A 72089-nucleotide genomic window follows, 5' to 3' on the forward strand; every position below is an offset into this window, starting at 1 on the left:
CATTTTCGTTTGTTTCCATATATGTTTTAATTTCTTCTCTAATTGCCTGGTTGACCCACTCATTCGTTAGTAGGGTGTTCTTTAACCTCCATGCTTTTGGAGGTTTTCCAGACTTTTTCCTGTGGTTGATTTCAAGCTTCATAGCATTGTGGTCTGAAAGTATGCATGGTATAATTTCAATTCTTGTAAACTTATGAAGGGCTGTTTTGTGACCCAGTATATGATCTATCTTGGAGAATGTTCCATGTGCACTCGAGAAGAAAGTATATTCTGTTGCTTTGGGATGCAGAGTTCTAAATATATCTGTCAAGTCCATCTGATCCAATGTATCATTCAGGGCCCTTGTTTCTTTATTGACTGTGTGTCTAGATGATCTATCCATTTCTGTAAGTGGGGTGTTAAAGTCCCCTGCAATGACCACATTCTTATCAATGAGGTTGCTTATGTTTATGAGTAATTGTTTTATATATCTGGGGGCTCGGGTATTTGGCGCATAGACATTTATAATAGTTAGCTCTTCCTGGTGGATAGACCCTGTGATTATTATATAATGCCCTTCTTCATCTCTTGTTACAGCCTTTAATTTAAAGTCTAGTTTGTCTGATATAAGTATGGCTACTCCAGCTTTCTTTTGGCTTCCAGGAGCATGATGAATAGGTCTCCATCCCCTCACTCTCAATCTAAAGGTGTCCTCAGATCTAAAATGAGTCTCTTGCAGACAGCAAATAGATGGGTCTTGTTTTTTTATCCATTCTGATACCCTATGTCTTTTAGCTGGCGCATTTAATCCATTTACATTCAGTGTTATTATAGAAAGATATGGGTTTAGAGTCATTGTGATGTCTGTATGTTTTATGCTTGTAGTGATGTCTCTGGTACTTTGTCTCACAGGATCCCCCTTAGGATCTCTTGTAGGGCTGGTTTCGTGGTGACAAATTCCTTCACTTTTTGTTTGTTTGGGAAGACCTTTATCTCTCCTTCTATTCTAAATGACAGACTTGCTGGATAAAGGATTCTCGGCTGCATATTTTTTCTGTTTAGCACACTGTAGATATCGTGCCAAGCCTTTCTGGCCTGCCAAGTTTCAAAGGAGAGATCAGTCACGAGTCTTATAGGTCTCCCTTTATATGTGAGGGCACGTTTATCCCTTGCTGCTTTCAGAATTTTCTCTTTATCCTTGTATTTTGCCAGTTTCACTATGATATGTCGTGCAGAAGATCGATTCAAGTTACGTCTGAAGGGAGTTCTCTGTGCCTCTTGGATTTCAATGCCTTTTTCCTTCCCCAGTTCAGGGAAGTTCTCAGCTATAATTTGTTCAAGTACTCCTTCAGCACCCTTCCCTCTCTCTTCCTCCTCTGGGATACCAATTATGCGTATATTATTTTTTTTTAGTGTATCACTTAGTTCTCTAATTTTCCCCTCATACTCCTGGATTTTTTTATCTCTCTTTCTTTCAGCTTCCTCTTTCTCCATAACTTTATCTTCTAGTTCACCTATTCTCTCCTCTGCCTCTTCAAGCCGAGCCATCGTGGATTCCATTTTGTTTTGCAATTCGTTTAAAGCGTTTTTCAACTCCTCGTGACTGTTCCTTAGTCCCTCGATCTTTGTGGCAAGAGATTCTCTGCTGTCCTGTATACTGTTTTCAAGCCCAGCGATTAATTTTATGACTATTATTCTAAATTCACTTTCTGTTATATTATTTAAATCCTTTTTGATCAGTTCATTAGCTGTTGTTATTTCCTGGAGATTCTTCTGAGGGGAATTCTTCCGTTTGGTCATTTTGGAGAGTCCCTGGCGTGGTGAGGACCTGCAGTGCACTTCCCCTGTGCTGTGGTGTATAACTGGCGTTAGTGGGCGGGGCCGCAGTCCAACCCGATGTCTGCCCCCAGCCCACTGCTGGGGCCACAGTCAGACTGGTGTGTGCCTTCTCTTCCCCTCTCCTAGGGGCGGGATTCACTGTGGGGTGGCGTGTCCCGTCTGGGCTACTTGCACACTGCCAGGCTTGTGTTGCTGGGGATCTGGCGTATTAGCTGGGGTGGGTAGGCAAGGTGCACGGGGGCTGGAGGGGCAGGCTTAGCTCGCTTCTCCTTAGGTGGTCCACTTCAGGAGGAGCCCTGTGGCAGCGGGAGGGAGTCAGATCCGCTGCCGGAGGTTTGGCTCCGCAGAAGCACAGAGTTGGGTGTTTGCGCGGAGCGAGCAAGTTCTCTGGCAGGAACTGGTTCCCTTTGGGATTTTGGCTGGGGGATGGGCGGGGGAGATGGCGCTGGCGCCTTTGTTCCCCGCCAAGCTGAGCTCTGCCGTCCGGGGGGCTCAGCAGCTCTCCCTCCCTTTGTCCTCCAGCCTTCCCGCTTTCCGAGCAGAGCTGTTAACTTCTGACCTCCCAGACGCTAAGTCGCGCTTGCTGTCGGAACACAGTCCGTCCGGCCCCTCCGCTTTTGCCAGCCAGACTCGGGGGCTCTGCTTGGCCGGCGAGCCGCCCCTCCGCCCCGGCTCCCTCCCGCCAGTCCGTGGAGCGCGCACCGCCTCGCCGCCCTTCCTACCCTCTTCCGTGGGCCTCTCGTCTGCGCTTGACTCCGGAGACTCCCTTCTGCTAATCCTCTGGCGGTTTTCTGGGTTCTTTAGGCAGGTGTAGGTGGAATCTAAGTGATCGGCAGGACGCGCTGTGAGCCCCGCGTCCTCCTACGCCGCCATCTTCCGGCACTCTCGCTTCTCACTTTAGATTAGTATAACCATCTCTAGTTGACACAGGAATTGGCCTCTTTATGCACAATTGGATGTGTGTTCTTTAGGCACAGTGACAAACAAATTTCTTTGATTATTTTATGTTGATTATTATGTCAACCAGTCCTCTTTTTTGGTTAAAGCATATAACAATATTTATGGCTACTCTATATTTCATACTTTGATAGGGCGCCTGGTTGGCTTGGTCGGTTAAGCGTCCGACTTCGGCTCAGGTCATGATCTCACGGTCCGTGAGTTCAAGCCCTGAGTCGAGCTCTGTGCTGACAGCTCAGAGCCTGGAGCCTGCTTTGGATTCTGTGTCTTCCTCTTTCTCTGCCCCTCCCCCACCTATGTGCACGTGCTCTCTCTCTCTCTCTCTCATTCAAAAATAAACATTAAAAGATTTAATATTTTATAGTTAGAGATGCTAAAATAGTTAAAACTTAGCTAAGTGAGTCTCCTGTAATATCTCCTAGTTAGGAGGTATTCCTCCAGGAAGCTATTAAAATACTTAGTGAATCCTTTCTTGACTCAGGAGAGTTGATCTTTCACTGGGTTCTGTTCTCCAGATGAACTTGCTTCAATCATGGTCTTTCCTCTTCTTCCCAGAGCCCTAACTGGGCTTGCCAGTGGCTCACCCTTACTGAGAATGGTTTGATTATTGATATGTGTGTTTCTGAGAACCTATAACTGCTTCCTATCACTCTGTGAAGGAAGTGATAGCCTCTTTGGCTATCTTCTTCTTCTAGTCTCTTCTCATTCTTGTCTAACAGAATTAGTTGACAGGGTTTCAATCAAAAAAAGAAGAAAAGGTTTGTGCCTAATGTTTCTGGAGGTTAGTTCCCTTAGGTGTGGGCTGTTCTGGAGTATAAGAACATGAGGTTCAAGATTCTATCTGTTTAGGCTTTTTATGCAGCAACTAGCAGTTAACTATAAACATGCTTGGAGACCTAGCTCCAGGCTTACCTTTTAGATAGATCCCTTTAAGTCCGACCTTGGTCATGGAGTGCCCTGCCATTGTTTGCATTCATAGTGCGTATTTGTATAGTGTTCTTGGCGACTCTTCTTATTCTGATATCTCTAAGCTAAATCTCACACAGCTATTGAACTTCCATTTTTAAATTGCACTGTAACTTGCACATATCATTTTAAATTTCCTATCGATTAAATCTTACTTAATTTTTACATGTGTGTATAGCCATGTAATGACTACTCAGGTTATTTCCAACACTCCAGAAAATTGCCTTGTGCCCACTGGTAATATCTCTGTCAAAGTAGCCACTATTTAGACTTTTATCACCATAGATGCACATCAACTATTTTTAAACATACATATAGAATTCTATAGAGTACAGCTTCTGCTCGACATTATATCTGATATTCCTCCATGTTGTTGAAAGTTGGTATTTTTTTTTCTTATTGCTGTCATATCTTATATAAATAGATCATGATCTATTATTCCAGTATTGATGAATATTTTGGTTTCCAGTATTGGGCTACTATGACAAAGCTGCTAATGACATTCTTATTCAGGCCTTTTAATGTTCAAACCCACTCATTTTTGTTGGAGATATACTTAGGAGTCATAGGCATACGTGTGTTTGGCTTCAGTAGGAACTTCTAAACCAAAATGTGTTGTACCCACTTACATGCTTACCACCTGTGTAGGAGAGTTTCAGTCCATGTAACTTTCATATCTTGTCTCCCTGACATGACTTGACAGGACAGTGTGCAACCAGGCTCATATATTTTGTATTAGACATGGGGCCTGTACAGAGACTGTGGGTGGTAGGAGTGTGATAAGCCTCAAAAGACTGAACAACATGAAGCTCACACTGACCAGATCTCTACATTGCAAAAAGACTACTATAAACTGCAGGAAAATCAAGATCATTTAGATCCCGAGAAAGGGAACAGTATGACTCAAAACTTCCATGCACTGTTTGAAAATCTTACCGCGGTCCTTACGATTTAATGTCAGGATATTACCCAAGGTGAACTGAACGACTGTTTGTAGACAACGCAGCCAAAAAGCCTGTTTAAATAATAGTCTTCTGCAAACAGCGATCTTTTTTATTTGAGAATAATAAAATGGTTTTGTCATCTTAGATGATCTAACATTTTCTAGGAAATAACTGTAGCTCTTTGTTCTAAGCTCTCCTGTAGGTTCAGGCAAGGGTCTGAAATAACTTCTAGCTAGTTAATGACCATGGATGGGACACTCCTTGCAGAGACTGATGCATGATGTAGTAGAAAGCACATGATTTGGGTTTAAAATCTCACCTTTGATAAACCCTCGCTATGTGACCATGACCAAGGGTTTGTCTTTCTGGGTTTGTTTGCTCATCTTGGTGAGGACCATGTCTACCTGTCTTTGGGTTGAGAAGATGGTGATTGTGAATATGCACCTCTGGAGATGGCACATAGATGAGGCCTTAAAAAAATGTCAGCCTCTCTTCAGTTTTTTTTTTTTTTTTTACTAATTTTTTTTCAGCTTTATTAAGCTAGAATTGACCTATAACATCATGTAAGTTTAAGGTGTACAACGTGTTGATTGGATATGCTTATATGCTACACATGTTTTCATCAGTAATGCTAGCAGACCTGTTATCACATCACATAATCACCATTTTTTTTTTGTGGTGAGAACATTTAAGACCTACTCACTTAGCAACTTTCAAGTGTATAATACAGTATTATTAACTATAATCACCATGCTGTGCATTAGGTCCCCAGAACTTATTTCATACTTGGAAGTTTGTACTCTTTGGCCAACACTGCCCTCCTCTAGCCCCTGGTAACTACTAACTCTATTCTGTTTCTAGGAGTTGGACTTTTCAAGATTCCACACATAAGTGATATTGCAATGGTATTTGTCTTTCTTTTCTTTTTTTTTTTTTTTTTTTTAAATGTTTTTAACGCTTATTTATTTTTGAGACAGAGAGAGACAGAGCATAAACGGGGGAGGGTCAGAGAGAGGGAGACACAGAATCCGAAGCAGGCTCCAGGCTCTGAGCCGTCAGCCCAGAGCCCGACGCGGGGCTCGAACTCACAGACCGCGAGATCGTGACCTGAGGTGAAGTCGGACGCTTAACCGACTGAGCCACCCAGGCGCCCCAATATTTGTCTTTCTGTATCTGACTTATTTCATTTAGCACGATGTTCTCAAGGTCCGTTCATGTTGCAAATGACAGGATTTCCTTCTTCATGGCTGAGTAGAATACCATTGTTAATATATACCACATTTTCTTTATCCATTCATCTATTGACAATTAGGTTGTTTGTGTTCTTTGGCTATTGTGAATAATGTAGTGAACATGGGGGTGCAGATATCTCTTTGGGATCCTGTTTTCATTTCCAAGAAGTGGGATCATATGGTAGTCCTATTTTTAATTTTCTGAGGGACCTGTGTACTATTTTCCATAATGACTTCCCTTCAATTCCTTGGTGATAGTGATGGTTGATGTTAGCATTGGTTTAGAGTCTGACCTGAATGGGAACCTGGAACCTGGCTTTGACATGAACTACCTGTTTGATTTGGACAAATTACTTAACCCTACTAAGCCTCAGGTTCTTCATTTGTAAGAAGATATTTCCTACTTTATAGTGTTGCAGTGGGATTAAATGAGCAAAGTAGACTGCTTAGTTATATGTAAAGCCACCTACTTAGAGGCTGATGCATAATAGTAGTTTGATATCTTTGTTTTCCTATTCTAGGATTTCTCCAACACAAGAATTGTGACTCTTAAGGTTTTGAATTTCCCAAGAATCTTAGCATAAAAGGTCCAAGTTGCAAGGTGTTCAGTGATATGAAAGACTTGCAGTTATCTGTTTATCTATAATCAGAATATGCAAATCTTGAGCTTTTGGGGCAGAAACTAAGTAAAAGAATGGTACTACTAAACGGTTTCAGTTTTATGAATAATCATGTAGTAGGTAGTATATAATCAGCTTTTCAGTTTGTATTTGTTGTATAGGTTTAACCCTTTCCCTCACCTCCCAAAAATAATTGAGAAACACTGCCTGTGAACCCAACTTCCACAGCAGTCAAGGTGGATGTACACTGAAGTTCAAAAGGATAGCCTGTTTTCAGGTGGAGACTTTTATTCTTTATTTTTAATTTTATTTAAATCCAAGTTAGTTAACATATAATATAATAATGGTTTCAGGAGTAGAATTTAGTGATTTATCACTGACATATAACACCCAGTGCTCATCTGAATAAGTGCCCTCCTTAATTCCCATCACCCATCCGGTGAAGACTTGTAGATCAGTGGTTCTCATTGGGGACATTTCTGAAATCTCGGAGTGGGGTATTAATGTGCAGCACAGAGCCCAAGGATGCAGTGTCCCCATAATATGTGGAATTGCCTCACATATAAAAAAATATCCTATCTCCTGCATTTTTGAATGTCTTCATCTTCAAGGTTAATCCCTCATTTTCCTTATTGCCTTCAGATATGAAGTTGCCAAAGGTAAGTGTATATTATAATATAATTTAGTATGCACCAGTAACTTCTCTTTCATTTTCTTATCCTCATACAGAATGGTTTCTGATGTGTTCTCAAAAGCAAACATTCATAAAGAGCAAATATATGTGTCAGATCATTTCATTGTTTTCTGCTACTGTAATCCTGCACAAGCATTTACATGTTGAAACACAAATCATTTTATCTATTATAGTTAAGGTAGTACGTATAAACAGTTTCAGAGATGGATACATGTGTAGGTTAGGATTTTTCAAGGCCATTTCAGAATTGTACAGTGATGAGACGGATAGGTTGGATCCCTTCTCCAGAAGTCCTTTGGAGAATTTTTTTTTTTTTTTTACTTTAATGAGCTTTCCAGTTCTATGCCTCTCCAGTGCAACATTCCTACATTACAGATAAGTCACACTTAGGTTTGGAGGAAAAAAAAAAAAGGTGGAGAGTCTTTGCACTGTGCCCTGATTATTCTCCTGTTGTGTACTTACGATTCTTCTAGGTGTCAGGACATTTTTCTATTAAAGGGCAGAGGCACCTAACTGCCAGAAGGACTGACCCTACCTTGTCTTCATTTCTACCCCCTAACACCTTCTTGTTCAGATGCCTTAAACCATACACCTGCCTCTTTGGAGACTTTGCTTCTCTCCTCCTTATCTTCTTATCTGCCTAGGATTTTTGCCCCATCTTCTGCTGGATCTAAGGCATTCCCTCCACTTACGGCTCTTTTCTTTGTTGTTCCTTTTACTCCCTCCTGCCCTCTTACCTGCTTGTCTGGTAAACATATGAAGGGATATGGTATTTATGAGCAGATCCCAACTGAGTAGGAAAGAGTCTTAGGCTCAGGAAGCCACATGGCAGAGCATAGCCTAGAGGCACAGCTACTAGAACAAATCATACTAAACAGAGATTCCCTTCTTTGGTGCCATTTTGCTCAAAAGGCAGAACTAGTCCAAGATAAGGGTAGTATCAATTCTGGGCATCAAAGAAGGCTCTCCTTTTGAAGCTTTGGGATTCTTTCAACAGTCTGATTTCTTTGTATCCTGTTGAGCTGAGTAGAAACAAAGAATCTTATGTCCTGTTTTCTTGCTAGGGGTGAGTGTAATGTATGAACTAATCCTAATGTAGAGATGATGTAGTGGTTAGAATGCAGGCTCTGGGATCACGTCCTTCACTTGATACTCCCTAGCTATGTCATCTTGGGCAAGTTACAAACTTCTCTGTGCCTCAGTTCCCTCATTTATATAATGGAGATGATAAAAATGCTTACCTCAGGGTAGTATGTAAAGGCTGACTTTTGTCTGTCGTATGGTAGGAATTTCTCCTGTCCAAGTATTAACTAGGCCTGACTCTGCTTAGATCTGAGATCAGATGAGATTGGGCATGTTCAGGGTGGTATGGCCATAGACTGGTAGGAATTTCTAGGTTATAAGTATGTAATTGTAATTTGTGAAGTAGTTTCACTTCCCCTGACCCTCGACAGAGGCCTCATATTTGTCATTAATTTTACAACCTAAGTTCAAGAATAAGTGTTAGTTATACATTTTATTGTGTTGCTAGGTTTTGAAAGATAAGATTAAATTTGTGGCACATTCAGATTCTTATAATGAGTTACTTTATAATGGAAGTCTACAACACTGGCTTTCCCAAGATTTTTACTCCATAGAGCACTATTTTTGCAAAAATGTTCTCCAGAAAAATTTTCTGGTTTGCAGCATGTAAAATGTCACTCTTGGAGACCCATGACCTACACCAGCATGTCAAAGGCTTGTACAAAAGCTTGTCAAAGTACTGTAAAGAAACTTGTTTAATTAAAAAAAAAAAGTATTATTTAATAGTTTTCCTAGAAAATGGAGCCTGAGCCAAAGTTTGCATCCTAAGGATTTATCAGAGGTGCAATCCTAGGGCAGTAAGAGTGAAGCAAAAAGGGAAGTGACACAGGGAAAGCAGATGCTAGACTACCTGTGTTACCCAGGTAGTCACAGCTTCATTAGTGGGAGCACCTTATGACTACACCAGGCAAGGGCTGTGTCTTTCAGAGCGGCTGTGTGGAACTGCCACACCTTGGAATCATCTGGAGTCCTTTCCCACTGAAGTTTACCCATGAAGTGTTAAAGTCACTGCACTTAGGGGTTGTGTTACCTGGCTTTTTTGGACAGTTTCTGGGCTAGGTAGATCTTTTGCTCTGCAACATGGCCTTGGATCCCTGTTAGATTTGACCACCAGAGCCCCTATGGACCCTCTGCAGAGGACACAGTGATGGCTTTGTTAAAGCCTTGTCCTCACTCCAGGGGAGGCTGAGATAGCCTGTGGTGCAGTGCTAGGGGATGAGGCCATGGTGCCTGATGGCTTGAAAGAGTATGAGGACAAGCAAATCTGGAAGGCATATAAAGTGGCCCTGCATTCCTATCTGTGTACAAACTTGGCCGGTATAAATCTCACTTCTTCTCCTCCCCCCTTTTAAAATTATGTTATTTCCTAAAACTTACCTCCTGAGGCATAGATTATGGAGCTGAATTCAAGAACTGTTTATAATGTGGTAGAGAATTAATAAGACTGAATTGCATAGCTTTTGTGAAGATGTTTCTAGATACAGTGATATTTAGAATTGTAGAGCCCTGTGTTTTAGTTAAGATGGCCCATTTTAAATTTGGGCCAACAGTCACACTGATTTAGAATGCTAATTCATTGTATACAGTATTTCTTTGCAAATAGATGATCCCAAGTAATACACTTAGGAGCAGTTGTGTTTCCTCGTAGTGTCTGTTTCCTCTTTTTCTGCAACCCTCAGTTTGTCATTTATCTTCTGACTTTGCTTTTGATTTTTTTAAAAAAAACCTGTAGATATTTAAAAATTAAGCCTTTTAATAACACTTTTTTAAATCTTGAGACTATTTGAGAAAAATTTAAAAACTGTACAGAGAATTCCCATATATCCTTCACCTAGAGACCCTACTCAAGGTTTGCCAGTTATCTCCGTGATCTCTATAGCAAGAGGACTGAGGTCTGAATCATGTGTGCTTTTTAATTTTTTAAATTTTAAAGCAAGAGAGGGGAGAGGGGCGAGGGGCAAAGAGAGATAATTTAAAGCAGGCTCCACACTCAGCGTAGAGCCAGATGTGGGGCAAAATTCAAAGACCCTGGGATCATGACCTGAGCCATTAAGAGTTGGATACTCACCTGATTGAGGCACCCAGGTGCCCCAGAATCATGTATACTTTTAGTGATCATGTCTCTCTAGAGTGCTTGAACCTGAATAGTACCTCAGTCTTGTAATGACTTTCATGATAAATATATTTTTAAAGATTATAAGCCAGCCATTTGGTAAAACACTGCTCGATCTGGGTTTTTCTAATGTTTCCTTATGACTAGACCCAGTGTGTCTGTGTTATTATTATTATTATTTTTTTAAGTTTATTTTTTGAGAGAGTGAGCGAGCGTACAAGTGGGAAAGGGGCAGAGAGAGAGGGAGACACAGAATTGGAAGCAGGCTCCAGGCTCTGCACTGTCAACACAGAGCCCGACTCGGAGCTCAAACTCACGAACTGAGAGGTCATGACCTGAACCAAAGTTGGCACTTAACCAACAGAGCCACCCAGGCACCCCATTTTTTTTTTAAAGTTGATTTATTTTGAGAGCAAGCACGAGCAGGACAGGGGCAGAGAGAGAATCCCAAGCAGGCCCTGTGCTGTCGGAGCAGAGTCTTATGCGGGGCTTGAACTCACAAACTGTGAGATTATGACCTGAGCCAAAATCGAGTCAGACGCTTAACTGACTGAGCCACCCAGGCACCCCGAGTCTGTGTTCTTCATAAAACATAATGTGGCATATGTTATTGACTAATTACTGGTGGTTATTAATTTTATCAGTTGGCGAAGATGGTGTCTGCCAGGTTTCTCCACTGTAAATTTCCTTCCCCGCCCCTTATTGATGTAATTCATGAGTATTTTGTGGACGTATAGTTTGAGACTGTAAAACCCATTCCTCATTCCACTTTGACCCACTAGTTTGAGAATGCATTGGTTTCTTGCCTCCGTTATTATAGTTCTAGTTGAAAAACATGATTTCATGGTGCCACAATTTTGTATTTGTTGACATTCTGCTATAAGGAAGACCTTTCTTTTCTTTCCACTTATTTTTTCACCTATATATAGGAGTATGAACTACTGGATTCCAATTTGTTTAGTGGGTCTTAATCCATTACTATCCTTATTTATTTTGGTGCTCAAACTGTCCCAGACTTGACCATTAAGAGACCTTTCAAATTGGTTTCTGTGTTCTTTTGATACCTCTCCTTCATGTTAGGAGTACTTCCTTACTCACCCATTAGACTGGTGTTCCAGGTTCATCTTGGTCTTTCTCTGCCCTAGTCTGAGAATCAGCCATTCCTCCAAGGAGCCTTTGTTTCTTTTAGTGGAGGGTGATACATTTTTTTTTGTGTGTGTGTGTAGTTTTATGGTTTTTTTTTTTTAATTTTTTTTAACATTTGTTTATTTTTGAGACAGAGACAGAGCATGAATGGGGGAGGGGCAGAGAGAGAGGGAGACACAGAATCGGAAGCAGGCTCCAGGCTCTGAGCCATCAGCCCAGAGCCTGACGTGGGGCTCGAACTCACGGACCGCGAGATCGTGACCTGAGCTGAAGTCGGACGCTCAACCGACTGAGCCACCCAGGCGCCCCTGTAGTTTTATGGTTTTATTAACACAAATACTATGTGTGTATAAGCTTGTCTATCCAATTTCTTTGCTGTGCAGCTTGGTGTTGGGATTGGTGACTCTGGCCAGCTGGGCTGCTCTTTCTAAAATGGATTTGGCGTTCTTGTAAGAGACCTTACGAATAATCTCTGCACAGTAAGATTTGTTGCACATCAGCAGTATGTCAAGCTCCTTGACATTGTGGACTTGGAATTTCCAGAAACAATTAGGCAGCATGTGCTTTGTTTTCTTGTTGCTCCTGGAACCAATGCTGGGCATCAAGATGTAGCCCTTGAGTCTTCTGTGTACCCTATTGTCAACGTCTCTGGATTTGTGCCAGTTGCACTTAATTTCGACCTATTAGTCTGGTGCTGGATGAACTTCTTGGTCCTCTTTTTAACCATGTTGGGCTTTACCAGAGGTCTGAGGGTGGCAGTGGTGATGAGTAGGAGGTGGCTGCCACCTCTGCAGGCATCACTGAAGAGTGTGGAGAGTGATACTTAGAAATCTGTATCTGAACAGTAGCTGTGCTCATTGTTTTTTTTTTTTTTGTTTTTTTTTTTAATTTAAATTCAGGTTAGTTAACATATAGTGTAGTACTGATTCAGGAGTAGAACCCAGTGATTCATCACTTCCATATAACACCCAATGTTCCCAACAAGTGCCCTCCTTTTTTTTTTTGGTGCAAAAAAGGTGATTTTATTAAAGCACGGGGACAGAACACAGGTGCAGGAAGAACTGCACTGGGGTCCTGACGTGTAACTCATTATATACCCTTAGGTTGCCAGGGGGTCAGGGATAGAGTAAGTCTCTAAGGAATTTTGGAAGCAAGGTTTCCAAGACTTTGAGGGGCTAGCTGTTGCTAGGGAAATGCCATTTATTACAATTTAATAAAACTTCAGTCATGAGACCCTTCAGATGTATAGTGGGGGGCCATAAGTTTGGAGTGTGATTGCCTGCATATATTTTGGGGCAGTTGAAATAAAACAAGTTGACTTACAGGGTCCTCGAGGTTGGGATAATGTTAAGCTAAGGTTCTCTTTTGCCCCTAGCAAAGTGTCATTATTGAGGCAGTTGAGCTGAGTTGAGCTCTTTGGACCAACTGTTACTAGTTGAGGGGAGCCTAGAATGCAGGGACCTGAACCCAATTAGAAGGGATAATTGTCCCAAGTGACTGGTAAGAGGTAAGCCAGAGGATAAATGGCATTGTTGTCTTAGGAACAAGGGAGGCCAAATAGGGTACACAGAGAGCAAAAGAGGCCGCTGAGCAATTGCCATAAATGGAGCTATGGGACCTGATATAGTATTGAGGGGCTCTGGCTTCTTGTTTTATTTCTATTTTTTATTAAAAATTTTTTTTTAAGTTTATTCTGAGAAAGTAAGAGGGTGAGCAGGGGAAGGACAGAGAAGGAGAGAGAATCTCAAGCAGGCTCCACACTGACAGTGCATGGCCCAGCGAGGGGCTCAAACTCACAAACCGCACCATCATGATCTGAGCCAAGATCAAGAGTCAGATGCTTAAGTGACTGAGCCATGCAGACACTGCTCTGGCTCCTTGTTTTAAAGACTAGAGTTAAGGCAGACAATAGCAGAACATGGAACTAATGTTTTGTGGGAATAAACTACAGTAAATGTGAGCTCCTTTTCCTAGATCAAAGTCCATTTGATCCCTTCATTTTATATGCATGTTTTAAATAATTTTAAAAAACACATTTGAAACATATAAGCCATTCTTTTGGTCAGTCACAGAAACCAACTTTGTATAAACCCAGATTTTGACTTATTTTTCCTGTCTCAGTGGGCTCTTTACCTGAAGGCTGTGGCAATTCCAGTTCTAGACACAGGTCCTGATCCAGGACAGGCCTTATCAACAGCTGTGATGCCAACGCTTGGCAGGACTTAGAATTAAATTTTCCTTTAAGACTTGGGAACTGGTGGCTCAGTTAACACTGGGAAACAGTGTGGTACAGTAGAAGGGTTCTGAGCTTTGTGTTCAGAGTCCAGCCTCAGGTTTCTACTCTGTCATTTACTAGTTGTAGGTATAGTTGTAGTTGTACTATAGTTGTAGGTAGGTAGGTTGCTTAAATTAAAACTCCTTTCCTTACCTGTGAAATGGAGATTAATCTATACCTTACATGACTTATTTGCAGAACCTGTTTATGAAGTGTACCTAAAGTACGATTTGGGTTTACTGCTCAGAAAATGGTAGCTTCTTTGTAATTAGGACTACTACGGTGTTCCATGTTGCTTCTTGAGTTGCCCTATTGTGAAACACTCCTGGGATTCTCTAGGAATGACCACCAGATACTTGCAACTCAGAGGAATAGCAATTTCTTTCTCCATTCCAATGGGACTGGAGGTTTTGCACTCAGCATTTACTTACTCACTTATTCCACTATGTCTTTCTGTATGGTAGAAGCTGGGAAACCTGGGGTTCTGGATGAGAATCCATTTCCACCAGTTAGACACACTTGTGTGGTATTTGGAGCACTGCTTAACTATCTGTTAGTGAAAAGCAAGGTAGAGTAGATGCTGGCTTTTTTTGTGGCAATGATTCTACCACTTGACCCCTTGGTGAGGGTCGAGGGGTGACTGTAGTGATGATGGCAGTCGGTTTGTACTGATTTCATTGATTGCAGAAGCATTCCAGGGTTTACTCCCTAGTGTCATGGGGGCAAGAGGCTGTTGTGGAGATGGTAGAAGCTTCTTGATTCTGCACCTTCTTCGTGAAGGCAGAGGAAGCGACTCCCTTGGCAGGCAAATTTGGCATTGTTGTTTCACAAGTCCTTCTTGGAGTCAGCCTTGAGCCCATTTATCCAGCATTCTAATGATATTCCAATGAGGACTTGATTGTATTGAATCCCTTTTTCCTGAAGATAGCTAGAATGACTTTGGTTTTTTTCAGTTGAATGCTGTCAGATATAATTTCCACTGTCTAATTTTGTTCACGTTCTATTGGTCATATGCTCAGGCTTGTGACTACAGATCCTGGTCTTGTACCTTGCCTTCCACTTTTGAGACTTGTTCTGGGACTAGAGCCTTGACTCAAACCTGTCCTGTAGCCATGCACAGATATTCTGATTGGTACCTGCTGGCCTGAGGGAGCTCTAGCTTTTATTGCTGCTTAAGTTCCCCCACTGGGCTCCACTTGTCTGACTGGACTGCCTAGTACATACTGTTGCTTGGGGTATCTTGAACTTGATACAGCTTTTGAACTCCATGAGTGGACTTCCCAACTGCCTCCCTTAATAGCCATTCATTCTCCCAGCCTGACTCTGGTCTTAAGCTGAGATGATTCTTGTGGTCTGTTCTGTATGGCCATGAATGATCCATGGCACCATGTACCGTTGGCTTGATCACAGATCTCCATTGGGTTAGTTCCATGGCACTCGCCCTTTACCCAGAAGAGTTTAGGGTGAGCCACCAGTATATATTACTAGGTACTCATTTTAGATCACATGCAGAAATAGTAAATCTTATAAACCAAATTGTGCAAAAATATCAAAAAGTCTACTTTTCATATGTTTCCAGTTAGAGAAGATTTAAACTGCCCCTGAAGTAGTTCTCTATTGTGAAGAAATTGAAGGATGCCATTGTTTTTAAAATGTTTCTACTGAAGTCACCATATGTTTCTACCTATGCCATGATTGATAAAAAAGATGATTTTTCCCCCATCTTTAAGAGGATAGGAATAGTTTTTATTTTGGTTGAATTATAAAATTTGTCAGAGTAGTAAGTAGGTTAAACAGTGCTACACAAATTTTCTTATAACCAATGAGAAAATAGATAAGTGAAAAGTTTCAGTTTGGGGGTGCCTGGGTGGCTCAGTCAGTTGAGCTTCCGACTTCAGCTTAGGTCATGATCTCACTGTCCATGAGTTCGAGCCCCACGTCGGGCTCTGTGCTGACAGCCTAGAGCACATTTTGGATTCTGTGTCTCCATCTCTCTTCTAATAAGTACTCCATAGTACAGTAAGATATAAAACAAATTCTTATTTTATTTTTTATTTATTTTAATTTTTTTTAATGTTTATTTACTTTTGAGAGAGAGAGAGGGAGAGAGACAGAGCGTGAGCGGGGAAGGGTCAGAGAGAGAGAGGGAGATGCAGAATCCGAAGCAGGCTCTGGGGCTCCGAGCTGTCAGCCCAGAGCCCGACGCGGGGCTTGAACTCACAAGCTGTGAGATCATGACCCGAGCTGAAGTTGGACGCTCAACCAACTGAGCCACCCAGGCGCCCCAACAAATTCTTATTTTAAATAAGAGCTTTATCCCCTAGCTAAAATTTGTATTTGAGAGACTGAATGTACACATGGACAATGGTCAGACTATATATACAAATAGAACTTTGACCCACAACCTGCAGCAACCTGCCTAGGAAACTCATTTCTTTCTTTCTTTCTTTCCCTCCTTTTTTAAATTAATAGCCAGCCTAGGAAGCCAGAATGTTATCAAATCAGATTTGGAGGAGGTCAGACAGCTATTTTTAGTAATAATCCAGGCAGCCAAACAATAACCTCTGTAACACTTGGCCCCAAAGTAATCAGGACTTGATTAATAACTGACAGCTTCCCTAATCTTTGCCCCTGCTTCCAACTTAGGAGCAATTGGAGAAAGCCAAATGTGCCCCCTAATCAGTCACATATCATGCCCCCCTTTTAGTTACCCCACCACCTCCGATCAGGGCATACCTAAATCATTCCCTTTGCTCCATTATGAAATACCCCATTCCTCTGCTTGCCTTGAGTCTTTGACAAAACTGTAGTATGGTGACTGACTCTCTTGCTATAGCAAGCTCTGAATAAATAGCCTGCACCTGTTCTCATTTGGTTGGTCTTGCTTTATTTCCACATATCAATAGTGTCTAGGGAATCTTGTAAAGTTGTTTCTTTTTTCCCTCTTGCCTTGAGTATGCTGATATTCTCAAAGTCCTGAGTCATTAATTTAAGGTTTCTTGATCTCTCAACTTTCCTGTTAGTAGAAATCTGTGTCTTCTGATTTGAACTTTAATTAAGGCTGAATTTGAAAATTTGGCTTATAATTTAAAATTCAACATTCTCTATCCATAATGAAATAGTTTGTCTATGGTTCTAGATTGCATTATAACTAATATTTTTTTTTACCAAAGATTGTTAAATTTGGAACCCATTCTGAATGTTAACTAGAATACACCCATTAATTTAGTTTTATGTCTATGCTTATGTTTCTCCTCTGAGAAATGCAAATAATTAAGCAGGTGTCGACAAACTACAGTGCCTCATTTTTCCTTAGTGTTTCCTGGCCTTCTAACATCTTCTCCTTATTAGTATTCTCATCTTATTACAATCTTTATTTCTTTTTATTCTCTCTTCTTCCCGCGCATTATAGTAAGTCATTGTTTTTCAAAGTGTGGTCCTCAAGCCACCTATATTACCCAAGAATCATGTCAAAATGCAGATTCTTGGGCCTCAGTTAATATCTACTGAAGCAGACTCTAGAGTGGGTTTCAGGAATTTGCATCTCAAACATGTCCCTCAGATGATTTCTGTATACATCACATTCATTTTAATCTTTGCATCTGTCTATATATGTTTACCTATGTATCTGTATACAGACTCCAATTTAGGAATCACTGGTCTATGTGACAGGCACTTGACAGGCATTATAATTTATCGCCATTTTCAAGATTAAAGAGATAATTTCTACTTTATTATTAAGGGGGACTGTGGCTCAAGATAGTGACTTGTCCATGCTCACAGCTAGGAAATTATAGAACTGGGAGTACAAGCCAGATTTCCAACCCAGAAATAATCCTTTATGTCAAAGAAAAAATCTTTACCTTTTCTATGGGGACTAACCTTAATGCCTTACTGAGTCACTCATCCAATTCAGCTGCCAGAGTCTCTTTGGTAGCTGGATATAGACCTAGGCTAAGTTGTGAGATATGTTTTTGTCAGTGAAACTTAATCATCATCCCATTTATAAGATAAAGCAACATCTCAGTGGGGAACCTTGAGCAAAGGTGTAAATGATGAATTGCACCCAGGGCAGTTGTGGACGATTGGCTTAGAGCAGCAAGCAATATAGTTTCAGCAACGAATCCTGTGATTGTTGAGATTGGGACTAAACTTGAACTACGGGGATCTAAGTTCATTTTCTTTTGGCAAAACATCTTTAAGGGAAAGTCTTAAAAAGGCTTATAAAAACTTAAAAGGCCCTTGGACATCAAATGGCTCTTACAAATTAATCAGAAACATACGGATTAGATTTCTCATAAAATACATTTAAGTTTAAAATTATGGGAAAAAGCATCAGGCAAAATGTCTTTTAGGTTTGTCCAAACCAAACCCTAAATGCTTGGGAAAAGTTGGAAATACTTTAACAAAAGCAGGATGACACTGAGTACATATGTGGCATCTTTAGGTGACACAGGAAAACAGAATCCCTTTCTATAGTGGGGTGGGGCCTGAACTCACATGGAAATGTAGATAGCAGCTCTAGCAGGTTTTGGTGATGCTAGCTAGTGGGATAAAGGTTTCAAGAGGAGACAGGAAGGGAGGAGGAGAGTTTGGAGTATGAGGAGATGGGCTTTCACTCTTTCTAGGGAGGCTGGCATTCTTTTTCTCCCTCACTGCTGGCTCATTCCCACCCTTTGCGAGTCTTCTAGGAGCAACCTGGGTGTAAAGGAGTGGTATATGGCCAGGTGGCAGAAAAATCTACATTTAATCCTAGCTCTGTCTTTTCCTAGCTGGCTGATGATCTAAGGCACTACCATCTAAGACAGAGGGATGACTACTGTAATCCATGAGGCTCACTAAGCCTCCATTTCCCATCCATTAAATAGGAGGTAGTACAGTCTTTGGCTGTAGTGTTGTAAAGGTTTGGGTGAGATGATTGTTTAATTCATTGAAGCACTAATTCGTGGCACCTTCTAAGGTTATTCTTCGACATAATCTTAATGTCCTTGTTCTGAGATTTCTAAGGAAAAGGGAGACTTGCTACACAGAATGCATCAAGATTGAGGAATGGAGAAGGGTCTGGGGGAAAGAAGGGTTTTCCTTGCATCCAGGTGGAAGAGAAATTTTAGCACTGAATTTATTATTTTTTAATGTTTATTTATTTTTGAGAGAGAGAGACAGAGAGGGAGAGAGACAGTGTGAGTGAGGGAGGGGAAGATAGAGAGAGGGAGACACAGAATCCAAAACAGGCTTCAGGCTCTGAGCTGTCAGCACAGAGACTGATGTGGGGCTTGAACGCAGGGACTGTGAGATAGTGTCCTGAGCCAAAGTTGGACACTTAATGGACTGAGCCACCCAGGTGCCCCAGCACTGAATTCAGAACTAAATGTGGAAATGAGTGTTCCCTTGTATGGAGGGGTGAATGTGATCTATTAGTTCTTCCTTTGGATGCAGACAGCTTTTGAGTCTTAAAAAAAATAAGTATCAGTATGGATGCACAAGTGGTTAGTCTTCTAAATTTGTATTCTGTTTTGGAAATGATCTAGTTTTTTAATAATATATATTTTTGTATGAACTATTGTTCCAAAGAATTTTGAGGCTGCAAAAATCTTTCCATGGACATGGTACCTTTCCAAAACCAAAAGGAAAGGTTATTGTAAAAGAATAATTTGAGTGTTATGAAAATCCTCAATCCAGTTTGATCAGTTTCTTCCCTCCTCTCTGATCTAGGCTTCTGTGTAGAGAGCATGGCTTCCATAAGGGTAACTCAACTTTTTGTAAAGCTGACTAGGTCTTTGGAAGTGACCCAACTTTTCTCCCTCCTCCAACCCAAACTCACAGCTTACTCAAAGCTCGGGGAGAGGGAGTACCTGACTAAATTTGTCTATTTTTGGAATCCACCCACAAAAATGATTTCTTTTAAAATGTTTTGGTTACTGTCTTCCAGTTTAAAAAATAGCTTGAATTAAAATGCATAGACACAGCCATCATATAGTTGAATATAAACTCTGGACGTTTTATAAAATGTTAGATACTTTTAGAAATATGTAAGCATCTAGGTATGTTAATAACTTGTTCTTAGACCCTTTACATTTATTTTTGTGTTTGTATTTGTCACCTTGTAGACCATGGATCAAACAAAACACACCTGTCAAGTTGGAAAATGAATGTGAATCTCCTAATTGGTTGCATAATCATTTTTTCATCTGCGTGACTACATACATATTTAATTATAGATTTTTGAATGGGAGCTCAAATGCAACAATTTAACGTTACCATGAGAATTCAATTTATTTTCTTAAATTTATGTTTATGTTTTTGCTTATGCATTATGGTTGTTACACATTTTAGGGGTATGTGTACAATGGAAAACACCCATTTACTGCTGAGAACCTCTTGTTAAAACTGGGTTGTGTAAACTCAGACCAGTGTGTTACATAATAAGACAATTTACAATCATCATGATAACAGAGGCTGTTTTCTGGAAAGAAAAGATAACAATATCTGTAAAACTGCACCTGCAAGGAGGCTATAATTTCTGTGTGGCTGTGACAGACAATGTGAATCATGGATTATTACCATTTTTTTTAAGGGCTCCATGCATTTCCCATTATTTATTATAGCTCCTATAGGACCTGCTCCAGTATACTCCCATGGATTGAGATATATATTCAGACACACAGATGTATATATAGTTATATACTTCTATACATATATTACATGCACACATTACACTTGTAATTTATAGCAAAGAAAATAAATAAGCTCAGTGGTTAAAATCTTGCAAAACACCCAAACTCAGACAAAAGGAACCTTTACATCTGCCTGTTAGGCTTAACTCGAAGGATTCTCAAAGCTGCTGACCAGATTTTCAAGGAGAAAGCTCAATCTCGTTAATGAACCATAGCCAAAGGCCAGGGTTCCCTCTGGTGTACATGTAGCCAGTGGCTTCATTTGTCACTTGGCTTTGGGCTCTGCTGAGCTGCATCCAACCCCAAGTGCCCATGGATATGACTGATTCCAGCAAAACCCAATGGAGTTCTTTTTTTTTTTCCCCTCCACTTTTCCTGTTGTCATCACGCTGTTTAGAAGCCCCATTGTCTTGGTGCCAAATGATTCCCTGCTGCAAATGAATCACTTCTGTGAAATACTTATAGGATAATCAATTAGATATTTAATAATTCTACATGGCAACAGGGAAAAACAAAGTGTCAAGTTTGATAGGTTTACTTTTTCTTTCTTGATTACCTTGACCATTCTCAAACATTTCTAGTCCTACACTTTCTGTATTGATTACTTACTGCCACAGTAATGCTGAGTAACAACTATGCAACCTCAGCAACACAACTAGCATTTATTCCTCATTCTGGAGTCAGCTGGGGATTAGCTAGAGGGTCTTGCTGATCTTGGCAGGGCTTGCTTACTCATCTGGGGGGTATTGGGCTGTTGAATGGTCTAAGATGGTCTCAGCTGGGGCAACTGACCTTTTGCTAGGTGTCTTCATCTTCTGGCAGTTGAGTCCAATCATGTTCTTATGGTGTTGGCAAGGTGTGAGAAAGAGGTTAAGCTCAACTGTGAAGCACTTTTCAAATCTTCTTGTGTCAGAATTGCTAACATCTCATTGGCCAAAGCAAACCATGTGGATGAGCCTAGGGTCAGACTGGTGGACATTGCCAAATTACATGGCAAAGAGCACAGATCTAGAAAAAGGTGAAGAGTTAGGACCATGCTTTTGATGTATTATACCCTTCCTCCCATAGAACTACTTCTCAGGAAAGGATTCAAGTAATATTTCTAGTGAGCTGCAGTGACTGTTTTGTGCAAAGATAATGCATTGCCAACACCATGGCTGCTTTTATAACATAAAAATATAGAAGAAAAGGAATGAGGCTCTGTGGTGGGTTAAAGATGTCCACTAATTCTTAGACTCTTCCTCTCAGGGAGTGACAATTTCTCTATCCCTTTCAACTTGGGCTGGACCGGTGGCTATTTAATAGAACACAGTGGAAGTGGCCCATTGTCTTCTTCTGGGCCCAGCCCTAGAGGAGATGGGCAGCTTCCATATCCCCCCTCTTGGAATATTCATTCTTGTCATATCCTCATTCAGAACACAGTTGTGGTGAGATAAAAACCCAAGCCACATGGAGAGGCTATATGTGGGCTCTCTGGTCAAAAGTTAGCCTCAGCTGCCAGCCTTGTGATGTCAATGGTTCAGCCTAGTTTGGCTCCAGATGACTATAGTCCCAGCCAATGTGAAGAACATGCCTGCTTTGACTAGCTTGGCCAAGAATGTGACAGATAATAAAACAATTATTGTTTATTTAAGTTGCTAATATTTGGGCTGGTTTGTTATACAGCTATAGATAACTCAAACAAGTTTATGAGCCAGTTTCCAGGCATTAGATCAGGGTGAAAGAGGTATTTTTGATGTAGGAGTTTTTCTAGGGACTTTAAAAAGGCAGGGACCTATTTTTACTTAAACTTAGAGCCAACTTCATAAATAGTTCTCTGGAAAAGTAAATGCAGTTTATCAAGGGTGCTGACTTGTAAGTAGAAAAGCATAAATCTTAGACCTTGGCCATTGTAGGTTTTGCCATATCATCACCTTGGACTCCGTTGTTGGCTGTAGAGAGTTCAACAGAGAGCTCTTTGAGCAAGAGGAGCTACCTTGTCTCTTATCACTTCCTAATGCATACATGTGCTTACGTGTGTGTTTGTGTGTGTGTACTGCCAATTTCATTCTTCAGTGCCACCCAGCATGATTCAGGGCTTGTGTTTCACCCATTCATTGATAAATACCTATCTCTGCCTTGACATTGTATTTAATTTTGAAAGAGATTTGCTCTTGTGGCTGGCAAATCCCATCGTGTCTTCTCAGGACAAATAGCATCTCTATTTGAATTGCCACCTGCTATGAGTCCTCCAGACTTTTGCTTCTTCCTTATTGCAGGTGGTCTGAAGCTGCCTGTACCATCATTTAACTCAGATGATTCTCCATTTAGCTGCAAATTCCTATCTGGTCACTTTTTTCTTTTAGTATCTCCGACCTTGATTGAGGTATAATTGACAAAACTGTATATAAAGTATACAGTGTAATGATTTGATGTGTACATTGTGAAATATTTGTCATAATCAAGTTAATGAACACATCTACCTCCTCACATAACCACCCCTTTGTGTGTGTGTGTTGAAAACATTTAAGATCTATACTCTCAGCAAATTTTAAGTATACAATACAGTATTAAGTATAATCACATGCTGTGTATTAGATCCTTGGAACCTGCTCATTTTAAGTGAAAGTTTGTATCTTTTGACCTACTTCTCCCCATTTCTTCCACCTCTCAGCTCCTGGCAACCATCATTCTATTCTGCTTCTAGGAGTTAAACTTTTTTTTTTTTTTTTTTTTTTTAAGGTTCCACAAATAGATGATACCATACAGTATTTTTCTTTCTCTTTCTGGCTTATTACACTTAACAGAATGCCCTTCAGATTCATCTACATTGTTGCAAATGGCAGGATTTTCTTTTATTTTATGGCCGAATAATATTCCATTGTGTGTATTTGTATGTGTACATATATATACATACCACATCTTCTTTATCCATTCATCTGTTGATGGATACTTGAACTGCTTCCATAGTTTGGCTTTGTAAATAAATAATGCTGCAGTAAACATAGGGGTGCATATGTCCCTTCAAATTAGTGTTTTTGTATTCTTTGGGTAAATATCCAGTATTGCAATTATTGGATCATATGATAGTTCTATTTTTAATTTTTCTTTTCTTTTTCTTTCTTTTTTTTTTTTGAGAGAGACTGCATGTGTGTGCACAATCAGGGGAGTGGCAGAGAGGGGAGTGAGAGAGAGAATCTTAAGCAGGCTCCACATGCAGTCATTTAACTGACTGAGCCACCTGGGTGCCCCCGATTTTTTTATTAAGAAACCTCTATTCTGTCTTCCACAGTGACTATTCACTTTACATTCTCACTAACAATATACAAAGGTTCCTTTTTCTGTCATTGCCAACACCTGTTAGCTCTTCTTGATAATAGCCATGCTAACAAGTATGAGGTGATATCTGTGACTCTTAAACAGATAAGCCACCAAAGAACCAGGGGCAAACTGCAAGCCTGGTACAGTGAAGATAGCTCTGGACTCAGGCTTAAAAGATTTATTACCACCTAACTGTGTGATGTCTGTGAGTCTCTTAAGCTTCCCTGGGTCTCCAGTTCCTTATTGTAAAGTGGGGGCTCATTAGAGACGACAGTCCTGTAAAGCCCCTCATAGCCCTATAATTCTTATATTCTATGGAGCACCTGGACACACTAACATTGACTTTTGGAAACTCCTGAGGGTTCTTTCCATAATGTAGGCAGTGTGGGTTGTCCTAAGGAACATGTCCCTTAGGAAAGAGGATGACTATCATGCTTCAGATCCTTATGTCCTGGCTCTCCTTGTTTACCTGCATGTTGAAAATGGGATCCATGGTCTTAACAGTTCTTTGATGTACTGCCAGTATTTGCTGGAGCAAACCAAAGGGAGGATTCAGGCTAGAGTAAAGAGGAACAGCTGACAAAAAAATAAGTCCTTTCACTTCCATGCTTTGAAAACCTAGTTCTTTTCTTCATGGTGGAGAGGAGGTCTTAAGATCTCCCCTGGGTATGGAGGGCTGAGTCCCCATCCCACCCACTCTCTCACCACATATACTTCAGCATTTTATGAGCTGTTGGGAATAGCTCCTAACTCCTAGGGTAGCTCTGGGATTAGCACATCCTGGCCTGGATTCATTCCCTCAGGAGATAGGGGGCTAGACTTTGGGGTACATGCTAAGGGAAGCATACCATATGGTCAGATGAAGACCATATTGGCACCTGTTTCTGTGACAAAGCTCTGGGGTGATTAATGGTGCACTAAAATGATGAGCACTACATTAGAAACTTGGAAAGGTATATTCACACACTCATGGCAAACACGGCAGTGATTTGGATGTATCCAACCACTTTTCAAGTGCTAGGAGGTCAGCAAAAACATAAAGCTTGTCTTGGTCAGAATTTTTTTCCTCATAATTTTTAAACTCATGTACATTTTAATGGACATTTAATCATATGTTTCAGATTTATTTACACTAAAATCATCAAAATGTTTTGCAAGAGTGATTCAAGGTCCAAGAAGCCTTTTTGAGTTTTTTATAGGTTTTTTAAAGACTTTTTTTTCTTTAAATTTTTTTTTATGTTTATTCATTTTTGAAAGAGAGAGACAGAGCACAAGCAGGGGTGGGGCGGAGAGAGAGCGGAGGACACAGAATCTGAAGTAGGCTCCAGTCTCTGAGCTGTCAGCACAGAACCCGACCCGGGGCTCGACCTCACAAACCGCGAGATCATGACCTGAGCCGAAGTTGGATGCTCAACCGACTGAGCCCCCTAGGTGACCCTCTTTTTTTCTTATAAATAGGAAGCCATGTATCACTGGGAACAAACAAACTTGAACCCCAAAAGGTTCAAGTTTGATCTGAAACTTACAAGTCCTGAAGAATATTCTGTTGTGAAATTGATTCCCTCATAGCTATTCCTTAGAAATTTATGGGGAAACAGCTGAGCATTTCAGCAGAATACTATCTTATTTTCTAAAATTAGTGAGTATCCTGAAATGTATCCTACAAATTAGCAATGTTATAGCTAGTTTCCCCCTTTTTATAGCATTACTTGCTTTCGATACATTTTTCAATGCTTATTTTTTCTGCATTGGGTGAAGCATGAAACCAGATCATAAGCAGAGATTTTATGTCAAGGAAGTTTCTCCATGTCCAGTTCTCTGAAATACATGATATAAATTGCTCTTATGTGAGCCTGTCATTTTCTTTCCTGAAGTTTGTGGTGTATGTGTGTGTATTGGTGTTTTGATAGAAGAATAAGCCTTCCTAAGCTTTATATGCTTTGCACTGTGAATCTACTATAATTTTAAATATGGCTGTTCAAGGTAAGATTAGTTTTAAAACTAATCTTAATATGAAAGCAATTCATATTAAGTTTACTTAATTCATTTGGTGTTTACTCACTACCCACATGTAATGAATTGGATGGGTCTGAAAACTGTTTTCAACAATCTTAAACGTTAATTCTTGTTTTAGCATTAACATCTTATTATAGATAAAAAAAAGTCTGTAAGTGGCAGAAACACCTTTTGGAGAAATGAATAGGTTAAAAAAAATGAACCACTAAAATTTATCAATTCCATAATCACAGCCAATGAAGTGACTGACTAGAAACTTCCCCAGGTTCACATCCTTTCCAGCTGTTCAGAGGAACTCTATCAGATCTGCCTGGGAGAGCAATAAAGAGACTTGGTGGCAAAACACAACACAGATAATTGCTCATCCTGTGTGAAATGCCTTCCATCCGCTTTGGGGAAAACCTCCTTGCAGCAGGAAGAAGCCAGGTAGCACGGAATAAAAGGATACGTGGTTTCTGCCAAGCAAGTACCCAAGAGCCAGCTGGCTAAGAAGGACTTGTGGGCGGAGACCCAGATTTGAAGAGCAAAAGCCACAGGAAAAACAAGGATTGCACCAGCTTCAGAAACAAGCACTTAATGGCCTCATCGAAGACGTTGGGGAGGGAGGGGGTGGAATTCACATAAACAAAGATAAACAAACTTAAAAACATGCTTTATAGGCCTGGTGTAGTGTGTTAGCTGTTAGGGGCCTCTGCAAGTGCCCAAGGATGTGTCATTGTGGGTGGTTATGGCTCTTGGAAAAATGTAGAACTGTGCTGGTCTTCGCTGGGGTGGTGCAGGTAAATTGCTGCACTTTTATGTGGAGGTTGAAATCTTTTTATGATTCACTTGCAAACTGGGTCACGCCCTGCCGTCCAAATGCTGGTCACATTCATCTTCATTCTGAATTTGAATACATCTACATTATCGGTGTTGCAGTTTAATAATTCTGTAACACCTCTTTTGTGAAGAATTCAGAGAACACATTGCATGTAGTTACAAATGATGTCAAAGCAGAAACCCTCAAAAAGTACGACCCACTTGTCCGTGCATATATATGTGAAACTCCCCTTTAAATGTTCATGTTACTTTTTTTTAATTTAAAGTGAAAATATTTTGATAAATGACATGGATTCCATGTGAGAAGAGGGCTTATAGACAGGTTTGTAGGTAAGTGAGAGTCTTCTTGGCAAAATTTCCAGTTTAGAGTTTTTGACGTACAAGTTCTTATTTAGATTTAGTTTAGGCTTATTATAGTAAAGCAAAAAAATCAAAATTCTTTTTTTTTTTTTATTTGAGAAACAAATATCTCCAAGTTTCTTCCCTTCTCCTCACAATCTAAACAAAATTCAAATACCCATTACAACTTTGTTTCATCTTTAGAGGCCTTTACTCAAAGAAGCCAAAGAATTTAGACTTCTCTGCTCCATCCCCTGGAATACATTTGGCTTTGTTCTTTGCAGTATAGGCAATTGCTGTTAAATAGACTTTAGGTTTAACATGTAATTAATAGTTTGGCATTTCCCAAGGGCTTTCCTTGGGACCCTTTCTGTATCTGTTTTGTATTACAGGGCTCCCTTGCTAAATATTTCCAGATCATATAGATTTAGATAAGACAAGTTCCAGAACTTAAAGTATTTTTTATTTTGACATTTACAGTATTTATTAGTGTAATGAAAATAATACTTTGACAAGTCCCCAAGTAATAAATGGCAATATTCTCAACCTCTGAGAAGTTTAGAGTAACTTTCAGTGGCTAGTGACCACCTGATATCCAACTGTTCTCTTTTCAGAGGTGTTAGCAAATTTAATGTTCCTTGGGATTGGTCCTTTTAGCATGCTTTCTGATGCTGGTAATTGTGTTTCTTCCCAGTCCCTCTGGGTGGTCAGTGGGGCTGACATACCTTGTTCCTTCATCTAGGAGAATTAGAGTTAAGAAAGGATGGAACTACAGCTTTGGGCAAATCACATCCTTGTGCCTGGGCTGAGTCTGGGGAATGCTGGGAGTCTTGATGTATTGGGGAAGCAGCCATTACCCCCAAACCAGAGTGTGTTAATCAGAGGGCAGTGTGGGTCATCCTGAGTATCAGGAGGCCTAACTGAACTGGAACATAATTTCAAGTCCATCTGGGAACTAATAATGGTTCCCTTGGATGTTTTCCAGAAGTCTTCAGTGAGGTGAGTTGGGTGGCCTTTATTCATTCTCCCTCCTACAGATTGTTGCTTTCTTATGGAATTCACCTCATTTTGCCTTATAGGAACTTGAATATGTTTATGCTGTACTAGGGAAGGGATATATTTTCTCATTGTTCAATCTCTCCAACTCTTAGCATTCTGCTTTGCATAAAGATTTTTCAAATTGTAATGAAGCTCCAAATCTCTTAGAACTCTGTACTACTTGTAGTTAACATCATGCTAGCTGCTTGTGGCAAATAAACCACTAAATTTCAGTGGCTTCACCTAAAAGTTGACTTCTCATTCATGTAATGGTCCATTGTGCATGTTCCTGGTCAGTGGCCACTTCACACAGTGATTCAGGAACCCAGGCTCCTTTTCTCTTGTGGCTCTGCCTCTTCTAGGCCTTATAATCCTCTACATCCAGCCAGAGATAGGGGAAGAGTAAGTGGAAAAGGGACATCAGCATCTTAATCACCTTGCCCGGAAGTGACAGGCATTATTTGCACTCATGTTCTGTTGGGGAGAACAAGTCACATGGCCCCACTAGCTGCAAGTAGTTCCTGGTAGGCTGCTGCTTCTGAGTGGAGAAAGGGAAGCTATAGAAGAAAGAGCACATTTTTGAAGACCAGCTGTCTCCGTCCTCTCTCCCATGAAGTGTACAGCTTGAAGAATGACAGAGTTGTTCAACATAGGATCTGAGAGGACTTTAGAGCCATTATATCCCCTTTCTCCATTTTACAGCTGAGGAGACATGGATGTTAAGTGGTAATGAGAATGTTCCAAGTCCACACAGCTAGTTAATGGCAGAATAGGGGCTAGAAATTGGGTTTTCTGACTGTCAGTTACTTTTGTAGCACTCTGATTGAAGTGCTTATGATTTTTGCACAGCTTAGGTATATATCAGGTGACTGAGAACAGGGGACGGGGAGTCTTTTTTGTGGAAAGTTCAGTTGGAGTTGTGGTGTCAGGTTTCCTTTTGGGGTATTTAACCCCACTTCTTTCCCCTTCTAGCCTTTCATCTCTGGCATACACAAGTGAAGTGATTCCCATACTAGAAGGTAAGTCTTGGTATGATTTAAAAGAACCTCTATTCAAAACCTTCTAGTGCTCAACATAAATCTTCTTTTGAGATTTTTTTTAAAGGTTTCTAGAAGGTTCTTGTTAAAGTATACTTGTAGACATCACTCAGGTAATATATAAGCATCCAAGAATCTCTCTTTACTGATTGGTTTGTCAGCATGTTGAACAGTGGTGAGCAGGGACTTGAGGGAACAAGAGAGGGCGGGTAAGTTTTGAGAAGGAAGAGGAGACTGAGAAGGTTTGGAGGGTGGGATATTTTGGGCAGGGGAGACAGGAATGATGGGAAAACTTTGGTAAAGGTTTGAATGAATGGCCTGGAAGGTGGAGGAGCACTCAAGACACGTTTCTTCTCTCCCCTTGTGGGTGATACCACTGGGGCTGACCATTGTCTTGTGGCAAAGAGTCTAGGGTTCTAGACCTGGTTCTATACTCGATCCTTGAATACCATTGGGGCAGAGACTTAACCTTTCTGGGCTTCAGTTTCTCTGCTTTTAAAAGAGCAGGGTGTGTTAGACCAGTAGTTTTCTAACTATGTTATCTGGAGACTTGGGGTCTGGTGGATGTGCTTCAAGGGCATCACTGCAGGAATGGCTGTGAATAGCAAGTGGTTTCTTGTGCCTTGCCACCCCCACTTAAATTAGCTCTGCTCTGCTTTATATTGAATTTCTTTAATTCTTTATTTAAGAGAGCATGTGTGAGCAAGCAGGGGGTGGGAGGAGAGGGAGAGAGCATCTTCAGGCTCCATGGTCAGCATGGAGTCTGATGCGCGGCTCAATACCACAACCCTTGGATAATGACCTGAGCCCAAATCAAGAGTCAGACACTCAACTGACTGAGCCATCCAGGCACCCCTTGTATTGAATTTCTGTAGAAACTTTTTGTTTGAAGAATGGCTTCTGTGTGTAAAAGAGAATTTGGAAAGTATTCAGCCTAGACAGTTCTTTAGTTTTCTTCTAGTTATAACATTTGGGAATCTGATCAGTACCCAGTGTCTTCAAATCTTGGAGGCTATATACTGGCCAGATCTTGGGCTTCCATGTTCCCTGTCCTCAGGAGGCTGTAAATAAAACTGACAACTATAGGCATTTGGACAACTATTGAATGGAACACACTGTCAAATGCACAATAAGGAAGACTCCTTTACTAAGTTCTACTAAGTGCCTGGCTCTGTTTTAGGCATTTTATGTAATTGAATATTTAAATCTCAATTCAGTTAGGTAGATACTGTTATTACCATTGTATTAAAAATTTTAAATGTTTCATTTTTGAGTTAGTGCACATGGGAGGGACAGAGAGAGAGGGGGACAGAAGATCTGAAGTGGGCTCTGTGCTGACAGCAGAGAGCCCACCCATGAACCGTGAGATCATGACCTGAGCCAAAGTTGGATGCTCAACCAACTGAGCCACCCAGGCATCTGCTATTACCATATTAAAAATGAGGAAATTAAGGCTCAGAGAAGACAACTCAGCTCTCAAGAAACAGGGTCAGAATCCAAAATTGGCTCTGACTCCAGGGTCCTTGCTCTTGGTTCTCCCTCTGAGTGGCTCTTGGCTCTGTTTGTGGGCTTTCTCACCCCCCATTCATCCCCAGATGGCTCTTCCATAGTGGAGAGACTTTCTGTCACAAGTAGGTTTAGCTATAGTAGCTACAGTCCTGTAGCTGTCAAGGTGACTTAAGTTCTCAACTGGGCTACAAATGCTTCACTAAGTACGGGTGCTTGGCCCAGGACAGTCTGATGCATGGTAAATGACCCATCACTTACAAGCTCCTTCAGGATGCAGACTTCCTGAGGGATTCAGCATAAGACAAGGAGCTAGGCTGCCCTGAGAACCTTATCCTGATTATTTTACAGTAAAGTGTACTAAGATTCTGGTTATAGGGAAGGAGAAACCACTTGACAAAAATGGACCAAAACCTTTAAGTCTAAAAATGGCCATATATTGAGAGGTACTAGATTGTTCTCAGATTTTCAACCTCCCTTGGCTTTTTGCTTCTAACTCAATATATTTTCAATACCTTTGCCAACCTTAGTAAATTACATTTACTAATGTAAATGCCATTCAACCTGTGAACTAATTGTGTAGGAGCAAAATGAAGTTGAAGACGGACTTGTAACCTATGCTTCCTCAGCCCACTTCTGTGTGTGCCTAAGTTGTAGGGTTTAGCCTGTCTCCCTTATGCTGGCTGTTTGAATAGTGTAACCTTGGTGATGAATTCCAGATGTTGAACTATGTAGTGCTTCAGGAGTTTAGATGTTGTAGTTCTGAGTGAATAAATGTATTTTTTTTTCTTGTGATTAAAAGGCTAAACAGCAGGTCATGCGTACCTATGCATGCAAAAGGATATTTGTATTTTTGATCAGGTGAAATGCACCTGGGGACTGTAAATATCACAGATTGGTGTAATGTGATTGAACCTAAAAGTCTAAATGGCTCAAAAGACCAACTCTAGACATTCTTTTTCCTTTTTCCCCAACCACAGTTCTTCACTCCCCTTCTGTTCCCTCTTTGCCTCTTCCACTCCCCCTCTCTCCTGTTCCTCCCTCTTTCTTTTTGCCTTAGTGGATCACTCATCCATTAGTAATGAACCTAGATCATCAGGGTGATGTGAGAATTGTCTTCAAGTCTCAGAAGAAAACCAAACTATTAGAGTTTATTGGAAGGTTTTTTGGGAAGCGTTTTAGTAGAGATCACAATCTTTAGATTCCTGTAGAAGTCTGGAGTTAACACCTTTTAGAGGATGGGTTTTCTCTAATAGTGGTTTTATGATTAGTATTTTGGGGAGGTGTTTGGGATGGAAGAACTTTTCCCATGACTTCTTACATCTGGTAAAGGAAACTCCACTAGCTAGAGGGATATTCCTGGCCTCCTGGCCCACTGGTTGGAGAAAGAATGATGCAAAGTGGCCTAGCTGGCTAAGCCTTCTCTCTGGGAGGTATTGGATATATCTGTTACCTTGCTTGTTATGGTATCACAGGTGTTTGCATATGTCCAGACTCCTCAGATTGTATACTTTGAATGTGTAGTTTTTTTTTTTTTTTGTTTAAAAAGCTGGAATAAAGGGGAAAATTACTGGAAAAAAAATTCTACCAAAGGGCACAGTCATATTTGTCTCTTTGTTCAGAATTATCAACCTCATGCCTAATTTGATTTTTTTTCTTAACCCCTAGAAGCTAGAGTTTTTTGTCATTTCATTTCATTCATTTGTTCATTCAGAAATCTTCATTACTGTGCTGAATGAATGAATAAATTGGGAACAACACAAATGATACATGGTTGAGCCCTTTTCTTCTGTCTGGTAGGGAAGAAAAATAAATAAGCCAAGAACTGGTATAAGGTGTGATAAGTGTTCTAGAGGGGAATGTTGTATGTACCATGGCTGAGCAAAGGAGAAGGCAGAATATATGAATGGGATGGTTGTGGAATGTGAGTATGACTTAGCCTGATCAAGTGGGGAAGCAGGAGGAAATTCCAAGAGTCCAGAACAGCGTGGGAAAGAACACTATGAGAAGAAATGACCTCCATCATTCAAGTAAAGTGAGGGAATCCTGATTGGCTGAGGAGGGCTGGAGTTGAATAAAGTATTAGTGGGGGAGATGAGCATGCTTGACAGTCTCTACATACCCCATGGTAGCATTACCATACCCATCATAACTTCTTATTTACTTGTCTAGCACCCCTCCAGACAGAAAGTTCTTTGGGGGAAGACATTGTATCTCTTTGAGCACTGTGTGAAACCAGCATGAAGCACAGTGCTTGGCATGTGGTGGGGAGACTCAACTACTTAATGGATGATTGGATGAAGGAGGAAGGTGAGAACAGCATGTAGCAGGTATAGTTACCGGGTGGTTTCCACACCATGCCAGTCACACCTTAACTCCTTTCACTCAATCTTGGGTCAGTCACCCTCTCAGACTTGCACCCAGAATGCTTTCCTGGTGGCTGCCAGCCTTTTTCCATCATTTGTTGCCTGAGCCATCCTGCTGCCTTCTCCAGAGTCAGCTTTTTTGGTTGAGTCAGTTCCTGCCAGACTCCCTTTGCCCTCTAGAGACTGTCTGGTCAAGGCTTCCTTTCCCTATAATCCTCCCTGGTGTCCCACCTGTGAGGTATAACACTGACCTTTCATTTTTTTTTTGACTTAATATTAGTGCTCACATCGTATTACTTTCATTCTTCTCAGTGTTTTACCAAATACTTATTCACTATAGAATTATGTCATCAGAAGTTTCATATTCTTTAGAATATGTATTTTATGAGGACAGGGATTCCTGACTTTTCCCTTCCTGAGTATCAAGTGTCTAGTACAGTACCTGACATGCTCAATAAACACTTATAGAGCGAATGAATGTCACATACTTGTAGAGAACTCCAGGTGTATTGCACATATTGTGGTAGTTGCATGTTATGCTCTTTTTGTCTCTCTGTGGCAAGATTTTGAGCATAAGAAACATAAGGCAAGACTCTATTCTCTTGGATTTGATATTGAGGGATTGTCGGTTTTATTTTTATGGCTCATGTGGTAACTCTTGAATTTCTCTTTAAGCAGTCTCCACGTTATCCAAGCACAAGATTGCTATGCTGTGATCCTGCAGCCGCTGAGGCTGACAGCCTTCTGGGCCACACCCCCTTTTTTGAGATGGCTGATGTCAGTCCCAGCATGAGGCAATCTCTTAATTCCAGCTGCTGACCACTGGGGTTTTCCTTAGGTGTGCATGCCAACTCTCCTGGTTGAGTGCCCTCTAATATATAATTAATGATGACTCTCAGCAGTTCACATTTTCAGAAGCCTTTCTAGGCATGATCTCACCACCAAGCTGTGATGCCTCACTGCCATGGGGCTCCATGTGGGCCCAGGGGAGGTCTCTCAGTCCAGCCAGTCTGCAGATTTGGTGTTCAGTAATGTTACGAGGTGGGGAGTGTGCCTGGATCCAGCCACGCATTCCCACCCTGCCCCCCACCGCCCCTCCCCCCCCAATGTAAAGCATATAACATTGATTTCCTATGGAGACGAAGTATCTACTGGATATGAGGCAAGTTTTCAATAACCTAAGAGCCTCCAAATACTGAATCTTAATTAAGGTGACCAACCGTTCATGTTGCCCAGGATTAAAGGGTTTTCTGGGAAGTGAGACTTGCGTTGCTGAAACCAGTTTAGGGAAAACTAGGATGGTTGATCACTCTAATCCTAATAGAGATTAAAATTAGAGAATGCAATTGGTCCTTGAATGGAAGAAAGCTGCATAAAGAGAGCAGGTCTAGCCTGATTTATCCCTTGGATGAAAACTGAGGGTGGTTTTGGTAACCCCTTGAACCTGCAATTGGTGTCAGAAGTGAGCAATCTTGTGGGTTGACTGTGCCCCTCTAATACTGTATAGTTAGCAAGCTCTTGCTCTTGGACTAAATTGTTTGCATCATAAGAAGCATTGGAACCAGGAACTGAACATCTGTTAAGCTCAGCACCTTAGTTTGGGTTGACCCAGAGACAGATCCTGAATAAGGATTTAAGTACAAGTGGTTTATCTGGGAGGTGAAGGAAAGCAATGGTAAGGAAAGAGAGAAGGAAGAGAAGGTGGCCAGTAAAAGACACCTTAGTAAGCTGGTTACTTGCTCTGGGGAGCTTAGTCTTCAATCTCTTCCACTAGAGCAGAGTTTCTTACACTTGATGCTATTGCCATTTCGGGCTGGGTAATTCTTTGTTAGGGGGCTTTCCTGAGAATTGTAGGGTATTTAACAGCATCCTGGTCTCCATTGATAGATGTCATGGCACTCCTTTCCCCCCAGTTCTGACAACCAAAAATGTCTGCAGACATTGTCAAATGCCCTCCTCGGGTACAAAATTGCCTGGTTGATAACCAGTGTTCTAGCACACACACTCAGAGTTATCCCATGTAGAGGTTGAGGGAGTTGGAGTATCTACGCACTAATTTTTCATTTTTTCAGGGCTGCTGAGGAAGGCTTCGGATAAAGCTGGCCATTTGTGGTTGGCTAGTGCACATGAAGTGGTATGAAGGATCTGAGCAGGGCACTGACAGTATCGGCTTCTATCTCCTATATTCTGTCTCTGCAGGCCAGTTTTTTCTCCATTTAGTGGAATCTGACTTCTGACCACGCCTAGCTGCACATATGAATCCTATCAGTCTTTAAATCCTAATTCCAAATTCCCAGGACAGATGATCTGAGTTGCCAAATTTGGGTCAGATGTTCAATCTGGCTAATCAGCTATGACCATATAGTACAAATACGGTTTTTGAGGGGCCCACTCCTGTTTCCGTTCAGTACAAGTGGGCAGCATGAGGAGATTGGATATTGTGTATAGCTGGGTTGAAGCAGGGATGGGCAATTATTTCAGCAAACACGTATCAGGCGTCTCCTATGTACAAGGCTATTTGAAGGGTACACAGACGAATGACTTGTCAGAATGCCCAAAATGTGTGAACAGAATACACAGTTTAAAAACAGAATCTATGCCTCTGGGGATGACATGGTAGGAAACGCTTTCTTTCACTGATACCTAGGTGAGTGAGTGTGCTGAGAGCCAGAGGAAAAGCTGAGGTAATTGTCACTCCATGTGTATACTCCATGGTGAACAAAATGGATGTCTTTTAAAAAGATTCAAGAAAAGATTCATTTTGAGCTGGGGGTGGGGGGGAGGGAGGGAGGGAGGGAGGGAGAGAGAATTAGTGAATGAATAATGAGTGGGGGAGGGGCAGAGAAGGAGAGAGAGCATCCTAAGCAGGCTCTGCACTGTGAGCTGAGTCTGATGGAGGGCTCGATTCCACGACAGTGAGATCATGACCTGAGCTGAAATTGAATGGAATGTTTAACTGACAGAGCCATTCAGGTGCCCCCAAATGGACATTTCGATGGGCTGGGGCAATTTTCTACCTAGACCCCAAGATGAATTTAGAGCTCATGACCAAATTCTCTCAGGCCTTCTCTTCTAGGGGAAGGTTGTGTGGTCTGGTATTAGGTTGACTGCCAGGGCAAAGAAGGTGGGGTGGGGAAGAAATGTCTGTGTAGGATAGCCTATTGTCTCTTTTCTGTCTGTAATAAGGCAGGGGCACGGGGAGTGCTGACTGCCAGCCCTTCTCATCGCCAGCCTCATTCTTTTTTCAGTGCAATTAAAGACACAACCAAATCAGGAACAGAATGATTCCTTGTTAGACTCTGGTGTGAGGGGCTCTTCACCCTTAGCAAGGCTGTTTGCTTGGCAAGTGCAGAGGGGTTGAATTGTCCTATACCCTGTGAGTCTTTCAGATTTCACATGGGGACAGCAGTATATGTTTGGCAGAGTAAGGACCTTGGTTTTTACTTGGAACGTGTGTTTATTGGGAGTGACTTTCTGGAGGGTCTGACAGAGGTTATGCGGGTTTGGGCATAGCCCCTCCAGGTAGCTTAATGCCATATACAACCCAAGGAGACACCAGCCATGTGGGTTGCAGTGTGACATTGCCTCTGGGACAGTGGCTCTGCCAGTTCATGCCTAGTTCCTTTACAGAGAACCGCTTGCCAAAATGTGATGGTGCTTCTGCCCTGTTGTACCTCTTAGTTTCTTCTGGTCATTTCCCAGGCCTGACTGTGGTGGGGGAAGGTGAACCATTGTTTAACCTGGGTCCTCCTGAACTCTTGGAGGACAGCTGATTTGTTTGTGGTGGTTGTCATCCCAAACCTTGAGGCTTCATTTGGGTAGGAGGCCATTAGCTTTGAAATCCATGTCTACATTTGTGCTGAGGTCACTTCCTGAGGGCTGCTCCTAGCCTATGGAGACTGAGGCAGGCCTATTTATGGGGTGGGTGGGGGGACATATATATCCTCTGGAGGCCAACCTTGGCTCTTGAGCTCACTGATGGCCTTGCCAAACCTTCTGTAGGCTACTCAGCCACCTTGGAAGCTTGCACCTACCCTCTCCTCCCTCTTGAGACATGCCCAGTGATCTGAGCACTCTCCAGCTTTATCCAGCTCCTCCCCATTTCATCTCTGTAAAGGTACTTCTCCTAATACAGGCCTTGCACATGTAATCCTATCTTGGTATCTGCTTCTCAGTGGGCCAGACCAACACTGATCACTCTGTAATTTACAGTTTGAACTGAGGTACTAATGGAGTGAAAGAAAAAAATGATAAAAAAAAAATAACAGTAGTAAACTGGAGCTGGCCTAGAGAGACCTAAGCAAAATTTTTGAAGAAAACCTGATTGCTTTGATGGAGATTCCTCAATATGCAAGTAAAGCTGATACCTGATACTTTGCTTGCTGAATATGAAAAATGAGAACTCAACCCATTTAATTCTATAAAATGACCAGTTTAGTTAAACTAACATTTGTAGAGTGACTCTTGTGTGCCAAGAAAGAGGCTGGGCATAGGAAGGTGAATGAGACGTGGTCTCTGCCCTCATGTGGCTTGTGATCTAGAGGGGAAGATCCACGTGTTTTGATAGTTTTACTGAAATAGGATTCGTGTAAGATAGAGTTGGCAATGGGACTGACTCTGCTGTATAAAGATAGGAACCAGTTCCCTCCCTCCCCCCCAATTCCTAGTACCTTCCTAGGAGGCAGTGTTGACACTGGGGGAAGGACTTGGGCAAACTTCGGAGGCCTGGTTTATGCCAGGGGAGGAGTGAGAGGGGTAGCCAGTGATAAAAGTAAGGCAAGTGAGACGTGTGTTCTAGCTCTAGGATAAAGTGCTATGGATCCCTAGCACTTCTCTTTTCTTTTAAATTAGCAAGAAAGGCTGTGTCCCCTTCCTCCCATACATGGGTGGAAAAACAGCTTTGTAATGCACACAGTGACTAGACTGAAGATGTGTTTTCTGAGGAATTCCTGTCATATGTACAAGTATACAGAAGCAAATCAACCAAGCCCTTGTGTGCCCTCCAAGGCAGCTTGCATTTAGCAAATACTGGCGAATAAAGCCTACTCAGACAAGCAGGTAGGTAATCGGCTTCCTCTGGGCTCTCTTTACAACACCTCTCCTGTGAAGCAGCTGGTGCTACCAGGTTTTCTGGCAAAGGTGCTCTTTCTACAAGTGGGGCTAGGAAGGAGCACAGTGAAATGAAAAAACAAAACAAAACTTGAACAAAAATCACTTGAATAAACAGATGCCTGCTTTACCCCTCTAGCCTTTTTCTTGGCCTCATGATGCCTGACAAAAATCGAGCCGAAAGTGATGGCTGGGCTAAGATGAGGCCAGCAATATGTCACCTGATCATGCCGAGACCCCAGGGGATGGAAAAGGCATTTAGCTCTAAGCTCAGCCATGGTTGCTGCAGTAAGACAAGAGTCTTGTAGCTCTGGCAGCTCCTCCTCCTCCTTTCTTTTTTTTTTAATATATGAAATTTATTGTTAAATTGGTTTCCATATAACACCCAGTGCTCATCCCAAAAGATGCCCTCTTCAATGCCCATCACCTACCCTTCCCTCCCTCCAACCCCCCCCCCCCCCCCCCCCCCAATCAACCCTCAGTTTGTTCTCAGTTTTTAAGAGTCTCTTATGCTTTGGCTCTCTCCCACTCTAACCTCTTTTTTTTTTTTTTTTTTCCTTCCCCTCCCCCATGAGTTTCTGTTAAGTTTCTCAGGATCCACATAAGAGTGAAACCATAAGGTATCTGTCTTTCTCTTTATGGCATATTTCACTTAGCATCACACTCTCCAGTTCCATCCACGTTGCTACAAAGGGCCATATTTCATTCTTTCTCATTGCCACGTAGTACTCCATTGTGTATCTAAACCACAATTTCTTTATCCTCCTCCTTTCCACATGATTCAGTTTCATGCCATTTGCAATTGTGAGACAAAAGAATGTTCCAAATTCCAGGCCCCCATCCTGAAGCACCCTTGGTAAGCCCAGGGAAGGAAGCTCAGCAACCTCACACATTCTGCTCGCCATGGGCAGCCAGTGGTGAGGTTTGAGGGATAGAGCCATTCCTCATTTTCAGCTTTTAACCCCAATGGGTAGGAAATCTCTTGAACTTGAAAACAAAGTTTTATGCTTTTAGGGAAAAATGTTGAAATGGCAAAAACTTCTTAAAGCCTGGGGTTTATTTTTCTGTGCTGCATAGGAGATCACAGCATTGGCATCCATAGCTGTAGTCTGTGAAAAAGTGCTAGACGTTGTCTGTACATAGCATATTTGCCTTATCCATGGGGTGAAAAGCAACAAGCATCTCAGAAAACTTCAAAGCCCACTTGCATGTTTGCTCAGAACCATTATCGCTTGCCACCTGTTGTATCATAGATTGCACTTTTCATCACTTTGGTGCTGGCTTTCACCTACAAGCCTTTCCAGTGCATGTGGCCTGGCTTCTGGGGCCTAAGCTTGTGTTGTCACAATTGGGCAGAGCTTTATGCAGGAATGCAGTGACTCTGGAGTGTGTGTGCACCTTGATAGCAAAGGGGGATTAAAAGACAATACTTTTAGTCTTTTAATCTGTGGCCCAAAGATACCTTAACATGGGGTCGTAGCTTGTCTTGTAGGAGCCTATGTCAAAATGAAATAGTACCATATTGTCATGATGGCACTTTGATTTCATTTGGATGGGTCATCTGAGCACCAAAGGGTTTTAGATTCTACCTAAACAGTTCTAGTGTAGTGCCAGCAGGGTGAAGCCATAGATCAGGTGAGGATGTGAGTGAGAAGCAACAAAAGAGAGATAGGGAATATAGGTTGCCCTTTCAAAATTATTTCTAGCTAATGGGAGGAGATCCAAAAGGTAGAAGATAGGTGTGTGGGGGGGAAATAGAAGAAAGTGTTGTGTTTTTTCCTTCAGTTCTCTTTCTTAAGAAGAGAGTGATAGGGGGCTAATGGTGGAAAGTGAGCATTGATGGGATGTCTTTATTTCACTTCCTTCTCTTTCCCCTTTCTCTTCCTTTGCATCTATTTCTTCCATTCTTCCTAGTTAGCCAATCAACCTTGGTCAGGAAGAGGGTATAGTGTGGTAAGAAATTATTTGCAAAAAAGGAAGATCATTTGCTATTTACTATTCATAGACCCTGTCTTCTAAAGAGGACAGATTCTATTAGGTAATGCCTCTTGTTTACCAGAAGAATCACGAGTGTGAGGATTCATGATTAGGGAATCCAGGAGAGAGCTAAATTGCTGGGGGTGACAAAAGGGGCTGGGAATTAGGAATTTCCAGGAGGCAGTGAAGACTGAGATGGTAAGTCTCAAAAATCTGCATGGAAAAAATGTCAAGAGGAATAATTCAGACTGGGTCTTTAGAAGGAAACATTGATCTAGTCTGGATTTTTATTAAATTTCACTGGGTAATGTGTGATCTAACCTATTCCTTCATATTCCCATTAGATTTTCAGCAAAAATCTGCATTAAGTGCTAATACTTGGCAGAATGGGATTTGCTTTTAAGAGCTATGGTGAAGTGCCAAATCCAACTTCAGGAAAGAATAGAGGATATTTGTTGTGTTCTGGAGGATGCTTTTGGCTACAAGTGACAGGGAAGCCAGCAAGCTGTGATCAAACCAAAGTATGATTTATTATCTGTTTAGCACATTGGAGACAGGTGGTTTCAAGACTGGTTGAACACCTCTAGTATGCCCTGATGCTGGCTTAGCATCTCTGGAATTTTCTTGATCTGTCCCTCCTGGTTGGAAGATGATGATGTCGTTCTAGTCATCAAGGCTTGGACTTGAAAGAATGAGTCCTTCTTTTCTTATTAGGGAGGAAAAGTCTTTTGCAGAGGACTCCCAACAGATGTTCCTATGTTTCTCATTGACCAACAGTAGGTCATTGGACTCCTCTAGCTGCAAGGGAGGCTTGGGGAACATCTGGTTTTTCTTAGTCTCTGTAGTGGGATTGAGCAAGAGGTGACTGAGAATGGTGATGGCATAGCCACTGCTGTGTGTGTGCAGGTGTTTGCAGGCACTGTAGGTCCTTAGAGGAGATGCTTGCACAAAGGCGGCTATGAAAGATTTCCTCTGCATTTTTCATAAAAATGGGCTTCTTTTCCTCTTTTTCCAGTATCTGCTTCCTTTATAGGATCGCCTCTGGTGATATTGGGAGATATTTGTTTGTATCCTGGTCCTTACACAGTGAATTTCAGAAAAACTCATTTTCTTTCTTTCCCTGGTGGAGTATATGTCACCTAATTCTGAGGAGACACAGCACATATTTCAGGGTACAGATCAGACTGGACCCCAGCAGGGTACTGAATGAGCAGGAGTCCATGGCTAACCCAGATTTAAGGAGCTTGGTTTTGTGATTGTATATTGCTAAAGCACCAGGGGCCCAGCTTTTAAATAAGAATTTCCTATACCTGGCTTTGTTTTTTTGTATGTTTGTTTTTTGTTTTTTGTTTTTTTTCTTCTTTCTTTGTTTTGTTAAAAGAAGTGACATTAATATGACTTTTGTAAGGGGAAAAAAAAATCAGATTTCCTGGAGTCTGTCTTGCCTATAGGAGGCTGTTAGCTGCATGTATCTTTTAAAGAAGACCAGTTGCTGATAATAAAAAGGCATTTAACAGGACACTCTGAAGAATGGCTTCCAGACCCTAGAAGATTGAGTGCTGTGTTTAATGGTCACCTTCAGAAATCACTGGTTTATGTTCTTTCGATGTATCTGTTAACCCTGAACTTCAGTGAGTCACATAATTCTTGCAGCCTTTCCACTCCTGCTGGGTGAATGTAAATCTTGCTGAGAATGACCTCTCTATCTTTTGGCCTGTTCCCAACCTTCTGTGGGCAGCATGGAAGCACATATCCACTCTTGTCTTCTGAGCATTTCCTTTTCTTCTGAGAGATGAGGCACATCTCTCTGGTACAGAGAGCCAATAATTTACCTTGGATTACACTGTTCACTATTGTTTGTGGGCTTTCTGATCAATGGTCTTTAGAAGCTTTTGGGCACAACTGTAGTTAGAGAGGTTTGTAAGAGAGACCTCTGCCAGATGGTCCTCCCTCCCGGCTCAGTCTCCCGTTGCTATGTGCATGAAGGTACTGCTCATCCTGTATCTCCTCTGGACTCCCACCTGGATGGTGCAAAGAGAGAACAACCAGCCTGTCTTGAGCTGAACACTGTTCTTCAGAAGAACCACCCAGGTGCATGTGATAGTCAGGTTTGCTTCCTAGGGCTGGTTCCAGGAAAGGCAGGGATGTGGACAACTTGGTGTAGAGGAGCACATCTAACACCAGATGTTTAGATGGTGGTTGTTTCATCTATTAACTCTGGCCTTAGCAGATTGTGTCTACCTAAGATGGGTGCTGTGCCTTAATATTTTCCATTGTGCCTGTGTCTGGAACGCTTTATATTTTAACTGAATTGATCTCATGCAAGGTGACTTAGCTCCTCTGAACCAGTTTTTACCTTTGAAAATGAAAATAATGATGTCTTATATGGAAAGGACTAAATGAAATAGATTTTCATAAAATAATTTGCTGTAACAAAGGGACACCAAAACACAATGGCTTATATGATCTAGAAGCACATTTCTCTTAGCTAGAAGCTCAAACTCTGAGTTTGTAGGTAAGAAGATCTGGGTGAATGTGGAAACACTGTTGTCCTCATCAGACCACTCCATATATCATCATCTCTCAGCTAGTAGGAAGGAAGAAAGGCTAGGGATGCCGACACCTAAATTCTTTTAGGAACAAGACAGAGTGGCACACATCACTTTTGCTCACATTGAGTTGCTTAGAATGTAGTCAAATGACATTGATGCAGTGGTGAACAAAACAAAGGTCCTTGCTCTGGAGGAATGAGGCAGGGTGAGAGAGTGGGGGAAGATAGATACATAAAGGGCCATAATAAGTAGCTTATGGAGAATGTTATGTAATAAATGCTATGGAAAAATGGAAATGTAGACTAGGGTAAGGGGACTCCTGAGTACCAGAGGTTGTAGGAAGCAGACTGTAGTATCAGATGTCCCATGAAGAGGGTGAGGGGTGACCAAGGGCATAAAGGAGACCAGAATTTGGCCAAGTGCATGCAGTGGGAGAGTGATGGAATGTAGGGCCCAGCTTATTGGTATTCTCACTCCTGTTGTTTGCCAAAGCCCACTCTGAGGCTAAATGCACATGTGCTATCTTCCCCTGCCTTCTGACCTTTCCTTCTATACCATTTTTCTTTCCTGATTCTGTTTCCTTTTCTATCTTTTCTCCTTCCAGCCCTAAGTTGGACTCAGTAAGGAGGCCAGAGTGATCAGTGGATTAAGCACTTGCCAGGATAGGAGAGAGGTCAGAAAGGGAATGGGTGTCTGCTCAGTACAGCCTCCCACTTTGGCTTTCACTCTGAGAGAAGGAGGAGCCAGTGGAGTGTGTTGAGTCAAGGAGTTTAGGACCTGAGTTTCCTTTTAAGAGGATCACTCCCTCTGGTTGCTGTGTTGAGAATTGACCATGTTCAGGTGGAGGCAGGGAGGGAAGTTGAGTAGCCACTCTAGTAATCCAGATAATAGACCCACTTGGCTTGGACTAGTCAGCAGTTTGGGAGGTGAGAAGTAGTTGGATCATGTGCCTTTAGTGGGGATTCAGTAACCAAGAGGTGAGAACTAGTGAACTTGCCCCCCTGGGGTTGATATGGTGGGTGGCAAAATGAGCATACCCAAGGGGGTTTGAGATGAACAGTCCATAGATCAGAGGAGGGGTGTGGCTGACACTCTGAGGGACAGCAAAGAGTCAAGCTGGGTGTTATTCAGCCAGTGGGGGTTCTTGGGCCCTGTCCTGGCCAACGGAACAGGGCATATAGGTCCCCAGCTGCTGATACTTGAGAAGGGTTTGCATTAGACAGAGGCCAACACCCAGGTATTAAGAAACGTAACAGTGCTAAAGAGAAGGGTAAAAGGGACTCCCCTTCTCTCAATGCCTTTAGAATGCAACAATGACACCTTGTACATACTCCCAATGTTGGGATACAGGAGGGGCACTTAGAGGAATAAAAACAGCCCTGAAAAGGAGTTCAAACTTTGAGAGAATATCCCAAATGATACCGTTTTAAATGGAAAGAGACTGAATAGGCTTAACTAGCAAGATTATTTTCTGTGCTCTGTCTGGGAATGGGAGCTTTTGGCAGGTTCAGTTCAGATCTAGAAAAATAAAAGAAGGAACAGTTTTGCGCATTGGAGTGGTAGTGTGTGGATTTCAGTCCTTCAATACCTGTTACCAACTAGAAAAAATAATTGAGGCCCCTTTTGGTTATGATGTTGGATTCTGCCTTCTAAGTTTATTCTGGTTGGATTTCCTACCTCGAGGAGCAACTGAATGGTGGGAGTTTCCCACAAGAGGATTTGTAAGCTGGTAGAGGAGAGATTTGCGTCCTCTGGTTCTTTCTGTACCCCTCCTGTCAAACCAGATGAGTCCTGACTGTATTGGGTATGGGCAAGGCACACCTTCCTGTATCAGAAGATGCTTTAGAGGTGCCTGGGTGGCTCAGTCGGTTAAGCATCCGACTCTTGATTTCAGCTTAAGTTACGATCTCATGGTTCATGAATTTGAGTCCTGTGTTGGGCTCTGTGCTGACAGCGGGGAGCCTGCTTGGAATTCTCTCTCCCTCTCTTTGCCCCTCTACCATTTGCATGTGTGCACTCTCTCAAAATAAACATTAAAAAAAAAAGATGCTTTCAGGGACTGTGGAGGAATCACAAGTCCTTAGAAGTAACTAATCAAAAGGGAATAGCAATACCATTATTTTAGTTTTACACACATGAAGAAAACCACCATGGGTAAAGTTGGTATGATAAACAACCACTGAAACAGTGTCCCCTCTTCTAAAACAAAAACAAAAACAAAAAAACCCCCCCAAAACACAAAACCCATGGCCCTTTCTCCTCGCATTCCAGGCAGCCATGGCACTTGGGCATGGGGCTGCTGCCCCTGAGGAGCCATCTTACTTTGTCTGGTTCCCTAGTGGAAATCAGTTAGGTGACCAGATATGTGGCACTAAGCTTTGCAGATCCTCCCTCAGATAGCCCTTCCTCAGGCCACTCCTGGGGGCTGTGAAGAAGACAGAAGTTTTCTTGGAGCATGACTCACTTATTACCTCACACTCTGGGCATGCTACGATGTCATATTCTGCTGCAAAGCCTTGCAAAGGGGTGAAGCCACCCCAGGAAGCCTGGAGTCTAGGGGAGATGTGGTCAATTCTAGGAACTTTTGGGGGAGAGGCCAGGCTTGAAGGCAGAGCTTGTGTTTCTGGCCTGTCATGGAAAAGGATTGCACCACTTTCCTTACCATCCTGGAGATGGCTGGGGAAGATGGATGGCAGCACACTGGCCCACATCTGTTGTTGCAGTGAAGGCTCCTCTGCCATTCAGTGGAAGCCGAGAAGTGTGGTGCTGGCAGCCTGCTCACAAACTGTGAGGAGGGTAGGGTGGGGGCTGCCGCTCTGCTAGCAGAGTGGGGTTGGACCTGTTCCTGGGCGTGTGCCTGGATATGATTTGCTTCCCTCAGTACCAGAGTGTGGGCTGCGTTTGAATTGACAGAAAATAAGACGCTTTCTGCTGGTACTTTCTTACCTGGCTCTTTTCCAGGCATGGTCCTTGTGAGCCCAATGGGGCCCTGACATCCTGCTGTTTTGTGGATTAAAAGAAAAGTTAGGGTGCACCCTCCCCTGTTCCAGAAAGAATTTAAGTCCATTTGGAAAATCACACATGGCCCAACCAGATGGCACGTGACTCATCATGAATATTTGTTGAAGGTTGTTTCAGGGAAGAACAAGGGATAAAACAGAATACTGACAGGAGTTAGAAATGAAGGGAGTCATGACATCTTTGTTTTCTTTATTAGGTACTATTAAAATGACAGTAATAATTGCACCTGCCTCAAAGGGTTGTTGCAAGGAAGAAGTATGTTTGAGAAGTGGTTAACATGATACTGCAACATGTAAGTGCTCCATATCTGTTAGCTATTACTATCGTGGCAATGATGGTTATTTCCATTGCAAAGTGCATCCATGTGGCAGTCTAGCTTACTGGTTAAGAACATGGGCTTTTCACTCCACTGAATGTAGACTTGAGCTTGATGCTGGGTTTACTGCCCTCTGTGATGGAGGACAGGTTAGGTGACCTTTCTCTTCCTAGACTTTTGTATCTCTTACATGCAGGTAGTAGTACTGACCTCACAGGGTTGTCATGAGAATGAAAATCAGAATGTCATGTTGTGTTGTCATCTTGAGCTGCTATAACAAAGTACCCTTAGACTGGGGGACTTAAATGTAATCTCACCCTGGAGCCTTGGAAATTCAAGATCAAGGTATTGGCAAGGTAGGCTTCATTATGAAGCTGCTTTTTTTTGGCATATGGGTGGCCGCATCTCGCTGTGTGTTCATGTGACTTCCTTGTGTGTGGCAGAGAGAGAGTGCAGGATTGATGAAGCTCTATGGTGTCTCTTCTTATAAAGACGTTAATTTCATTGGGTCAAGGCTCCATCTTTGTGATCTCATTTAACCTTAATTACTTCCTTAGAGGCCCATCTCCAAATACAGCCATACTGAGGGTTAGGTCTGGAGGCAATGGTGGAGGCACAAACATCCAGTCCATAATGGCTGTCTGTCAAGTGGTGATGTCCAGCTCACTCTGAAGGCTCAGTGCAGGTTTTATTTAGTGTTGCTTAATAACCCATTGTGTGCAAAGTGAGGGATTGAGACCTGTGGGCAGTGGATGAAACTGTGAGGTGGAGTTCTCCAAAGGGCTGACTATTTAGTGTAATGAGCAGACCACATCCAAAAAGAAAGGGAGTGAATACAGTGGGCTGCCCTTGACAGGGCTAAGCACCGACGAGCCTCTATACCTGAGCCAGAGTTCTGGGGAACAGCTGCTTTTCAATGGGAAGATTGTACACTGGCAGGGTGAAGTCTCAGGCAGTACACACCTGTGTGGCTATATCTGTAAATGATTGGTAAATGGTCTGGGCACAGCAGGGGCCTCTAGTGCCCTGCCCACCCCTTGGCTAAGTGCTGTCTTGTTGGTTGAGAAGCATTTCAGGTATCATGTCTGTATGTGAGAGTACAGTCTGGGGAGAGATTCAGGCTAAGGAGCCCCTGGGGCAAAAGTAGGATAAGGGAGAGGCCCATTGGGCTTTTATGCACCCTCAGTCTTCTCTTTTTCATGTAGTTTTCAGGTATTTGTGTAAAAACAAAACTGTATGGATTATTATGCTTATGTATGCATGGAATATTGGATAAACTCTCAATCTCTAAGACTGTAAAATAAATCAAGGAATGAGGCTGAGGGCAGGGATTCAGGACTCATATTTTGGGTGCACCAGTCTGAGTCATTTAAAGGTTTGGTAGCCAATGGACTTACAGGCTAGGGAGTCCCAGGACCATTATCTTTGAGGGAGTAACAGACATGGGGCTTTGTGGTTTTTTTTTTTTTTTCCCAGTGGTATGGAGGAGGGATTCTGGACATTCTCTGGGCTCTTTTATGGACTGAATGTCTTCCCAAATTCATATGTTGAAGCCCTATCCTCTTTGTGATGGTATTTAAAGATGGGGCCTTTGAAAGGCTTAGATGAGATCATGAGGGTGGGGCCGTCATGATGGGATTAGTGTGTTTCTATGAAGAGACACCAGAAAGCTTGCTCTCTTTCTCTCCAATCCAGGACCAAGCTCTCACCAGAAACCAATCATACTGGCACCTTGAGTTTGGACTTCCAGGCTCCAGAGCTGTGACAAAATAGATTTCTGTTTAAGCCACCTAGTCTGTGGTATTTTGTCAGAGCAGCATGAACTGATTAAGACAGGCTTCCCAGTTTTTATGTGTTGAAGGGTCAGTGAAAGGTCTTACTGTGTTTTCTGTGCCTTGTTTATTTTAAATGTGCTTCTTTGCACATCCTTTTACCTATCAGCATCTGTTCTCGTGAAAGTCAGCAACATGAAATGGTGGGCAGTGATGAAGATTAAAGGAGAACTAGGGTTTTGGGCAAAGAATTTTTAACTGTGGCATGCCAAGCATCAAGTCCTTCCCATCATCTGGAGCTGGGCCAGACTTATGGTGCTGCTGGGCACACAGTGAGCACTCAGTGGATGTTGGAAGGTGACTTAGTTGAGCGTGTCAGTGTCTGTTCCATCAGCAGCCTCCTTAGAATATCCCGTAGAGGAGAAAGAACATTTCTTTGGGGTATTCTGTTCTCTAAGCAACCTCTTAGAAGAAGAAACAACTACCAGAGATTCAAGGAGTGTGGCTTTCTCTTGACTCCTCCCAGCCAGTTGAGGGCTATTGGCCATTTAACCGTGGCCTGTGGAACTGGAGAAATCTGGGGGGACTGGCCTTCTGTTCTCTGCTGTCTTGCATGTTTAAGCAATCTTTTTGTATTCAGGGCTATCCTCTGAAGCATATGAGAGAAAAGAAACCCTTTCAGCATGTCTAAATTCAGAATTAGGCTACAGAAGAAAACACAACACAGGGAACTCTTAAAATACCCTCCTGGCCGAGGATTCCTCTGAGCCACTTTGTCTCTAATACTTCAGTCTTTCTCTGATTAAAACAAAACCAAACCAAAACAAAACACAACGTTCTAAGAAAAGGGGACAATTTGGGGCACCTGAGTGGCTCCGTTGGTTGGGCGTCAGACTTTAGCTCAGGCCATGATCTCCCGGTTTATGAGTTTGAGCACCGTGTTGGGCTCTGTGCTGACAGCTCCGAGCCTGGAGCCTGCTTCAGATTCTGTGTCTTCCTCTCTCTCTGCCCCTCCCCTGCTTGCACTCTGTGTCTCTCTCTCACAAATAAATAAACATTAAAAAAAGAAAAGGGGACAGTTCTAGGTGGTTGGGTTGCCAGGGTACCAAACCAAGTGATCTCCTAAAGGGCAGAAAAGGCTAAGTTGTTTCCTTAAAACACTTTTCTTTTGTGTATAACTTTTGATTTTTTTCAGAGCATTTTCAGATCTATGATCTCGTTTATCTTAATGACAACCTTATGTGAAAGGGCAATGAAATTTAGGGCCAGAGCCGCATGGCTGTTTAATGCCTTTTAGAAGATCCTGTAGCTGGTTGACAACCAAAAGCAGGCCTAGAGAGGTGGCTGCTAGGGATGTGAGAGGCTGTGAGCCTCTTACAGGCTGGAGATTCCCATCCAGGCTGAGACAAACAAGTATTTCCTTTTGTCCCCGGTTAGCCAGGGCACAGGGAGGGACTGGGTGGAAACTGCTGGTGGAAGAGACATTGTTTACCTCCAGTGGAAGAAATGATGACATAGAGTGTGGGTGGGTTGGGCATGTCAGATGCCTCAGAATTACCAAAGCATTTGTTTTTCATCATTAATAGCAGCAACAAACATTTATTAAGTGCTAACTCTGTGCAAGGCCCAAGGCAGGATGCAGTGATGAATAAGACGTGATGTTTGTAGTTCATCAGGGGAGGTAAGACAGTCATTTGAAAAAACACAAATGTCAACACAAGATGGTATTTGGTGAATGCTGAATGAGTGGTAGAGAAACAAGAGCTCAAAGAGTTTGAAAGTGGGAGAGTGAAAATTCTCCTGAGGCGTCCAGGGGACATTTCTAGAGACGGGACCTTAAAAGGTACAGAAAAACAAAGAGCGCATTTATGGTTGAGGCAAATCATTTAGGGAAAAAGTGTTGAGAGAATGTAAGGTGGCTTGGTTTTGGGCTTGGATAGATCATTTTGGCAGGAAGAGAGAATTGACTTAGGAGAAGGAATGGGAACCTACCCTGGAAAGGGAAAATGGAATGGGGCTGAAATACCACACTAACAGGACTTAGGGCTTTGGACTAAGAGTCACAGAGAACCAGGGAATATTTTTGATTGACATGTAAGGCAGAGTACAGGGAACAGCACATCCTTTGTGAAGGCAGTCATCATAGTCCTGGCTTCCCAGAAAGCATACAGTGGGGCTTTGACATATTAAGTTGCTACTTTGTGCCAGGCACTGTGTTAGTTCCTGAAGATGCAAAGGTGAGAAAGAATAGTTCCTGTCTTCAAGGAGCTTTTAGTTCAGGTACTTGGACTAGAGCATACTCTTCTTAGTAAAGAATTACTGTCTGCTCTGCTCCTGACAATTTGACATTCATTCATCCCTTCCCGCATTTGTCTTATTTCCTGTCAGCCTCCTGTTTGTGTCTTTCCTTTAGTGCTGTAAATACCTTTCATTAGTTTCAGTGAAATCTACTGGAACCTTTGCATCACTTGGTCTCTTCAAGGTGTCTTTGAATACTCTGGTCTCAACTCCAGCATTATGTGTTGATTTTTGTTGGATAACTCTCAGGGGGGGTAGCCTTGTTTATTTTGTCTCTGAATTAAAAAGGAATGCTCTGTTGCGGTGCCCAAAGATTGTATACATATAGGTTCAACCATAAGCTTGAAAGTCTAGGGTTTCTGGAGTACATACATATATTATTGTGTTTTTGAAAATAGGATCAGAAGTTGCTCGGTTGCTTTTCACATACCTCCCCAGTTTCACATTCCTGGTTGGCAACGGACAGTGGCAGATTCTCTTTGTATTGGGTGTAGGTTTGATTCAAACCTGGGGCTTGAAACCTACTGAAAGCTGTTAAATGTTCTCTTTCTGGCTCCTTGACTACTAGGGTCTCAGGATTTTCTCCACCGCATCATCACCCACTATCACCTTTATTGTTGAATATCTATTTGCTAACAAATGTACTAAAAAAACCCCCCTAGTTCTAAAATAAAAATATATCTATATTCTTAGTAACACTGGAAGGTAGCTGTTAATATCCTTATGCACACACGGAAATTGGGGTCAGATTGTGTGATTTGTCCTGGACCACATATCTCCTAAGTAGAGAAACACAGGTCTGAGTGCAGATCTGTCTAGTCCCAAAGCTAGAGTGTGAGCCCTTGCACCGTACTCCCTCTTCCTCTCTTATGTTCTACTTCTTTCTAGCCCTATTCTAGCCACTATTTGTGGTTTCCCTCAGTGCCTTTGCCTTTAGGCTTCATCTTCAGAGAAGAGGAATAGGAAGGCAGACTGGGTGGGTGAAAAGAGTCAAACTTGAGAGATAGGAATCTGAATCCCGAATCTGCCACTTATTAGCTGTTATTACTTAATCTTGTAGAGTCTTTGTTTCCAGATCTGTAAAAGAGAGAGAACTACCTCAGAGGATGTTGTGAGGTTTCAGAGAGACCTGCATGTCTCCTAGGACAGAGCCTGAAATAATGGTAAATGCACAAAAAGTGGGGCTGTTACTCACAAAGCCTACAGTCAGAGCTTGGAGGAGCCCCAGTTCCTTGGCACTACTCCAGTGGTGCAATTTCTCCTCATCCACTTTCCCCCTCTCTGTCAAGTTCTTCTACTCACCACCTCCTTGCCTCTGGTTCTGATGCTTTTCTATCTGAGGAACTTTTTTTTCCTTTTTTGGGTTTCCATCTCAGGCTACTCTTCTACATTTTGTCCCATAACTGGAATGGCTTCTTAATTCCTTTTCTGCTTTGGCTTGAGTCACTCAGATGTATGGCACACACGATTGCTGACTAGCTGAAGGAATTAAAGGCAAACTTAGTTCATACTATACAGGTCACTGGCATTGATATTTTACTGTCCACAAGTCTTGGGACGTGTATATTGTGCTTTCTCTAAGCTAGGGGTTCTTGGACCAGTACCATCAGCATGACATGGAAAACTGTTAGAAATGCAAATTATTGGGTTCTGCCCCAGAAACTCTGAGGGTAGCTAGCTATTTGTGTTTTAACAAGCCCTCCAGGGGATTCTGATCCACATTAATGTTTGCGAAACACTGAAGAGACCCTCCATAAATCAGGACCTTGATTGTGAACCTCTGGGCTGCCTAGCTACTCCCTTCTTAGGGCTAGCCTTAGCCTGTGGCCAGGTGTTACTTACTTGCATTAGTTTGCATATTCTGATTGAGTAACCTTGTGCCAAAGGTCTTTGATAGCTCATGTGCTGTAAGCCCTTGGTATAGATCAAATGGCTTCTTAGAACTGAATTCTTGAGATTTATTTTATCTTATTTGAATTTAATTTAGGTTAATTTCGTCTTTTAAAAAATTATGTAGACTTTTTATTTAGCCCAATCTGTATAGCTTTCTTTTATTATATAGCCCACGTATCCATTTATCTCTTAAGGATCACCTTTATCTAGTATATTTGAGGTGTGTTATTGTTAGGGCTATTTGAAGACCAATCTTGGATGAAATCTTGTTTGAAGACTATTCCTGGATTAATAGGAATATGGGTTATATGGACTTAACAATTTATATGGATGGAGTGGACTAAAAACTGAAATAGGTTCAAGAAGAATGGGCCTCATCAGACTGTGAAATGTAAGAAAGATCATGTCTTACTTGCCTTTGAGTCCTCATCATTGAGTACCATAGCCATCAAATATTTATTGAGAGCCTACTGTCAGTAGGCATTAGGATTTGTGGCTACAGATGAAAAAGTGGATGTGGTTCCTGCCCTTAGAAAGTCTATAGTCTGTTGGTACTCAATGAATAAATCACGACTTAGTGGGAAACAGTATATCATGTGTTGTTAAATGAAACGAAGAGTGTATGAGATTTCTTGGACCCAGGAATTAATATTGGGGAGGGAGGAATATTATTTCACCTAATGAAAGAAATTGGGCTAATGCTTTAAAATAACTTGATAACATATATGAAGCCTAGTCTTAGTGTGAGCTTCTCAGAAGTCCTTACTGTTGGCAAAGATGAAAATAAGCTGTATTACTTAGCACCTCGGAGTAGCAGAAATAATGACAGTAGCAACAGAGACAGTCACAGCCAACTTTTGTTTCATGCTCCCCATGTGCCAGGGTGCCATGTGCTATGCAGCTCTGGTCCTATTAGACTTATGAACAGTGAACAGAGAAAAAAATCTGTGTTCTCCCAGCTCTGCCGCTGACTTGTAGTGGGAATCTGATAAATTGCTTTGATTCTCTGGCACTCAGTGTTTTGTTTTTAAAATGAGGGGATTAGATTAGATGTTGTCTGTGACATAAGTTTAAAAGCCCACTCTTTGTGTGTATTTTGTTAACAATTAGCGGAAATATTCAGTTCGAGATGTAGGTTTAAACCTCACCCATTTTTCTTGTATATAATGCTTTTTAGCACAGTGTGCGAAGCATGGATAATCTATGAAGCTGTAGCAAGTTCTGCCCATATACTAGGGCATGGTATAGTGTCCATAGAGGATAGTTCCTTAAATAGGGCCCTGAGTTAGGAACATATATGCGTGAGGATCTATACAACTGTCCTGTCCTTTTGGACTGAATTTACCAACAAAATTTTTGCTTATAAATAACAAAGTAATGCATATTGTTATTTAAAAAGTATGTCCATGATATCACATTATTTTGCTTATTAACAACTACAGAACTTATGCTAAATTTATGAGACGTGCAACAGAATGTTACAGCGTTCTTGAGCCACCACTGTTTTACAAATTTGGCATCTGCAGGCCTCAAAAAGCTGAAATGTTTTAAATTTATTTACACCCTGCAGTTTCCTTAGGGAACTGTTTTCCATAAGCTAATGAGGCGCTGGTGCAAGGCCTCTCTGTTATTCCTGGCAGGAACACTGAGACACATCGGCCTGCTGCCCTGCTTTTTTTCCTCAGTAGTCCAGTGCAAATAATAAATATGGGAAAATACATCATCCCTTTGAATGTGGGAGCCAAGCTGCAGGGCTGCCAAGGTTAAAACAAAGCAATTGCGAGCTTGGAGTCTGTTTGTGTCCTGTACCACATGTGCCCGCATTTTAGGGACACTGAACGTGGCCTTTATCATGTCAGATTACTTATTCTGAGCACATAGTCCTTTGGAATCTACTCCATAAAATAAGCCTTTCTGAAAACGTTTTGTTTTAGTGGATTCAATGCTACCCTGAGGTCAGGGAACTTGTCTTCTCGATTATGGGTTGAATAGAATTTATCAAGCCACCTTCAGGGTGCCCGGCTCTGTGTTTTGACAGCAGCAGTGAAAAGAGGTAGCAGGGTACATGAGTTCTTTAACAAACACTGAGGGTCAGCTGGACGGGTGTCAGTTTCAGGTTATGAGGGTTGCTCTTATCAAGGTCAATAACCCTCATATGTCCACCCAACTTACTGAGGAGTTCAACATGATGGAGGCCTGGATGCACCCTTGACACACGGTAGGTGCCCGATGAATCAGTGAATGAATTGAAGTCACTGCTTTGTTTCTAGTCTCCTATGAGGGCAATCTAGCTGGTATTTTAACATGGGGGTAAATTGGTATTAATGTTGGCAAAGCCCAAAGATTAAACAAATGGCTTAGGGGTACCTGGGTGGCTCAGTTGGTTAAGAGTCTGACTTTGGCTCAGGTCATGATCTCTCGATTTGTAAGTTTGAGTGTGCATCAGGCTCTGTGCTGACATCTCGCAGCCTGGAGCCTGCTTCAGATTCTGTCTGTCTGTCTGCCTGCCTGTCTGTCTGTCTGTCTTTCTCTGCTCCTCCCCAATTTGTGCTGTCTTTCTCTCAAAATAAACATTAGGAAGAAAAATGGGTTAAATGGTCTCATGGCCTTCCTAGCCTCCAGACTCAGCCCCTAATGCATGCAGACATTCCCACCTCCAGCTGTCCTCTGATATCACCCTTGTCCAGCTTAACTCCATATGGGCAATTAAATCCTACTGATTTAATTGGACGCATTCCCCCCCACCTTCTTTTCTGCTTTATTTTCTCTGCTTGTCACTCAGAGCTGGTTGAGGTCAATATGCATGTGTTTCCTGAGTTTGGGGAGGTAGTAAAGAGAAAACAAAATTCACATGGTGGCTCATAAGAAATGAAGGTCTCTTTAATAATTAGACTTGTTTCTGTATTTGCTCTAGTTCTTAGGTAGTCTTGGGTTTTGGGGGCAGAGGATGAACCTGATGATTTTGAAAGTCCTTTTCCAGTTCTGGGACTTAACTAGAACAACATTATTCTTGATGCTTAGGAGACCCTGGCACAACAGAGCTGATCCTCAACAAGGATATGGAGTGAGTGATGCTTTCTTGTGCCCATTCACCTCCTCCCCTGGTATCCACCCCTCTCCTCCTGCTCCCATCCCTTAACTCTTGATTGCTTTCCCCAGCTGTCTGATACATCCTTGGATTTTGCCTGTCCAAAAGCTGACTGTCCCTCAAGGTATTATTGGAGAACCAGAATCTTAGCTAATAAGGGCTCAAGGCAGTGCTAATGGAAAAAAGGTAGATCAGAAAAAGGGTGGATATGGGAGCTAAAGACTATGTTCAGGGTCATTGCAAAATAGCGTGCCTATGGCCTTTGGGTATATTTCTGGCACACTTTGGCCTCTTCTGTCTAATAAGACCTACCCTTATGTGTACTTCTCCATTGCTTTTCTGAGACCACAGATCTGAATGCTGGGAGTTTGTTTTAAAATTTTTTTAATTTTAATTTTATTTTTTAACGATTTTATTTATTTTTGAGAGAGACAGTATGGCCAGGGGAGGGGCAGAGAGAGAGGGAGACACCAAATCTGAAGCAGGCTCCAGGTTCTGGGCCGTCAGAACAGAGCCCGACACGAGGTTCAAACTCACAGACCATGAGATCATGATCTGAGCTGAAGTCGGACGCTTAACTGACTGAACCACCCAGGCGCCCCTCTTTTTTTTTGTTTGTTTGTTTATTTAGAGAGAGAGCAAGCACGTGAGGGCATGTGAATGGAAGAGTGGTGGGGGGGGGGAGAGAAAGAGAGGGAGAGAATCCCCAGCAGGCTCCATGTTGTCAGCACAGAACTGGACGTAGGGTTCCATCTCACGAACTATGAGATCATGACCTGAGCTGAAATCAAGTCTGACGCTCACCCAACTGAGCCCCCACAAGGGTCCCGGGAGTTGTTTCAATTCTGTTATGATTGACGCTTACCTGACTGAGTCATTCCCCTGCCCATGGGTTCCGGAAGTTGTTTCATTCTGCTGTGATTGGGATTAGTTTCTTCACACAGGTATATGGGCCTGGAGAGGAAATCGGGAAGTAAGGGCGCTGTAAGATTTTTTTTTTTTCTGGGGTGCTGGGTCCTTCACATATACTACCTCTATAATTGCATATTTAAGACAACCTTATGAAATGTATATTTTATCATTTTACGGACAAGGAAACCAAATTCTGAGAATTTAATTGCCTCAAATCACCTAGCAATTAGTAATTAAACCAATATGCACACCCATGCCGGTCCCCCCCCCCATCGTTTACTACACCATGTTACTTCATTCAGTCTGTCAGCCCTGTGAGTTGTCTGGACAATTGATTTTAATTCTTCACTGATCTTTTCAGGGTAGACTATTTGGCTGTGTCCCTAGAACCTCTTTTCAAATGGTAGGAAAGTTAGGAGCCTGGCTGTGGGTAAGGGCTGAGTGTTCTGCACTTGGACAGAACTCCTGGCCTTGCCCTCCCACAACTTCATACTCTCCCCTTTTCCTGCTCCCAATATAACTGAGAGAATATTAGTCTTCTGTAAATCTCCCATGTGTGGCTCTAGTAAGAGGAGCATCTTTCAAATGCCATGCTTTCCTTATTTGTATATATTTTTGTATATATGTCTGTATCCAGAACATAAAATCATGAGTTTGATGGAGACCTTCTGAAGCCTTTATACTCAGCATGACAGACATTTAGTAAAGATTTAATAAATGACTCCTTCAGTAAAGATTTAACAGATGATGCAGAGAGACAAAATTCTCATCACTCCTCTGTGTTTCAGGATGACACCTAGCTAATTCTTGCCTGAGCATGGGAGAAAATTCCATCCTCTGGAGGTTACTGTTTGTTAAAGCAAAGACCAATGGTGGACTGGAAGTGTCAGAGTATAGTGCTGATCAAGGTTCTCCTGAAGTTTTGTCACAGAGGAAGACTGTTGACAGATTGTCCCCACTTAACTTTGTGTCTCCCCATTTAGCATAGGTTGATAAAGTCTTAAAATGGAGACCCCTTCCAGAGGAGTTAAATCTACTGATGTTTCAGTATCATTTATTTCACTCATCTTAGTAATTATTAATCATTTTTAAAAGATTAAAACTGCTTTCAGTCTACCTGAGGTGATCTCTTTGAGGGAAATAGAACAGGGAATGGGATGGGGTACTGGCTTGGAGGACACAGAAATCCCCTGGGAAGATACCACTTTGGGGAGACCTTTTCTCCCCAGGAGGAGTACCTTGGGAAGGAGGTTGTGGGCAGCCGGAAGCAGCATGAGGTCACGTGGAGCTATGAGGAGAGAGAGTAGGAAAGGGAGGAAGAGGAAGACCGAGAACAGTGCCATTGCTCTGATAGTGAAGACAGACTTGCAAGGGAGGATTTCCTCCCATGACTGATGCCTAGACTAGAGCGAGACTTGTCAGTGAAATGACCATATTTGTCTGTGACTGTGAGTAATTGCTCTTGAAGAGGAGGTCCTCTGCTGCACATAAATGGTGCCAGCACCTAGGAGGTCTCAATGAACATAAAATTAACCTCGGTTCAAAGACACTTCAACCACATGGAACATAATTCACCAGAATTCCCAATTAACTGATCTGTTTGAGACAGTCTGCAATTAAGAGAAAGCAGCAGGAGAGAGCAAGCTGGCATCTAGGATTTATAGGGGCTGTTATAGGGACTAAGTTTTAGATCTAGCAAATTGCCTACAATGCCTGCATCTTGCTAATGAGAAATTACTTTGAGAATGAGAACTCTGGAGTCTTGCAAGATTCTCATTCACCAAAGTTAGATCTTCCAGTGAAGGTACAGCAGAAAGGTGATAAGACTGTTCTTTGAACCAACGCACCAGAACTTGCACACTCAGATGGGTTTTCCCACTAAGTCAAAGTAGTTGATGTAGGAATGTACACTACAGTTTTATCTAGGTAATCCATCCCCATAATCTTATCAGGGCCTGTGGTTCTTTCTTCTGAATATCCCTGGTGGATTCAAATTCTCTTCTGCCAGTGGGTGAGTTTGGTGAAAACCTCCCAGTGTCTATAGGTAACAAGTTTGGGGAAGAAGACAGCTGACCAAGCTCTATAAAATGATGTAATTTTGATACAAATGAATGTGTAGCTTTGACAGATGAAGTCATGGAGAGGTTTGTGGGTGTATCAATCACTGGTGCTGTGAATGCAGCCTGCTGCAGAACCCAGGGCCCCCCGCTGTGGTTCAGGAAGGGCACATTTCCAACAGAGCCCCTCCCACCCCCCCAAATCAATCCCTAGTTCTGACCAAGCACCACTGTTGTGGTGCCTGAGATAGCAGCCCAAACAGCAGTTGGCATGAGAACCTTTTCTGTGCATCTTTCAGAAGACTAATAACACAAAGGAAGGGGGTCTTAGACTGACACTGATGCCCATTCATGGCTCCTACAGGACCTGTGGGAAGGTGTTTCGTTTGCAGAGTAGTGAGAGTAATGACACATGGGCTTTGGGGTTTGCAGAACTGCATTTGAATTCTGAGACTAGGTGGCCCTTATAAGAATCATGAGAACCTGTTTTCCCATCTGTCATATGGTGATGATAACCTTAGAAAGTTATTAAAAGACTAAAAGAGAAGACAGAAAATTCCCAGCACATAGTAGGCTTTTCCTTTAGCTAACTCCCTTCTATCCATAATAGTTTTGCTCATACATGCCTTCCCTCAGGAAACCTTCTCTGATCTCTAAGTCTATAGACTGTCCATAGACACTATTCTTTACTGTACCTCTTAACACACTTCAAAACATTGTTTTCTAAGCTCCACACTTCGGTTTTGAGCAGTAAGACTGTGTTTACGTATCAGAATGCCTGACGCACAGTTGATTTTCCATATTCAATATTTGTTAAATGAAGTAAATGAATAAACAGTAGATAGTATTTGTTTCAGTCCTTTGATGGAAGGAAGAGGCTTACTGGTGTGGCAGAACAAGTCTGGACATAAGATTTTTATGGGTTCAACTTGGTGCTGCAAATAATGGGGTGCTGGGAATGGTCACCCAGATGAGGCAGCTCAGCATTGTTCACTTGACTCTACTGCCTCCTTTAGTTCTGGCCACAGCTAGTTTTGAACATGATTGCCCGCAACAGACAAGTCAAGAGGGGAAATGGTGTGTGTGTGTGTGTGTGTGTGTGTGTGTGTGTGTGTGTGTGAGAATTACAGGTATTGAAATACTCAATGCATGTGGTCAGTGGTTAGTTGATAGAAGGAAATCTAGATATTTTGTCTTGAGTCTTTAAAAACATGTTTTTTTAAAAAATGTTTGAGAGGGGTGAGCCGGGGAGGGACAGGGAGAGAAGGAGACAAAACTCGAAGCAGGGTCTAGGCTCTGCCCTGTCAGCACAGAGCCAGATGTGGTGCTTGAACCCATGAACTGTGAGCTCATGACCTGAGCTGGAGTTGAGCACTTACCTGACTGAGCCATCCAGGTGCCCTGAGTCTTTTTTAAATGTTTATTTTGAGAGAGAGTGCGAGCAGGGGAGGGTCAGAGAGAGAGGGAGAGAGGGAGGGAGAGAATCCCAAGTAGGCTCCATGCTGTCAATGCAGAGTCTAATGTGGGGTTCGATCTCACAAATTGAGATCATGATCTGAGCTGAAATCAAGAGTCAGACACCTAACTGACTGAGGCATCTAGGTGCTTCTCTTGAGTCTTTTTTCTAAAGGTTAATAGGTGGAGCTGTTTATTTCAGGCTTGATTCTACCCACTGGGTTGAAAGGGGTACAGTTGTTGGACTAACATGGGGTTTAAAGAATCTTGGGTTGGCCCTGGGCATGTACCAGAGATTCCAGAAATTTTGATCTGTGTTTATCAAATAGCAGTGTATGTGGGGAATGGACCTAGAGTCAAATGACCAGAGTTTATGTGACCTATCATCCTTGTGCTAGCTGATAATCTTTCTGACTGCCCAATCTGTCCCAGTTTGCTTATGTGTGAAGTGGGCCCAGGAGTACTGATTTTACAGGCTTGTTGCAAAGATGAAATTAGTGCTGTATCAAGGAAAGAAGTCCTGTATCACAGTGATCTCCAGTAGTTGCATAGGCTGAGCCCAGTGAGCACGCATGGGAACAATTTCTATTGTGGCAGGTACCAAGAAATTTGGCACCCCTCTGCTGTTCTTTTCTGTGATGAAATCAGCCATCAGGCTCTGGTTGGCTTATATGTAAATAGAAAAATAATACAACCAAAGTAAACAAAAATGGGAAATTGCATTTGTATAACTTAAAAATAGTTTATTTTTTAAAAATTCAAGTCATTTGTTTTCATTCAAGCCATTTCCTCTTGGTTTGAATGGATTATTGCTTTGTCGTTAATTGCGCTTTGCTTAGAGTCCTTCTCATTCTATTTCAAGACCAAATACTATTCTTTTGTTGACATAACCACTGACCTTATTAAAAGTTTGTCCAGATAAATCATGATTTTTAAGATAAGAGGGACACTAACACAAACATGGAATACTGGTCAGCACATGGAGGCTTGGAAAAGCCAGTGCTCTACAACTGGTTAATGGGGGCACATTTTAGCCCACGGTTCTGATTTGCCTTTTTCAATCCATTTGCAGCCTTGCTGGTAAATGGGGAGGAGCTGTGAGTTTATGTATAGATTTGCAGAGTGTTACATTTTTAAGAAATTTCCAAAGCATTTTGATTTAGACAAGCTTTTTGTTGGCTGAGAAGTCATATGATGCACCCAAAATACTTATGCAAAGCGTAGTGGTGTTGAGTGCCATTTTATTCCCATGAACTAGAAGTTCAGTACAAAAGGCCAGGATTGAGAAATGCAGTCTGACATTTTATATACTTACATATATCTCACTTAGGGCCAAGCCATTCCTGAAAGTTAGTTTAAATTTTCTGGGTATCTTTAGGGAGAGACAAAAGCCTCAAAACCTAAGAGATAGAGAGGCATCTCATTTGTGGGGCTATTCAGAATTTCCATTTCTTTATTATGTGTGGATGATGGAAAGCTCTTTAATGTTAGAAGTAAATAATGGCCTTTAAGGTAGAAGCACTCAGATTAGTGCCTTTAAATATTTTTATACATTTGTAAATGCAGCCAGATTATTTGATAATGCCTGTCTCTGTCTATTATCAGAGAACACTTGGAATGCTTTTGGCCTATTTTACAAAGTTTTGTTTCATAAGAGGAAGTCGATGTTTTAAAATATGATAACAAGGTTATGAAACTTCAGTTTCAGATGTAAAGAATGGTTGTTTGTGATGAAAACAGAGCATGGCCAAAGCAGAAAGGCTTTTTATTACTACCATCCAGGTTGACCTGCTTTAAGCAACAACAGATGAGTCTTTTGGATACTAGATAAGGTGGAGTGAGTTGTAATTGTATTAGTTATCTGCCCTTGTCTTAATTCATATTTACTTATTGCAAATGTAATTGTCTTATTTATCTGCATTTTCTCAGGGTACAAGGGTGGGAATTTGGGCACCCTTCCTACAGTCTTTCCTATTGACTCCCTACATTCTAGTCTTCTATGAGCACATGACTACATCATAGACATCTAGTACAGAGCCCCATTCTGCTAGGTAGCAGAAATAAACTGACCAGTTTACGAGTAGTCCATAACTTGAGTTACCACATCCTACAGATTTTTACTTTGCAGCATCTCTTGACTCTGCCCCCTTGTTTATTTCCATTTTCTATACCACTCTGCCAGCCCGGGCTCTGATCTACCATGACTGGACCAACTGCTCGTCTGTGTAATGCAGTTCACTCTCTACTGTGCTGTCAGGTTAATTTCCTAGTATGGCACTTTATTCCTACCACTTCCCTGCCTAAAACACTGCCATAGTTCTCATTGTCTGATGAAAAAGTGCCAATTTCTCAACCTGGCTTTTAAGCTGCTTCTAATATGACTCTATCCCTGGGGGGTGGCAGATGGGGGTGGGAAATAAAAACATTTGAGAACCTTCTCAGGACACTGATGGGTTCTGTGGACATAGTGACAAGGACAGGAAGTGCCTCAGTCATCATGGATATTCTGAGGGAGACATGTTAAATAGCTTATGACAAAATTATTTATTGACGGTTGTGTGATGTGCTTCAAAGGAGAAGCACCATGTTTGGAAAGTGTGTTACAGGAATGTGACGTGTCCGGAAAGGCTTGCTGAACTCTGAAAGATATCCTGAAGTATGAGCAAAAGTTAGATCAAGTGAGGTTGCAGGTGGTGGGAGTGGGGAAGGGGAGGGTGCTCACACAGGGGGAATAAGACCATTGGGAAGAAGAAGGTGCACGTGTGAGAAACTGAAAGGGGACTTTGTGGAGTAAGGAGGAAAGGGGCAAGAGGGCACAAGAGAGGAAAGCAGGCTCCATCTACAGGGCTTGGTAGGCCTGGGAAAGATTCCGAACTTTCCTCCATGGGCAATGGGAAACTGTGTAGGATGTGACTGACATAGGCAGGTCTGAGTTTTAAAAAGTTGCCTTATCTGTCATGGGAGAAAGTTCTGGAGGCAGCCCTGGGTGCATACAGAAGGAAGCTCTTGCAAAAGCCCAGGCAAGATACTACCGTTGGGGAGAAGTTAGATATGAGAAATATGTTTGAGGTGGATTGGATAGGATTTGGGAGCTGTTGGGACAGGCAGGTAAGGGAACAGCAGAATGGCTGTTGGGGTGGTGGCAACCATTCTCTAAGACAGGGAATACTGGAGGAAGATCAAATTTGGAGATAAATATTAGGACTTCGGTTCCTATTTTCTGTAAGATATTCAAATAGAGATTTTTAGTAAGCACATTGAAAGGTGGTGTTGTAGTGGTTAAAAGCATGGTCTGTGGACCCTGATTGACTCTTACCAGCTGTGAGACCTTGGAAAAGTTTCTCAATCTTTCTGTGCTCCCTGGTTTCTTCATCTGTAAAATGGGGATTATAATAACAGTATCTACCTTATAAGGTTCCTTTGAGGCCCAAAGGAGTTTAGCATGCATAAAGAACTTATTCTTTAAGCCTATTTATTTTGTATGTGTGAATGTGAGTGTACAAGCAGGGGGAGGGGCAGAGAGAAGGTGAGACAGAATCCCAAGCAGGCCTCACACCATCAGTGCAGAGCCCGATGCGAGGTATGAACTCACAAACTGTGAGATCATGACCTCAGCCAAGATCAAGAGTCGACTGAGCCACCCATGCACTCCAGCATGTATGAAGAACTTAGATTGGTGCCTGGCACAGAAATAGTACTATATTGATGTTGGTCACTGTTACTATTATAAAGAAGTCCGAAACTCAAAGAAATCTGGGCTGCTTCTATAAATTTGGGTCTTGTTTACAAATGGTAAGTGAAGCTGCATGTGGGATGAGGCCCTTTTGGGAGTGGGTATAGAGTAAGGAAGGAAGATGGCCTCACTCCAGGTTTTCAAGGAATCCAAGAGCAGACTGAAGATGATGAGTGAGTCACAGTGCCTGGGATGGAGTGGGATAAGAGAAGCAGAAGTTTGGGAGCAAAGGAAAGACAGTACTTTGAGGAGCGGGCAAGGGGGTGTCTTTCAGCAGTGTCAAATGCTGCTAAGACTGCTTGAATGCTAAGACTGAAAAAGCCCAACTGATAGGAAGTGATTGAAAACTTTTGTAAATTTTAGGTGGCATAGTAGAGATTGAAGACAACTTGGAGAGTGGGGAAAGAGGGAGACATTAGGTGGGAACAAATTATTTGAGGAGTTTGGCTTTTCAGGGAAGAAGATGTCAGCCAGGAGTACAGGCTACCTCTGGGACAAGTGTGGGGTAGTCAATAAGGACTAGCCGTGATGTATCTAAATCCCCTTTTGCATGCAGTGGAGAGTGCTGTAACTCCCTTGGTCATGGCCTTCAGTTGGATGCAGGAACTAACCTTGGAGGTCTCCTGCATTGGCTGAGTTTTGCAGTTATGGAAGTGGCCTGTGTTGGCCAGGCTTCTGTAGGATTCAGTGGTCTTGACTTCACCAGTGGGTGACAGAAATATCTTACCACCCAGGGAAGATGACACATGAGGGATTGGGAAACATGCAGCCAGGCTCTTTATGGAAAGTGAGCTAGAGCCTGACTCAGAAGGAAGCTGGCTTTCCCTGGCAGGCTGGGCTCAAATGCTTGTGTTGGAAAGAGCATTTTCTTCTTGTCTGATACAGATTTGGAGGAGACCCCAGATCAAAGTACCACTTTAACAAATGAATGTTCCATCACCTCAAGTGAGGAAACCTGGCAGAATAATCAGGTCCAAGTTGAAAATAGATGTTTTGTGGGAACATCTGCTTTTGGGAAAACTTTCCTCTAATGTCCCTCTCTGACTACAGAGTGTGAGCCTTTCATTGTAGCCTGCTGTGATTTGCTGACAACGGTTGGAATGTGGAGGTGAACTACCTCAGGTCATCTGGTTATGATGCCAGGCCGCTGGAGGGCTCCAGGCAGGCTGGATTCAGAACTGTGAAGTCATTGGATTTTGTAAGAGAAGGATTCACGGAGATTGATGGTACTCATTTTCCAGACTTTCTGCCCCCTGAACATTATACTTTTTGTGCAAGAAAGAAGCAAATAATAGGAAACCTAGTCAATTTACATTATGCATGGTAGTGTTGTTCTAAAAGATTCTATAAACACTGAATTAACAAATACTGAACTGTTCCTAGAAGAAATACAGGCTTAGACTGTGAGCGTCTGGTCACATTTTCTTCAGTGGTTAGTATATAACCTTGTTTTTTGTGCGCTTCTATTTAAATATACTTTATTATATTGTTGATTCGTTAACCCTGAACTCTTGGCCACAGCACTAGAACTCATGATGGAGTGAAGCTTATCTAAGATGTACTTTCTCTGTAGTGTTTATCATAGCATAGCTTTCTTGTGCTTAGGAGGAGTAGATAGAACTTCAGTACTATGGCGCCATTTTTAACACTGAAATCATCAAAAGGTACAAAACAAAAATTGTGACACGAAATATACCATGAAAAAGGATACTTCTATATAGTCTGAAGTCTGAAACAAGAAGGCAGGGTGTCCTACTGTTTGACCTCAGCTGGGGACGTGTGTGTCAGGCAGCTCAAAATCTCCCCCTACTCTGTGCATGTAGGAGTGGGAAAGCAGGATGAATATTGATATTGGGGTTACAAATTGTAGTGAGTAGACGAATTCATAAATATAGAATCCATGAAAAATGAGGCTCTGTTATATATTAGCCTTTTCAATTTTCATGGATGTCTCTAATTGTATAGTTCCATAGAAATTGATTATCCTAACCATTTAACACAGCTTCTTACACTGAGATTCTGTCATTGTCCTGAGGGTTAAAAACAAATCAGTCTAAATGTCTATACATTCTGTATCTAAAATGAAGCATAGGAGATACTCAGAAACATGGAAAGACACCGAAAGGTCCATCGTTAGACTCGTCCTTCTCATGGCTGCAAAGTGGCTGTGGCAGTTCTGAACATCCTATTCAGACACAACAAAAGAGAAACTATTTTTTCCCGTGTCTTCTATTGGTAAAAAACAAACAAACCCCTCTCTGAAACATTCTGAGAGATTCCCTCTCACTTGTCATTGGCTAGGAGTATGTCACAGGCCTAACCATTTATTGGAAAGGGTAATGAAATCGAGATAATGGACTTAAACCAAACCTAATCCACTGCCTGGTGCTGGGGATATACATCTTTCTGAAGCAACATGGCTGTTTAGAGAAGGTGATTTTGAACAAAATGGCTTGCTCAGAAGAGGAAAGTGAAATGAATTTGGGAAACAATTGTGTCTACCATATTTACTAATGAAAGAGTGTGTGCTAACATAAGAGAAAAATGTTAATCTCAAAGTAAGTTTGTGTTTTACTTTGTTAGAGTTCCTATTACTTCTAGTAGGCTGCTAGGGCAATTACACAGTACCCTTCTGGATACTTTTCCTCTGAGGGAATCTTAAGAGGTTCATTCTTTCTACAGGCACATATAAAAGAAGCTTTCATTAAAACTATTGAGGAAAAAACTGTGAGCAAGACTTTGTGAGACTTAATCTTGTTATGGTAGAATAAAGGGGAGTCGGATTCTTTGCTACTACTCCTTTTGAGAGATGGAATCTAATTGCTCACCCCTTGAGTTGGGCTGTTACTCCTGGGTTGCCTAATCAAAAAGAATGTAGACCCAGACGTCTTTGAATATTCAGTCTTGAGATACAGCTGCTATGTTATGAGGAAGTCCAAGTATCCCATGAAGAGGCAGGCCCCTGTGAAGAAGAACCAAAGTCCCAGATGACAGCCCGGGTGGAGCTCCCAGATGATAGCCAGCATCAACTTAGCACACAGGTGAGTGTATCATCTTGGAAGTCAGTCTTCCAGCTCCAGATGAACCTCCCCCGCTGAAGCTGCATGGAGCCGAGATGAACCATCTCTACTCCATGAGAGCTCTACCCTAACTAGATTTATGAGCAAGATAAATGACTGTTTTTGTTTTAAGCCACTCTAGTTTTGGGTTGTTATTAGACAATATACAACCAGAACACTTAAGAGAAAGCAAAATAGATTCAAGATACTGATAATTCTAGCTGGATGCTTCAGAAATGGATAGGCTTTTAATTAGACTCTTAATCATCCTATCTTGACTGTGGTGCTCCGAAATGCTTATTGAGTGGATGAATGAATGGTCATTTCATCCTTGCTCTCTTCAGAATAGGGAATAAAAAGAAATTTTTGGCAGTTCTTTTCTAGGAATATGACTTAAAACTTCAGTCCTTTCTGTTTCTTTGGAACATCCAGAAGAATCCTAGAATCAAAGAGCTGAAAAGAGCATGTGTGATTTGTCACCCTGCCCTGGGGTTACATGGCACTTCATTCATATGCTTTCCAAGTTGGTTTTATTGCCTCTTTAACTTTTCTCTTGAAAATCTCAAGAGAAGAAAAGCATCAACCTCAGTTTTGTGACCAGTGAGTCATTAATATTATTCAAGAAAGTGGAGAAAAGAAACCTATCCCTTTAATTTATAATAAAAAAGTATTTATTTATATTTTCTTAACTGTACTTCCACATTTTGTGTAGTGAAGTACACTGCATCTTTGAATGTTTTCCCAACAGATGAGAGAATTCCCTTTTTTCCCCCCCAAAGAATTATTTACAGCTGTCCATAGAGCAGAGCCCAGAACCTTAGAGAATGGTGGTCTACCTCAGTGGCCTACCTCAGTGGCCAGTGGATGCCGGATCTCTCTAATGGGGACATTGCCTTGAGTGACTGGGCTTTCAGGCACCATAGAAACAAATTCTAGGGTTAAGTTTGCTTCCATCCTGGGCATTGCTTTTGAGTGCTTGTGCTTATAGTGCATACTGTGGAGATTCCTGGATTCTTCAGATGAATCTTGTATATGGAGGACATGTTTTTTTTTTTTATTTTTTATTTTTTTTTATTTTTTTTTAATTTTTTTTTTTCAACGTTTTTTATTTATTTTTGGGACAGAGAGAGACAGAGCATGAATGGGGGAGGGGCAGAGAGAGAGGGAGACACAGAATCGGAAACAGGCTCCAGGCTCCGAGCCATCGGCCCAGAGCCCGACGCGGGGCTCGAACTCACGGACTGCGAGATCGTGACCTGGCTGAAGTCGGACGCTTAACCGACTGCGCCACCCAGGCGCCCCTATGGAGGACATGTTTAAGAGGAAGGTTATGACCAGTAAAGTCCTTGCTTACAAAGCTGTTTCAGTCTGTTAAATTATGTCTTCAGTTTTAATATCTGCCTCAAGGAGGCAGTTTGATACTATTGTGAATAGCTAAGAGTTGAGAAAGAGCTGGTAATTCACACAAATTGGCTCTGTGAATTTTTCTAGTTGTGCAACTCATGTTCTCTACTGAATGTGAAAAAAGAAGCTGGGGTATGTGTTTTGCTAAATTCTAAGAGCAACACCTTTGTGGGACAGAGTAAACTGGAGAATTGCCTCTTAAAGGCCAGTATGAAAACCCCATTGCTGTAAGGCAGCGTTTTCAAAGGGCAGCCTGCAAACCATTTTTACCAGAGTTAACTAGTGTGGTGTGTGTACTATTCAAATACCTGAGCCTTACTGTAAACATAGTGCATCTGAAGGGGGCTGGGGCAGGATTCTGCTTTTCTAATTAAGCTTTTCCTGTTATTTAAAAGGTCCTGACACCTGCTGTCTCTGCAGGAAGACAACCATTTCAGAGGCATGTCTTCCTCTGTGGTTTGTGAACAACCATCTCAGAGATAAAAAGAGCTTTAGGAGACACTGAGAGATGAGTATTTCACATTCCACTGTCCCCAAATGATTGTCAGGAAGTGGAACTTAGACTGTGGTCTTTGGGACTCCATAAGTGGTTCTGAACAGGAATCTTTAAACTCGTGATAAACCATTTTCTACTTTAGATTTCTACCATTGATGTTCTTATGCAGAAGGACCATTCAGTAGAGCTTTGGAGCATTTGTTAAAAATACTACATTATCAAGATCTTGCTTAACCTAACAGCGAGAAATCAAAGGGGATGGACATTTGCCTGTTTAAAAGAATACTTTGACACTTTAGAAGTTGGGGTTAGAATATTTTGTTCCTTATGATGCAATGAAAACTTTTGGTCACAAAAACATTGTATTAAATTGTTACAAAGTGGTTCCAGTAAATCACACCTCCCTGAATTGAACCTGGGCTGGTCTAATGAATTGTTGGGCCAATAATACTTGGTGGAAGAAACATTGTACAAGTTCTGGGACAGAGTCAGCTTTAATACTCTTGTGGTTGTCATGTAAAGAAACTTAGGCTAGCCTTTTTAAGGATGAGAGGAGCTGGGGAGGAAGATTCCCTGGTGGATAAATGACTATGAGCTGTCATAGGTGAGGTGCCAGAGCTGTGAGTAGAGCCATCTTGGATTCTCTAGTCTCAGTTTGCCAACCGGCTGAAAATACATGAATGAACCCAGAGAACTCATGGAGCAGACAGAGACAATCTACCCAGCTGAGCCCAGCCCAAATTATAGAATTACGAACAAATAAATTTTAGGTCACCAAGTTTGGGAATGATTAGTTACATAGCACTAGGTAATTGTTAACAAACATGGTTGGAGACATGTGTCCTTTGAGTCACATGACACCTGGGCAGGCCATTTAGAAGGAACAATTATGGAAACAGCTGCAGATGATGACACTCTAGTTGGGTTATGGATACTTACATTTTCTCTGAGGGATTGCAGCACCATATCTTGTGCATACTTCTACTTGGCACCAATGGTATAATATTTGTTTCTCTGCCTATCCCCCTAAAATGTGAGTTCCTTGTAAAAGGGGTCATATTTCAGTCATTCTGTAGCTCTAGTGCCTAACAGTGTTTACATTATAGAGGTTACTCAAGAAATGTTTGTTTAAAAAAATATTTAAAAAACCTAAATGAAGTGCTACTGTGTTATCAAGGAGTAGGAAGGAAACGGTGTACTCTTCAATGAGCCAGTAACGAGTATTCTAGGGAAACCAAAAATGGCTTATTTTCTTCTTTGAGTTTCACGGTTTATATATCCTTTCTATTTCCTTTCCTGGATGCTTGGTGCTTCCTACATTAATCCTTCACTTTGTGGTAAATACTATTGCTACCTAGAAAAAGAAAATAGAACTTCATTGTTCGATTTTCTATCCCATGATTTAATTCCATCAATTTAACTGGCTGGTATGAAAAGACAATTTCATTTATGCCTATAGTTGGGAAAATACAATGGAGCTTTAAATGTTTGTGGTGACAGTATCTTAAAAGGTCACACAATGTTGACATCAGTTTTGAAAACTGTTACATACATGTGAGTGTGTTTGTGGCTGCTCAGGGTATGTCTCTGAGTGTATTACTAAGAGTCTTATTCTGTTTCTCTCCCCCTGTTTCCTCTTACCCTTGTTTTTGTCTGTCTTTTGATTTTCTATCTTTATAAACACTTGTTGTCTGTCTTATTTAGCATTAAAATCAAACTGCAGCACATACTTTTCTAATTATATTATACACCATTTGTATTTTTTACTCTTAATCTAAGAATCAAATAGAACATTTGACTGTCTTTCTTGCAACACCCCTAATTACGAGGAAGGCTTATATAACTTATGTCACTGATTATTTTTCTGTGAGTAGTGGCCCTCCATATTAGAAAATATCCTCTCTATTGGAAGAGATATGGGTTATGACACTTTTATGGGCCTGTTTCCTCTTTCCAAACATATTTAACATGAGTAAATGGGCAAAGAGGAATGAAGTCTGGCTCAAACCTACTTATAAGTGCTCAGAGTACTTCCTTGTCTCTGTTCAGAGACAGGATCCCAGCTGGAATGGAAGCCCTGTTGACAGTCAGGCTTGACATTAGTGGCCTTTTCTGAAAACCAATCAGATCATCAGAGGTTGCTTTCCAACCTCCCTCTTGAGCTATTTAATGTTTAGAACAGAGTCTTACTACCCCTACCTGGCCCCGCCTCCACCTGGGAAAAGACAGAGTAGGAGTTACTGTGATTCTTCTGTCCATAATGAATCTGCCTGGTTTTCTGTCTCTTCTTTCTTGTGAACTCCATCAATGCAGAATCCCTGGTTCTTTCTTGGATTCCTAACTCTGAGGTCATAATTTCTAAACTCTACATGCCACACAAGTATGGTAGAGACTGCTGCTGTCCACCAAGAGTCCATTCTTTCCTTCTATCCCCAGTCTCACTAACAGTTATATGTATTTATGTAACTGAATTCTTGCCAGTGGAATGTGTGTGAATATGGTATAGACCCATTTGGGCTGGCCATAACCTTCCATGTTTGTTCCTCTGTTCTTTCTCTGTTCTGCACAACTGGAATGACAATACCCAGGATGACCTTGGAAACATGGTGAAGATGACAGAGCTGCTGTCAGCTTTGGTCCATGAATACCTACATGGAACAGACCTCCCTCCTTCAGTCTGGAACCACTCTAGATTGTTCTGTGAATGAAAAATTAACTCTTTTGGGATTGAGGCTTTGCATTTTGGGTATTCAGCATTTAGCTTACCCTAATAAACCAAGATAATCTAACAACTGTGCAAGTGTTCAGTGAACAAATTCAACCTAAGACATTGATACATTGTAAGTGGCTTATAGTGGAAAGAACTCTATGGTGAGCATTCCAGAGCAAATTGTGTGTGTGTGTGTGTGTGTGTGTGTGTGTGTGTGTGTGTATTTCAAGTGGAAAGCAAATCTGCTTCTGACATAATCAAGGTATCAGTTAGCTTATGCTGTTGAACAAACCACCCCAAAAGTAAGGACTTAATAACACTTTTTAAAAATTTATTTAAATTTTAGTTAACATACAGTGAAATATTGGTGTCAGGAGTAGACTTCAGTGATTCATTCGTCACTTACACACAACACTCAGTGCTCATCACAAATGCCCTCCTTAATACCCATCACCCATCTAACCCATCCCCCACCCCCTTCCTCCATCAAATCTCTGTTTGTTCCCTCTCATTGAGTCTCTTGTGGTTTGTTTCCCTCTTCTCTCCATCCCCCTTTCCATAGGTTCATCTGTTCTGTTTCTTAAATTCCACATATATGTGAAATCATATGGTATTTGTCTTTTTCTGGTTGACTTATTTCATTTAGCATAATACATTCTAGCTCCAGCTGCATCATTGCAAATGGCAAGATTTTATTCTTTTTGATGGCTGTGTAATATTCCATTGTGTGTGTGTGTGTGTATGTGTGTATACTGAAAACATAACGTGTGTGTATGCACACACATGTGTACACACACACACACACACACCCACTTCTTTATCCATTCATCAGTCAATGAACATTTGGGCTCTCTCCATAGTTTGGCAATTGTCAATAATGCTATAAACAATGGGGTCCATGTACCTGTTTGAATCTGTATTTTTGTATCCTTTGGGTAAACACCTAATAGTTCAATTGCTGGATCATAGGGTAGTTCTATTTTTAGTCTCTTGAGGACTCTCCATACTGTTTTTCAGAGTGGCTGTACCAGTTTGCATTCCTACCAACAAGGCAAGAGGGTTCCCCTCTCTCTGCATCTTTGCCAACACCTGTTGTTTCTTGTGTTGTTGATTTTAGCCATTCTGACAGGTATGAGGTGGGGTATCTCATTGTGGTTTTGATTTGTATTTCCCTGATGATGAGCAATGTTCAGTGTCTTCTCATGTGTCTGTTAGCCATCTGGATGTCTTCTTTGGAAAAGTGTATATGTCTTCTGCCCATTTCTTAACTGGGTTATTTGTTTTTTGGATGTTG

At 41.8% G+C, this 72089-nt stretch overlaps 1 long non-coding RNA gene and 1 pseudogene across 1 annotated transcript; both read right to left on the reverse strand.

Annotated features, from left to right (window-relative positions):
- Positions 1–11713: 11713 nt before the first annotated feature.
- Positions 11714–41007, reverse strand: LOC132664655 (large ribosomal subunit protein eL32 pseudogene; annotated as a pseudogene).
- Positions 41008–55643: 14636 nt separating this feature from the next.
- LOC132664316 (uncharacterized) lies at positions 55644–70382 on the reverse strand. The gene is made up of 3 exons (XR_009603587.3): positions 70285–70382; positions 55835–55923; positions 55644–55750 (listed from the first exon to the last, which is right to left on the reverse strand). It is a non-coding gene; the product is annotated as an uncharacterized LOC132664316 (long non-coding RNA).
- Between the last annotated feature and the right edge of the window lie 1707 nt (positions 70383–72089).

The sequence above is a fragment of the Panthera onca genome, chromosome F2 (genome assembly GCF_046562875.1).
Source record: "Panthera onca isolate mPanOnc1 chromosome F2, mPanOnc1 haplotype 2, whole genome shotgun sequence".
Classification (NCBI taxonomy): domain Eukaryota; kingdom Metazoa; phylum Chordata; class Mammalia; order Carnivora; family Felidae; genus Panthera; species Panthera onca.